The sequence below is a fragment of the Cheilinus undulatus genome, linkage group 6 (genome assembly GCF_018320785.1).
Source record: "Cheilinus undulatus linkage group 6, ASM1832078v1, whole genome shotgun sequence".
Lineage (NCBI taxonomy): Eukaryota > Metazoa > Chordata > Actinopteri > Labriformes > Labridae > Cheilinus > Cheilinus undulatus.
This window is the reverse complement of record NC_054870.1, coordinates 3,827,910-3,879,455: the sequence shown is the minus strand read 5'-3', so window position 1 is coordinate 3,879,455 and position 51,546 is coordinate 3,827,910. Positions and strand designations below refer to the sequence as shown.

The 51,546-nt window shown below is 38.7% G+C and overlaps 2 protein-coding genes across 3 annotated transcripts; one reads left to right on the top strand and one right to left on the bottom strand.

The window, feature by feature from the left end:
• Nucleotides 1–3,330: 3,330 nt before the first annotated feature.
• Nucleotides 3,331–38,265, bottom strand: nvl (nuclear VCP like). Its single transcript, XM_041790272.1, has 23 exons — nucleotides 38,144–38,265; nucleotides 35,945–36,016; nucleotides 35,539–35,609; nucleotides 35,132–35,184; nucleotides 34,082–34,172; nucleotides 33,046–33,106; nucleotides 32,418–32,663; nucleotides 30,477–30,665; nucleotides 30,138–30,272; nucleotides 29,600–29,701; nucleotides 29,304–29,421; nucleotides 27,408–27,552; nucleotides 26,829–27,129; nucleotides 22,825–23,046; nucleotides 19,567–19,671; nucleotides 18,280–18,342; nucleotides 17,811–17,930; nucleotides 17,454–17,553; nucleotides 15,506–15,612; nucleotides 11,970–12,046; nucleotides 11,628–11,719; nucleotides 7,953–8,050; nucleotides 3,331–3,512 (listed from the first exon to the last, which is right to left on the bottom strand). The coding sequence occupies exons 2-23, from the start codon at nucleotides 35,999–36,001 to the stop codon at nucleotides 3,468–3,470; spliced, it is 2,598 nt and encodes an 865-aa protein (XP_041646206.1). The 5' UTR covers nucleotides 36,002–36,016; nucleotides 38,144–38,265; the 3' UTR covers nucleotides 3,331–3,467.
• A 467-nt stretch (nucleotides 38,266–38,732) lies between these two features.
• On the top strand, nucleotides 38,733–47,657 carry LOC121511172. Of its 2 annotated transcripts, XM_041789764.1 has the most exons (6): nucleotides 38,733–39,117; nucleotides 41,119–41,228; nucleotides 41,376–41,502; nucleotides 44,464–44,568; nucleotides 46,568–47,084; nucleotides 47,200–47,657. In XM_041789764.1, exons 1-6 carry the CDS (start codon nucleotides 38,779–38,781, stop codon nucleotides 47,577–47,579), a joined length of 1,578 nt encoding a protein of 525 aa, XP_041645698.1. In that variant the 5' UTR covers nucleotides 38,733–38,778; the 3' UTR covers nucleotides 47,580–47,657. The 2 variants fall into 2 exon arrangements, with proteins under 2 accessions (XP_041645698.1, XP_041645699.1); XM_041789765.1 differs by lacking the exon at nucleotides 44,464–44,568.
• Nucleotides 47,658–51,546: the final 3,889 nt, after the last annotated feature.

Here is a 51,546-nt window from a genome sequence, read left to right as displayed (position 1 = left end):
GTACAAGGATGGTGGGGCCACTTCCTCTTCTTCAGAGTATTGTAGTTAGTAAAACCAATCAAATGTAAGTTAAGACATGCTGAAATGGCTTTTAAATAGCTGACAGGGCAAAAAAGTTGTTAACTTTAAGGATTTTGGGGAGGCCCTGTGGGTCCTGGCTACCACTGGCAAACAATAAGGCCATTTTAAATCATATTTTGGTTGCCAATATGTTAACCATTTGCAGTGTTGTCTCAATTGAGGCCATTTTAAATCATATTTTGGTTGCCAATATGTTAACCATTTGCAGTGTTGTCTCAATTGAGTCACAAAAAACACATCAATAAATTGTTATCGTCAAAATGTTTGTTTACAGAATTAGCATGGTAGCCCCACCTTGTGCTGAAACTAAGAAGTACAATACAGTCTCGCTTCATGTTCCAATGTGGGCAATAATTTAAGAATGTGCTGCAGGCCATTAAAAATTGGACTGTGAGCTGCATTTGGCCCCCAGGCCATAATTTGGACACCCCTGTTTTAGACTGATGACCCAGGTGTCTGTTGGTCAGAAATCGATGTGCAGTGAGGGGAATCATTTCCAGGTAGCGGTCTCAGCTCTGAGCGTCCCTCCAAGAGCAGGTTTTTCTGTGTGCGTCATTTTGATGTTAAAGTAGCATATCAAATGGTCAGTTGCACGTACAATATTACCAAATCCTCTGGACTAGAATGGCTGATGGAGGGCTAAAACACTGGGCCTCACTCTCTACTGTTCTTAAGCAGATATTTGTTCTTAAAACCCTCTTACACAGTTTGTAAGATCCTGACGTTCACCAAGTTTTCTTATCTGTGATTTGTTTTCACTAAGAACACTCCAGAACACTCTTGGGAACATTTCATTGCTGATACGACAGGATAAAACGTTTAATCTAGCACTCATCAGTGCACAAATATGCAAGATTAGTTTGATCAGTAATTACATTTCCCTAACCCCTTTGTGCCGTCTGTGTTTGCACACCGCCCTTATATGGTCATCGAAGGGTGTTCCTTTATGTTAATTGGGAAAAATGTGCATGTGCCTCCAGCTTAGGAGCACCTGGCATTCATCAGTTTGATACAGGTGAGAACAGTTCAGCAGTTTAAGAACATTCCATGAAAGATGTTCATTAGTTATCTTTGAATTTCTTTAACCTACCATCTATGAATTTATATTTACCAATAATAAAAATCTGGAATATCAAGTGAAGAGAGGAGAAAGTCTGCAGACCATATTTATATCTGCCAGGAGTAAATGGTGTATCAAATGTCCACAGAATTTCATGTTTTAAAACTAGAACGTATACCCTCACAGCCACTTAGTTGTTTCTGAAAGTATTCATGTAATTTGAAAAATAAATGTTAAAGTCCTGTGCACTCTTGCTTATCAATTATGTGGATTTTTAAAACACTCTATTTGAGTTTTGGTACCTATTTATCAAGAGTTTCTGTTACAGCCAATGTATGCACTTTTTAAAGGAAAACCAAATAGAAAGTAAGGACAACAAAAGGGGGAACAAAAGAAGCAATAATTCATTGAAATTAAGACAGAATAAAAATTGATTAAAAAAAGGTACTGACAGTTAATAATGATGATAATAACAGTACAGTAATAATGACAATGAAATAAGATAATGTACTAAATGGATGAGAATTATGTGGATATTAAAAAGGACTTGTAAATGTCTGTTTTCACTAAGGCAACTGTAATTCTACTGTAAATGATAAAACTGTAATCACAGCCTAAATCTTGTCAGGGCATGTGTCTTGATTGTGACAGTAAGCAAATGAGGAAGGTTCAGAGAGCTGTAGGCTAAACTAGGCTTAAAGACCCTGTAAAGTGAAAATAAATCTGTATTTAGGTTTATTGTATGACAGGTCACTGTGTAATGAACCCCCAGGTCAAAATTCAGTCATAAAACATTTCTAAGTTTATGAAACTAAGCTCCAAAATTATGAAAAATGAGGCAGTAAATTCTGCTCCATGCTCCAGGATGGTGTGGGCATGTCTGTTGAGTGAGCTAAGGCCACGCCCACTCAGGAGAAATACAATCCTCTCAGATTAAAAAAAATGCTACAATCTGATTGGAGGAAAGCACTTGTGCTATTAGCCTGCCCCTTGACCTTACGACCAGAGCGTAGCTGCCTGGCTCTGTGTTAGAGAAGAGAGAAAGTCCATTTTCTGGCACAAATCTCTGTTATGATGCTTTAAATGATGCATAGACCACTGTGGCTGATAGATTTGGCAAATTTACCTCACGATGAACAAAAACAGCATTTATCTGACTGTTAACTTTCAATAAGGGCAGTGACATCAACTAACAATAGACTGGACTGAGATGATTTGCTCTGTGGTTTTATATTGTAGTGTTAGAGGGGCGGGGTCATTCCCTACTGTGTGCTGGTGACATCACCAGCCCACATATTGGCCCCGCCCACATTAAAACCAGCCAGGAAAGCGGTGGGAAACTATCTAACGGTCTAAATCCAAAAATTATTCACATTCAGATCTCAGTGTTTTCACAGCAACCATATTCCAACATATCTAGTGTGTTAAGCATGGGTGTAGCAGGGGTACTGATACCCACAGTAGGGAAGGGGCCCCTGAGAAGCCTGCAGTGAAAATTATGTTTTATTCCTTTTGTCTAGTAATAAGTCTCATAATTGAATCTAAATGAATCGGCCAACAGACTGAAAGTTGTATCAAATAGAACAAATAAAATACTGGGGGGGCCCTGCTCCTCCCTTGAAAATGTCCAAATGGTCCAGTCCAGCACTGAAAGTAATGCAAGTAAATTTAATTTAATCAGTGTAAAAATATTGCTCATAAATGGGGAAATTATGGTTCAAAAATACATTAAATGCAGAGATATTTGTAAAAAAATTATGCAAGATTTGTTGCTTGGCTAGCCAGTTAAGGAGCCCCTAGACACAAACTTTGGATTCCACTTCACAGGGTCTTTAAGTCACAGAGGTGTTGACTACTTATTGTATGTGTGAGCAAGCAAGGGTCCAGTATAATATTGGGAGCTTGAGTACTCATTCACTGGTTTTGTCTGACCCTGCTGCTTACTTGGCAAAAAGTTAACAAAGAGGTCCCATTTATGGCTCCTTGTGCCTGCAGTGTCATTAAACAACAGGTGGACTTTGAAAATATGTTTTCTTGTTGAATACCTGTGAGCCTGGAGCAATGCATGTTACATGCTGTCAAATAAAAATGCAAGTAAGAGCAGTCTGACGGAGCTAAGTACAGAGTCATAGAAATAAAAAGACTAGTTACCTTTAAAAAGAATCAGATCTTTAATAAAAAATACTGGATAGGTTGGTATATACACGTTTATTATAAACAGCATCAGTATTTTGAACTGTGATCCAGTGTAAACACACATGATCATAAATAGTTCCCCTATAACCACAGTGGAAGTTGAAGCATGACGCCTGCAGTTCAGATTCCGTTATCGGCTGAGGGACTCCCTGAGCTGCTCGTACATCCTCTGGTCCTGCAGAGAGAACACACAGGGTCAGTCAGAGCATGTTTGAGGTCATATGAACAAAAGCTGAGATGTTAGTGTCCCAACAGCTGACTGAGCCAGCGCCACAGCTGTGGCAGACATCAGTCATTGATGCTCATTAGCCTTTGTCATTCTTCAAAGCTTTAAATATTTTCTGAAGGTATGACAGTATGACGGGCAGAGCGGCCCACAGTTTACTGTTACAGTGTTTACAGTGGAACGAGTTCAACTGGTTTACCCTTTAAATAATTAGATCAGCTTTACTGTCACAGCACAGTCATGTAAGCCTGAAGTATTCTGCTGTCAGAGCTTCTTCAGGAAGTCAAATAAATAATCTACAGCATTATGTTGAAAGTCTAAAGTCATCACCTGTGAAATAAATTATAATAAAAGACAGGTAGGCCATGAAGATGTCAGTATTCCTATCCAAGACGCCCCTCAAGAGTGCAGAAAATGCTCACACTCTTTGTTTTGTTCATGTCTTGCATGTGAACATGATCTCAAATATGCTTTAAGGGACTCTCAAAATTTTGCACAAATGTTTGCTCAGACTCAGAGACGACTGATAAGATTTTGGAAGTACAAGTTACAAAATGTTGAGTGCAATACTTCAAGAATGCATCGAGTGTTTTTTGTCAGATTTGCACACATCGGCACTTTCACTTCAATGTGAACTGATTAGATGTTGGAGGTCAAAGGTTATCTAAGGTATTATGACCCACATACACTGACTTAGCTCTTTTACCCTGAGAGACTAAAACATGCAACTACATCCTTAAAGAAGATTTCTACCAGGATCAGTATCACAAAAAAAAACAGCCCTCCTTCCTGACCCACCTCTGTACTTTCACTGTTTGCCAATTTTTCACTTTGCCGAAGCATAAAACCAGGGTATTTTTTGAAGATAACAGATAACCTTTTCAATTTGATGTTTATACAGTAATTAGAGATGTTCCAATACGATTTTTCCTTCCTTTTAAAGCAACGCACTAATTTGCAACACCTGCCCACAAGAGGCCTCTAAAAGTTAGTTAGAATTAAGGGACAGACCTTTCTTTCCCTTAATGCTAATGAACATGGAATGCCAAAGGGATACAGTAAAGTAACCTGTGACTTTATACTATTAGAGCCATTGACCAGGGCAAACACCTTCAACCGCCAAGGTGCAGGATTAGGTTTGTTTCGAGGGAGGGAACAACCTAATCCCAAGCCAAAAGCTCAAGCGGGCCTCCTGGGAACAGCATGTGACTGGCAGATGAGGGTGGACCTGGAGAAACAACTTAGGTTTCCGGAGACCATCACAGAAACAAGCCACAGGCTGGACATCGTGTTGTTCCCAAAAAAATTTAAGCAGGTAATCATGCTTGAGCTAACTGTGCCCTGGGATGAGAGGACAGAGGAGGCCCACGAAAGAAAGAAAGGAAAATACAGAGAGCTGACAGAGGATTGTTGTGCTTGCCCATTAAAGTGGGGAGCAGAGACTTTGCAGGCAGGTCACTTTGCAAGGCTTACAGCCTCCTGGGCGTCACTGGAGCGTCTACGAGAAAGGCCACCAGCAGAGCCTCAGAATCTGCGGAGAAGTCCTCAAGATGGTTGTGGATCATAAAGGACAAACAGTTGGCTATGACCCCTGGTACTTCATTGATGTGTCCAAGTGCACCTAGAGATGTATATATTAATTAGTGGGCATTATAGTGAATAATCTGTCTGGTGGTTTGATGCACTGCCATATACAGTCATGGATGAAAGTATTGGCACCCCAGGAATTTTCCAGAAAGTACACCATTTCTCCCAAAAATTGTTGCAATTACAAATGTTTTTGGTATACACATGTTTATTTCCTTTATGTGCATTGGAACAACACAAAAAAACAGAAGAAAAAATTGACACAATTTTACACAAAATTAAAAAAATTGGGCCACACAAAATTGTTGGCCCCCTCAACTTAATATTTGGTTGCACAGCCTTGGGAAAAAAATAACAGAAACCAATAGCTTCCTATAACCATCAACAAGCTTCTTACACATCTCAACTGGAATTTTGGACCACTCTTCTTTTGCAAACTGCTTCAGGTCTCTCAGATTTGAAGGGTGCCTTCTTGCAACAGCAGTTTTAAGATCTCTTCACAGGTGTTCAATGGGATTTAGATCCAGACTCATTGCTGGCCACTTCAGAACTCTCCAGCTTTGTCTCCAAACATTTCTTGGTGCTTTTTGAGGTATGCTTGGGGTCATTGTCCTGCTGGAACACCCATGACCTCTGACACAGGCCCAGCTTTCTGACACTAGGTCCTACATTGTGGCCCAAAATCTTTTGATAGTCTCCAGATTTCATTATTCCTTGCAAACATTCAAGGCACCCAGTGCCAGAGGCAGCAAAACAAGCCCAAAACATCTTTGAACCTCCACCATGTTCGACTGTAGGTACTGTGTTCTTTTCTTTGTAGGCCTCATTCTGTTTTCTGTAAACAGTAGAATGAAGTGCTTTTCCAAAAAGCTCTATTTTAGTCTCATCTGTCCACAAAATGTTCTCCCAGAAGGATTGAGGCTTACTCGGGTACATTTTTGCAAACTCCAGTCTGGCTTTTTTGCATCTCTTTGACAGTAGTGGGGTTCTCCTCAGTGGAAAGTAGAAATTTTCACTCAGGGAGAGGAGTTAGTATTTGCTTAAATCAAGGTTTTTTTGGGAGGTTCCCCTAGTTAATGATAACTATGAGTTGATCAGGTGTCGGGGTTACCTGCTCAGACGCTCTAAAGGATTATCTGACTTAAACCTCCTGTGAGGAACTTTTGCATTGAACTTTGTGAGAGATGTTTTATTCCTTATGACTGTACAGTGCATGCCTTCAGTTTCATGTTGACTTTGGCTTCTGGGTCGAGGGTTTTGTTTGTTCTGGCCACACAGGTGTTAGCATGTTACACCTATGAGTCAGTCTTCATTCATAACACAGTTCCATTATACTTTGATTTCAAGCCCCAATTCCAAGAAAAGTTTGGGCGCTGTGAAAAATGTAGATAAATGAAGAATGCAATGATTGTCAAATCTCATAAACCCGTATTTTATTAGCAATAGAAAATAAACAACATACCAGATGTTAAAACTGAGACATTTACCTTTTCATGAAAAAAATATAAGCAAATTTTGACTCTGATGGAAGTTACACATCCCCTCTTCTTTTACCAACAGTCTGTAAAAGTCTGGGAAGAGAGGAGACCAGTTGCTTGGGTTTTAGGAGAGGAATGTTGTCCTATTCTCGTCTGAAGTAGGTTTCTATCTGCCCAGCAGTCCTGGGTTAAAAGGTTTGCAGGCTGGCTAGTTCACCACCCAGACTCTTCTATTGTGAAGCCATGCTGTTGTGATGGATGTGGTATGTGGTTTAGCTTTGTCCTGCTGAAATAATCAAGGCCTTCCCTGAAAGAGACTTTGTCTGGATGGGAGTATATGTTGCTCTAAAACCTCTCTCTACTTTTCAGCATTGATAGTGCCTTTCCAGATGTGTAAGCTGCCCATGCCATAGACACTCACACAACCCCATACCATCAGAGATACAGGCTTTAGACCTGAGCCAGGGGAACAATAATCTTCCTCAGTCCATTTTAAAATGAGCTTAGACCCAGAGAAGATGATCCAGCTTTTACTTGCACTTTGGATGGTACAGCCAACTGTGTTGACAGAAGATTTCTGGAAGTGTTCCTGAGCCCGTGCAGATTTTCAGTAGAGAATCATGCCTGTTTTTAATGCAGAGGGCCCCAAGACCACAAACATCCAATACTGACCTTCAGTATTGTCCCATGCTCACAGATTTCTCCAGATTCTTCAAATCTTTTTGATGATATTATGAGCTGTAGATGGCAGGATAGTCAAAGTTTTTCTAATTTTACGTCAAGAAACATTTTTCTGAAATTGTCACACAGTTTTCAGATGCAGTTTTTTGTAGATTGATGAACCATCTTTTTTTTCTGAGAGACTCTGCCTCTCTAAAATGCTCCTTTTATACCCAGTCATGTTACTCATCTATTACCAGTTAAACTAATTTACTGAAAAATGCTCCTCAAGTTGTTTTCCTATAGCACCACTTACCTTTCCAGACTTCTGTTGCCCAGTCCCTACTTTTTTGAGATGTTTTGCTGCCATCAAATTCAAAATGAGCTAATACTTTTCATGAAATGGTAAAATGTCTCAGTTTCAACACCATATGTTTGTTCTTTTGTGAATCAAATATGGGTTTATGTGATTTGAGAGTTGCTGCATTTATTTTCATTTACATTTTAAACAGCGCTTCGACTTTTTCTAATTGGAGTTTAAGATCAAAGTCTATAAATGAAAACTTAACAGAAAGCAAACAGACAGTTTTGTTCCAAAACAAGCTGAACTGATTCAGTAGACTTTTTAATGACAGCCGTTCCTGTGCTGTGAATACCGTCCTACCTTTTTGGACACGGATGGACGAACTTTCTTGAAGGCATCGTCAAAGTTCTGTTTGCTCACTCGGATTTCAGCGACAGGGCCGGAGGAGAACACGTGACCTGAGAGCAACAAACTTTTTATTCATTTATGTCCTCTCAGCATGAGAAACAATCAATATCTGCAGCATTCTCTCTTTTTAATGTTAAAGTCATTCCCCTTCTCTAATGCAGGGGTTCTCAACGTTAGGGTCAGGACCACTTTACATCAATTCTGCCTAATTTTAACCCATTTTTATCACCTTTTCCCACAAATTTTGCCAATTAAACACATTTTTGCAACTTAAAACATTCTTTGTCAATAATAAACCCTTTCCACCACTTTATTCTGCCTGTTTTTGCAGATTCTAAACCAAATCTTGCAACTCTCTGCCTATTGTTGGCTCTGCTGACACATTATTGCCACTATTAACCTCTTTTACCACTTTTTAAGCCACATTTCACAATTTGGAAAGCCCATTTTTGCCAGTTTCAGACTATTTCTGCCTCAGCTAACCCTTTTTTGCCAGTTCATATCAATTTTCATCCCATTTTACCAAATCTTCACCTGTTTTTGCCACTCTAATGTCATTTCAGTCACCTTTGAATCCCCTTTGACCACCTAATTTGCCCATTTTTGCCCCTTTAATCCATTTTTGCCATTCATTTTTTTGGGGAGGGGGTATTTTTGCCACTTTTATCCAATTTTTGGCACTTTCAACTCATTTCTGCTACTTTTAAAAACTAATTTCACAATTTTTTGCCATTATGAACCCATTTTAGCTATTTCTAATGTATTTTATTTCTGTTTTTACTACACAAATAAATTTGAATTTGTTTCTTTGATAAGAGAGGTTATAAATATAAAATACCACAGCTTAACTTTACAATGGATCATGATTTTGCTGGCCCCCAATTTGGCTGGGCCCTTGAAAACTCTCCCATTTTTACCCCCTAATGGGCAGCCTTGTCTCCACATGGCTATTCTTGAATGTGAATGGCTGTGTTCAGCCACCTTCAGGTACACTGGGGGTCCCAGGTCACTGGTACCTTTATTTTGGGGGTCGCAGGCTGAAAAGGTTGAGAACCCCTGCTCTAAATGTACAGCATCTGAAAATCTTCTAGAGAAACTTGGAGTCTAAATTGGCAAATCTGTGATCTCTCTGGAGCTGGGTAAGAAATAGTGATTGAAGCAGATGGGCAGAAGGCATGAGCAGGCCTTGCCATTCATAATGGTTAACACACAGTTAACTATTATGTAAAAGGAGAACCTTAATAACTCGCTTCACTTATTTACAAAACATGTTCAGTATTGCTGATGTGCATTCCTAAACATTTCTCCTTATTCTCGATTGATTATGTCTGTCCTGCCTGGTGATCCAGACTGATTCTGCTGATTCTTCAGTATTGCAGCCACTCTCCTGCCTCATTGTTATTGTGTCTTTGCTTGTGCAACAGCAAACATCACATTTTATCACGCCTCATTTATTTTCCCATTCTCACCAGTATCAGACTGACTCTGTTCACTACGAATAAAAGAAGCAGGCATTAAAACTTGTTGACCCTGGTGCTGACTTGTTCTCAGACAGGTTTGAAAGCGCTTTAGACTTAATCCGTCTTGACTCTAGCTCTGATCCCAATGTGTAAAAAACAGGACTTAACTGACATGGAGTTGAATCTTAAAAATAGTTGCAGGAAAATAGCTTTGGCACTTAGTTAAATGGAAAATTCAAGGACTGTAATATATATATATATATTTACCTTGCACTAACATCTGTTTGGGGCCTTTAGATAAATGGTTCTCCTATATGCTAAGTGGAGATGCTAATGCTAGTATAAATTTGATAAAGGGTAGCTCAGACTGCATGTAGAGAGGGTCTGGGATGCCTTCATTTGGACTGGTTTGGTAGTATAAACACCGTACGTAGTGGCACATTAAGGATTTGGTCCATTAAAGAGCGTCCCATCAACTGACTTTATCTGTGGCAGTAAGCAAGAAGCAACTTGCTAACTGGCGGGTTTACATCCATCCAGCCTCACTGGTCACTTGTTGTCTTTAACTGAGATGTCAGTTATATTCACAGTAGGGGATGGCGATATGGAAAAAATCATATCATGATTTTTTTTGGCCAGATCACGATCTCAATTTTATCATGATTTTTAAATTAAATTTTGAAGATAAATTTGCAACCAATTTCTGAATTTTCTGCACCACTTTAGAATAGTTATGTGTGTGTCTTTGCCTGTGTTTTAAAATCTGCTTTACTGTTTATTAGGCACATTTTAACCCTTTAATTTTTTTAAAGCATGTGGACTTTATATAGAATTCCTACAGCTGAAGCTTTAAATAAGTCGCCTATTCAAGTGCAACTTTACATCACATTTACTTCAGCCTTGTTTACAGACTGCCAAAGAAAGAAAATATTAATATAACACAGAGTTTGATGATTTTTTTAGACATGTGGTTATGCAGTAAAGAAGTGGCATTATATTATTTTAATGCAATCTTGATTTTTATTTAAAAAAGGTCGTGCATACGTTAATTCACAATGGTGAATTAGGCTGTGATGAATGGTGACGTATATGTGTCACACTGGCACCTGCTCAATGACGGAGAAAGGAGGAAGAGGAGGAGATGCAGAGTTACATGCTGCAATAGTATGGATGGATGTAGGCTGAAGAAATGCATGTAAATCAATGATTTTACAGTTCAAAACATTTTCTAATAACTATCAATTCTGGACCTCGTGGACATCGCCACCTCCCTCCGTAAAAAGACGCTGGTATTATAAAGTTTCACTCGTGACTCCGTTATCCTGACGTTAACCTGCAGGGTGGAAATGCTTGTAAATAATTTGGGAAATAACTGAAAGCAAAACAACTTCCACTGTAACAGTCACAACAGCAGTAGGCTATCTGCCTCTGCCTCATTTTACTCTGCTGACAGCAGTATGCTTCATCTCTCTTTCCTGTTCGAAAGAGCTAGAAGTAATAGAGTCAATCCGATGATAAAACAGATTAAGCAGATCGCCGATACATTCTTTTTCTTCAGATCTGAGATTGTCTTATCGCGAACTCCTGTTCACTGTTTCTTTTAAAAGCCTATACATGAGAGAAAAGCTGTTATAGAGGCTCTGTTGGCCTCTTAGCTCGTGGTGAATTCACCCACATTCATTTGTGTTATAAGCACTTCACTGCACATAGCATACAGGGACCCACAAGTGAAGAGAATAGTGGTGCATCTTTAGCAGATTTTCTCCAGAAATAAGCCAGAGAGACACAAAAATAATGCGTGGGCCGTTACTTGCACGAGAGGGCTCTGGCTGCAGATTGTTGATCTCAGATGGCCTTCCAGTAGACCACTTACATGAGACGCCGCATATCTCTGTTGTAAAATGATAGGTCGACCTTAAATACAAATGTCATAAAAGTAAAGTGGCTCGCTGTATTAGGGAATAACTTTCTAAACTGCAATGATGCACCTTCTGGTTTTTAAAAAATAAACTAAATATCATCACTATATTATCACAGTTCAATTTAGAAAATGACTCTGTTTGCTAAACACTCAAGATAAGCTTTGCAAATGAGTACTTTCACTTTTAAGGGTTTTCATGTTAAACTCTATTATTGTTCATATATGCAGAATTAGGAAATAACTTACCAGAACAAGAATCTGAGGAATTCTGGGACTTCATGTAGGCCCTCAGGGCATTAACAGAAGCTTCCCTCACCAGTGCCGTCAGGTCAGCTCCACTGCAAACCCATAATAAACACACAGTCAGATCCAATCTGGGTCATAAGTTCTGCTGTTCAGGCTGACTGTGCTTTATCTGTGCTTTCAAATCCTCAGTATCATGGCAAAGCAAGACATACAACACTGGAACCTTAGAAAAAATGTAAGACTCTGCATAAAGGCAGGTCTTTCTTCATTTTAAAGCAGTAGAGGGTCATGACTGTATCAACAGGTGAACAAGGAAAGCTGGGGATTCCAGCTGGGACTTACGTGAAGCAATCGCAGCGTTCGTCAAAGGCGATTTCTTCAAGACAGAAGTCCTGCTCTAGCAGAGGTTTGGTCCCTCCCTACAACGACATATAAATGACTTTACTTTACCACAGCTGTTTCCTCTTTCTGCATTCAAAGACAGTCTGAAGTGTCTTAACTAAACCTAGAAGCAGAGGTTAGAATTCTAAGTAAAACAGCTTTGTGGGGTTTAAGATGATGCATATAAGGTACAACAACCAGAGCTGGACATATCCCCTAATTCTTTAACATTTAGCAGTGTCAAAGGACAATTATCAAGACCTTTAACCTCCATTAAATGCCTTTTATAATGCAAGAGCATGCTGTCTACTGTACTTTAGGAAGCTTATTGAAGAACCTAACAGTTACATGCTGCTTCACCTACATGAAGCTCAGTAATGCTGGAGCTCTGTTAGAGTGAATCAAAACAGTTTTTATTACTTGAAGACTTAGAGCAATCGCTGGATTGAATACTTGATCATGGGGGCTCTTTCTGTAACCCTGCAAAGCCGATGAATTTGCCAGACTCCACCTCTGTCACCAAGTAAATCCATCTTAAGGAGAATGAGATGGCAGCTATGGGCGGGGCTTAGTTATACTAGCTGAGTCCAATGGTTACTGCTTGGCTATACCTCTAGTATAGCATCAATTTTACCAGAAAGGCCCATGATTCTGTATGAAATAAAGAATAAAAACCAAAAGCTTTTTATGATGTGATCTGCCAACCTGCTCTGGCATGAGTTTGTGAGAGTTACGGGGCAAAAGGTTAGTTGTTGTGTAAGTGATTAGCTCAGACTTAGCCACAGCGGCAGTTTCATCAGAGCTGGACAACACGTCTTTATTAAAACAAGGGCAGAGAGCAACACTGAAAGCTTTCATGATAGAAAAGATGTTTTCCTTTTCTCCTGGTCTGCTTTGGTGTGGGTTTACGATCATTATGGGTGGGGTTTGCTATTATATCCAGTGGCGGCTGCTGTGGTATCTGTTAGCTCAGCTGTAGCTGTAGGAAAGCGGCGGTTTAATCATAACTGGAAACTTTTTTTTTTTTTAAACAAGAGCATAGGGTCACACTGAAAGCTTGCTTAGACAGGAGAGGGGTTTATACACGTCCCCTGACAGCCCTTGGCATCAATTTTATTCACAGGAAAGCTCCGCTATTAAAAATGTAAGGGATATAAGAAACTGTCAGGTTACTCTTTCTGATGCAGCAGGATAGTCTGCCAGAATATCATAATCAGGAGAATCAACAGAGTTTCTAAAGTTCAATCAGTCTAAAGTTTGTTGGTAGAATGCTTACATTCCGGCTGCTGTGTTCACTGGTTCTTGAAAAAGTTGGAATCACAAGAACCATTACTTTCTAGTTTTGTATGGATTTAAACTAATTCATAGTTGTTTTGTAAATAATTGAGATTAAGGGGAAAAGCCACAGATGGCTCAGGGGTGAACATTAAAGTCTGAACGTTTGATGCCCACTATGTTAATCTTTAATAGAGTTATGTTACTTAACACAGTGGTTTTCAAAGTGTGAGGCGGGCCTCCCTTGGGGGGCGCCACAGAGCTTCAGGGGAGGCGCGGAACCATAAACCAGAAAAAAAGGTGATTTGCGTTGAATTGAGCAAAATGGATAGACTTATTCTTACTACAGGGACTATGCTATAGAGCAGTGTTATTCAACCGAAGAGCCTAATTGTTGAAAAATACCTTTGCAAGAGCCACAATCTATCAATAGGTTAAAGCAGTGGTTCTCAAACGGTGTGCCGTGGCACACTGGTGTGCCTTGAGACAAGTCTAGGTGTGCCTTGATAAATTCGTCTGACTTTACATAAGTACTACAACTATGCAACAACTAAAGAGACTATAACCAATATCCTTACTGCATGCAAGCATTACACGTTGCATTGCATCATATAGCATTGCATGCTCACTGTTCATCTGATATCTGTTAAATATGCAAATGTAAATTTACATGTAAAAATATGACATCTCACGCTTTTACTTAGAAAATCTGAGGTATGGTGCCTCTGACAGCTGTGAGCCACATAGTTTTGTCTCCATGTTAGCACAAGTCACACCATAAAAATTCATAAATGAGTATGGAGAATATCCATGCAACACGCTCCTCTTTGTAAAACAAGCTAACAAGTTTCGGGAGTGAGAAAAGTGGAGGAAAATTAAGAATATCCTCTGGAGGGACACTCCTGGTGTCTTGTCACCATTTGTGCAACCTCATCCCTTGGTACTTGTCCATCTTAATAGGAGCGACAGAGAGAAAATAGGAACAGGGTGACTGGGGATAAACCTGGGGAGCTGCAGTGCATCACTTGCAGGGTGTCAGGATGCTACAAAAGGAAACTCTGTAACCAAACTGATGTAGCTAGCACTTGCTCACATTGCATGCAGTTGGGACTGAGACATGTTGCTACTTGCTACACATGCTAAAGAGGCTATTTTGCAAGGACATTAATATGGTGTGCCTTGAGACGTCAGCTTGCTTTTTGGTGTGCCTTGGGCAAAAAAGTTTGAAAACCATTGGGTTAAAGGTGGCAAAATGGTCAAAAAGCAGCAAAAAATGGGAGAAAAGGGGCAAAATGGGGAGAAAAAGTGCAAAAATGGTCAGAAAGCAGCAGAAATGGGTGAGAAGTGACAGAAAAATGAGTGGAAAGTGACTCAAATGGGCAAAAAGCAGTCAAGAGTGGCAAAAATGGGCAAAAAAGAGGAAAAAAGTGGTATGTAATGGCAAAGGGTAGTTTACATGGGCAAAAAGAAGAGGCAAAAATTGTGAAAAAAGGAAACAAGTGGCATTTAATGGCAATGGGTAGCTTAAATGGATGAAAAGTGGCAAAAAAAAGTGGTTAAAAAAAAAGAACAAAAGATTAGATAAAAGTTGCAAAATTGGGATAAAGTGGCAAAAAGACATAGCAAAAATGAGCAAAAAAAAAATAGAAAAAAGGAATATCTAATGATGAAAGGTAGCTTAAATGGCCAAAAAGGTGAAAAGGTGGAAAAAATGGGGGAAAAAGAGGCAAAAAGAAGTTGTAAAATGGCCCAAAAAATAAGAAAAAGGGGTATTTAGTGGCATTATAACTGGATAAGAGGGAAAGTCAGATGTTTAAGGATATCTGCAAACCAAAATATCTAAAATATATTAATGTTAAAAATGTTTTAAGGTTAGACATAAATGTTTGAAATGTTGGTAAATTTTCTTTTTTCAATTTGAATCCTTTTTGTGGGTGGGGGTCCACCGAACGAATAATTTCTTCTTAGGGGAGGCTCACTCTTCCACACTTCGAAAACCACTGAGTTAACAGATTAACATGGTGACATTATAATTACCGATGTCCACCTCTGACGAAAACATATGATGTATGACAGTTTAAATAAAGTTAGTGATAGGTTTGACTGATTTACCCCATGCTCACAAAAGAAGCTCAAAAATTGTTCTTAAGAATACAAATTTCTTTGTAAATGTGTTTTTGTCTACTCAGGGGTCCCCTCTGGTGTCTCTGCTTCAGATGTACCTTTGTAATGGTTTGCAGGATAGCATGGCGGTCTGCTGGAGGAGGAAGACCCACATACAAGGTTTTATCAAGACGGCCTGGCCTCAGTATGGCAGGATCGATGATATCTGGTGGGAGATGAGACAAAGAAACCAACACGTATTATATCAGTACATAATCCCTAGTGGTTGAGGAGGAATTTAAATCTTAATTTTTAATCTAAATTTCTCCCTCACAAACTCAGCTTGTGCAAACATTTATCAGAATCTGCAGCAAAGATTATTGATAACCTTTGGACTCCACACAGCTCTACAGTTAAATAAAGTGATTCAGTGTTTCTGAACCCAAGAGTCTGGACCCTGCTAAAATGACCCTGACATAAGTCTGAGGAGAGGAAGGAACAAAAGTTCTTTTGTTTTAATGGATTTTTTATTATTTTCTTTAGGGGGTCGGTTTAATAAGGTTATTTTGTGGAGTAGTTTCTTCCCACTAATGTTCACCTTAAAAAAAACATTCATCCTAGCTTTTTTGTTGATATGCTAACATTAGCCTACATCGCTAAATGCAGACATTAGTAATATTTTCAAGATTTATAATATGTTTTTATTAGGGCTGTCAAGACATTAAAATGTTTAATTGTGATTGATTTCACAACTTTTATAGTTAACTCATGATTAATCGCACATCAATTAATTCATCCATGCTAAATATAGGAATATTTTGCCAGCAAAGCAACAACAGCTGGTGGCTTCAGCATTGGAGAAGAGGAGCAGTTCTGATGTCAGCCTTGATGTGGTTGCAGTTTAAGTCTAAGAAATCGTCGGCATTTTGGACCAAAGTGGGAAAGTACCCCTGCTAGACACCAGAGCCTGAACCACAGTCTTCTCTTTAGTAGCATCTTACTCGTGTGAGGTAGGCTTTTCTGCTGTTGCCTCAATCAAGACAAAAACCCTACTACATACATTAACTTCAAAATAATGAGAGGTATATAAGCCGTGTGATTAACCCCTGCACACACCTGTCTGTGTATTCTGCAGACTCTCCTTTACACACGCAGGATGAAAGGTGTTTGTTATCCTGTGAGCTACTGTTTGTGGCTTAGTCAAGGGAAGAAGCTTTATTTCACAAACCAAAACACCCTCGCGGTCGTTAAAGCCTGACTTTGCTACAAACTGGTCAGAAATGTGGGCTGGACTGGGATCCATTACAATGAGGTTGTAGTGGAGCTGTGCGAAGTGAATTCTTCAGCTCTGATAAAATTTTTGTAACTTGTTAAAATACAATGAGACAAAATATAGAGTTTTCTGTCTGCCTCTCTAGAAAAATCCTGCTGTCTCTATCAGCCTCTCTCTTGTGTCTGTTGAGCATGCAGCTGCGGCCTGGCGTGCTCTCTGCGCTCTGAAGCGGGTCTTTCTGTTGTTAATTCACGTAACGTCACATTCCCACGCTTGTGCTCCTTCACTTTCATCCGTGCCTAGGCAGTGCCCTCATACTGGCCAAACGTATCGGATTTTAGGCTTCAACGGGCCCAGGGCCTAGTGTGAGTGCGCCCTAAGACTCTACAAACTCTGGGGGACTCAAATCACATTGACAGTAAGTGCAAATAGCTAAAGAATTATCTGGAAGGATCTTAAAGCTGATCTCGCCATTACAGAGTTTCTGTCCTTTATCCATTTCTGCTCGCTTGCAGTCAACATCACTATGGCACCGCATCCTGATCTCACAAACTACAGGATGGGTCGAGGGTCATAAAGACCGTGCATGCGCTAATCATGCGACAAAAAATACTTTTATTAAAGTTAATGCAAGTTAGCGTGTTTTTAACTTAACTTTGAGTTTAGCCAAGTTTATAATCGAGTACATATAAATCAAAGTTAGTCAAAATTAAGAAATTGTTGGTGACAACAGATTTTGTCCAACCAAGGAGGGCATGGCTTCACAAACGGTCAGTTCAGTATGTCTTCTGTACCTGGTCTGTTTGTTGCAGCCATGATGAAGACCTGTCGTCGCGTCTCTAGGCCATCCATCTCTGTCAGGAGCTGGTTGACAACACGCACACTGGCTCCAGACTGTACAAAGAAAAATAACACTTTTATTTTTGCACAAACACAGATAACCAAAATTAATCTTAAAATCACATTGCATCTATTTAAGTAAATAAATCCTGTAGCCTGACAAGGCTGCAGTCGCTAAGTCATTCACTGAAATTACTACTTGGTGCTGCTTGTGTCACTTTAAAGGACACTCCATGAAGTGGCCAGTGTGTGAATTTCAGGATCTAATACCTTAAACATCATGCTCTAGAGGTCTTTCCCCTCCCTCTCACCTCGTGGCCTGAGCGGCGTGGGCACAGAGCATCAATCTCATCAAAGAAGATGACACAAGGAGCTGAGTTTCGTCCTCTCTGGAAAACCTGTCTGACGGCCCGCTCACTCTCTCCCACATACTGCACAAACAGACGAGATCCATCAGTTGGTTTAACACAACAGTTCTAATATCAGCTCAGTCTGAATAGACACGCTAGGCAGGGTCCTGTGATAAAAATGGCTCTGCAAAAGTTAAAGCAAAGGAGTGAAAAACAAATGTCTGTGTCTGAACTTACTGTTGAGGTGAACATGAGCTATGGCAGAGTGCCCTTACTGGCTGAACAAACTAAACTTAGCACAAAAAGTAAAGTAGATGAGTGTTTGGTAGATTATTTCTTTGTTAGACATGCAAACATCCAGTACTGGAGTGTTTTTTCAGCAGCAAAGACCTTGAGACCTTGACTTCAGTCCTACAGCTCAGCGACTCACCATGTTGAGTAGCTCTGGACCCTTGACAGAGATGAAGTTGAGACCAGATTCATTGGCCACAGCCTGGGAGGAGACAAGAGTATCATTGAAAAAATGTGGAGCCAGGAGGACTGTATTTATCACATGCCAAAGAGCTGAGAAACACTCTTCATCTGTGTATTTTTATATTTTGGACAGCCATGTAAACTTTTTTTCCCCAGCAGAAGAGTTTCAGAAAAGTCAAGCCATACAGTTAATACTGGCTTTCTCATTTCACTCACCAAATAATGCAAATAAAGAAGATTTCCCATGAGTGATAGGTCCTCTTTGTTAGCTTAGTGTCAAACTATCACTTTATTTCTGCATGAACTGATACCTTTAGGGCAGTGGTTCTCAAACAGTGTGCCGTGGCACACTGGTGTGCCTTGAGACAAGTCTAGGGGTGCCTTGATAAATTCGTCTGACTTTACATAAGTACTACAACTATGCAACAACTAAAGAGACTATAACCAATGTCCTTACTGCATGCAAGCATTACACGTTGCATTGCATCATATAGCATTGCATGCTAACTGTTCATCTGATATCTGTTAAATATGCAAATGTAAATTTACATGTAAAAACATAGTTTTGTCTCCATGTTAGTCACACCATAAAAATTCATAAATGGGTATGGAGAATATCCATGCAACACGCTCCTCTTTGTAAAACAAGCTAACAAGTTTCGTGAGTGAGAAAAGTGGAGGAAAATTAAGAATATCCTCTGGTGGGACACTCCTGGTGTCCTGTCACCATTTGTGCAACCTCTTCCCTTGTTACTTGTCCATCTTAATAGGAGCGACAGAAAGAAAATAGGAACAGGGTGACTGGGGATAAACCTGGGGAGTTGCAGTGCATCACTTGCAGGGTGTCAGGAGGCTACAAAAGAAAACTCTGTAACCAAACTGATGTAGCTAGCACTTGCTCACATTGCATGCAGTTGGGACTGAGACATGTTGCTACTTGCTACACATGCTAAAGAGGCTATTTTGCAAGGACATTAATATGGTGTGCCTTGAGACGTCAGCTTGCTTTTTGGTGTGACTTGGGCAAAAAAAGTTTGAAAACCATTGCTTTAGGGCCTTCTGAGGGCCACCTAAAAGACTGATTTTTTTTAAGCCATCAGACATAAAGGCCTCACCTCTGTTAAAACTGAAAGACTAGAGAAGAAAACACTGGTAAAGGGGTGATACAGAGATGGCTCATAATGCTACACTAAACATATTTAGGAGGGAAAAAATGCAGTTAAACTACTCCAAGTAGGGGAACCTTAGCGAGAAGTGTTTTTCCACATCCTGGGGGTCCAGCCAGCAGCACACCAGATGGAGCAGAGAGCCCCAGAGCTCTGAACTGCTCTGGAGAACGCACAGGAGCCTACAACACACAAAATTGAACAACTTTTATTATTCTTTGTCAGTGAATGACAGTCAGTCAGGTAAAACATTCACAACTTTACTCAGAAATCCCAGTCAAAGTGCAATCATGCACCTGGGGAACCAGAAAAGGACAGGACAGGGTCTGGCTGAAGGGAAGAGGTTAGACCCACAGGTGATTCATCACAGTTTCTAATAAAAAAGCTGCATGGCAATCAGAGATCTCTCCTTAATAGTTTGCCCATGCATTAATCAGTGGGGGCTTTCTGAGTCCCATCTGTGACAGAGATTGGGTCACGCAGGGTGCAGGGTGGTTGAATCATACTGAAGATAAAAACAGGAAGAGCTTTCGTGAGGAAACACAGAAAGAACAAGGAACAGAGGTTTCACCCCACCTCTAACTACAGTCTGTGAGGGGCCAGATGACTGTGTCAGAGACTGTGTTTGTGCAGGATGCCAATGTAAGTGAAAGGGTACTGAAGTATAAATGCCAACTGACTTTAGCCCTTTATTTTAGTTATGTTTAAGAGAAAGTTCTTCATCCATGTTAGTTTAACAGGCGTGAACCTCAGCCTCCCTCTGCCCATCACGTAACAGTAAAAATTCACTCCGCAGAGCACTAAACACAGAGAAGGGGATAGTGAGAGAGAGTGAACGAGAGCAAGATAAACAGAGATTGTTTGTTATATCAGATTCAAAACACTAATTTGTACACAGGCACAAAGAAGAAGAAAAAGACGGATAGAGAAAGCTATGAGCGAGAGGCCATGTGCAAAAAAAGGCAGAGGTGTAGAGCCGTGTGGGTCGTGGACTCAAGTAAAGAAAGAGTAAATCACTGTGGTTAGTGAAGAAACACAAATACAAGGTGGAGAATAAAACATAAACAATATTAGAATTAGAGGGGCCCCCAAAAAAGGGGACATGAATACCCATGAATCTCTTGTTTTCTTGCACTAGCTGATTCATATTCATATTTGCAACACCTCAGATACACCGGGTAAATGAACTATTTAAATTCTAGACCCAGAATAATAATTTAATCTCTGATAGGGCTTGATCCATCCTTGTTTTCACTCATCACGCCTGCATTATGGCAAGCTTTATGCCAGATTACACGTCCATTTACAACACAGAAGGCTCATAGCTTAGAGCAGCCTTTCACAAATTTAGGGATGTGACTAGGGCTGGGCAATTGATCGCAAATTAGATTAAATCACAATTTGGCATGCTGCAATTTTCAATATTTCAATAGTTCATATTCATTTAGCCTGAAATATTAAAGCTTGAAATGTCTCAAAATACCAGTTTGATACAACCTTTTTTCTTTTTTGCAGCAGAGCTGTTATGTTCTACACATTATGCAAACATTAAAGTCTTTTCTTTTTACAAAAAGTCCTACTTTTCTTGTTCATGTATATGTTTTTCTCAATCAAAATGAGAATTACATAAAAAATTATCATACCCTTCAATATATCAATTGATAACAGATTTGCTACATGAGCCAAAAATGCAATTATATATATTTTTTTCTAAAGCGTTTATTCCTAGTTAATCTTTTACTGTGCTCATTAGAATATGGAATGATTTCTTGCTTGTGTTTGATGAACAACACATAAGACGAGGAACCTAAAAATAAACGCATATTAAATCACAATCACAATATTGGGAGTAAAAATTGCAATTAGATTCTTTTTTTTTAATCGTTCAGCCCTAGATGGGACCCAAAATGGACCTGCTCTAGTCCTTAAATCACGCTATTTAAAGTTTAAGGATGAACAAATGATCAAACTTAAGTCCTTAAAAAACTCTAAAGTTTAAAGAATAATGGTGAATAAAGAAAAGAGGTCAGCTGCTGCAGGTTTGTTGGTCCAGCCTTAAACTCCAGTACCTTATTTTTCACATGGCCAATATTACAGCTGATTTAGGCAGAGTTTTATAGCCAAAATATCACTAACAGTTCACTTTTAAAGCTAATATCTGCGATTACCAATATCACACTGATAATATCATGCATCCCTACTCAAAGCAGCACAAAAATGGTCTACAAATTAAAACCAAAAACACTTTTTGTGAGAAAGTCTTCAGCTTAATAGCTATCTCTAACTGTCACACCAGCAAATACTGTTTTACTTGTTCCACTTATTTTACAGCTTTTATCACAGATTAGATTTTTGTCAGCATTTTTAAAAACAAATATTAAATAGAACACAGATGGATTTGCTTATTTAAAAGCATGCTTAACATTAGATGTGATGTATAAATACATTTAAAATACTCCACACTGCCACAAAAATTAAACTCCTGCTTTTTACTGATAGAAATGAGCTGTTGAGAATATAAAACAGCACAAAAGTCATGGTAAATGTATTAGTTTATTTATTTATTCATTTATTATTAATTATGTAGACATTTTGTCTATTCATGATGTATTTTTGGAAGTTTGGGTCAGGAGCCCTGGCTTAGAATGAAAAAGAAAACCAGAGTAGCCCGGTAAAAAATTTTGAATTCTCTTATTTCTCACAGAAACATGATAATGTTCATACAGCTACAACTATAATGAGGCCACTGTCAGACACGCTTCAAACAAAGTGGCATACACAATACTAGTAAACATCTTTAATATACAGACAGGCGTACAGGTGTCTGGGATTTTACTCTCAATGTTAGTGTGAATCCCTCGATGATATAAATAACAGGAAGTGAAAATCAAGTATCATGTTTAGGGCTTCCTTTACATTACTGTAAAACAAACTTTTTTGCTGCAAAATGCAGAGAAAAAGAATAAAAAGCAAAGTGACTTTTTGGATAAAAAGAAACACACTAAACCTCTGAAAAACTACAGGGAGAATAACGTTTGAAATGCATGCAAAGAAATGCATGAACAAGTATCATCAAGTTCATATTTATACCACTATAAGCGCTGAGTCTTGATTTGTTTGGAGAAACTCCATAAAATGAGATGTTGAGCACCCCCACATAGCTAGAAAGAAATTATGCCTGTTGACTGAGACTCGTGATATGTTTGAATGTTAGAGTTAACCCAGCAGAAATACTGCTATGACCCCTCTTCCCTTTCATGCTGCAGTATAAACTTCTTTATAAATACTGCAGAGAGTAATAGACAGAGAGGCTTAAACAGACCCCTGTTGCCTACCAGTATAGCCATGGTGAGCTCCTCTCTGATGTCCTGCAGGGCTCCCACATCCTCCCAGGTGACGTCAGGCACCGTGGCGAAGCCCTCCCTCTTGGCTGATGGTTGGACGCTGGACAGAGAGATCTGAAAGTCTGACATGAGGATGTTTATGCCGGCCAGTTCTTCCTCTGACAGCGTCTCTGTGTTCTTCAGCAGGCACAACAATTCCCACAGCTCCCCCTGCTGCAGAGAGTAAAAACCCATCAGGACACCACAGAGAGGCGAGAGAGGTCTAAATAAATCAGGGATGTACGGGGAATAAAACCAGCGTGGTAGACCGACTTTATCAGTGGGAAAACTTCTCAATGTAAAGTTCTTTAGGTGCTGATTTTACTAAAACATACATAGAAGTTTTCAGACTTGTATTCACACGTGCTGTTTTAAGGTTTACCCTAAATTCGCAACATTTTATTTCAAAAAAGTTTATTAAATATTCAAACTCACCCCACTGAGAAACAACAACAAAATAACACATGAACTAAACTAAACAGAACCCCAGACATGGCAAAGATGACTGCAGTAAAGCTTCAGGCAAATAGCTTCATATCACCCAGCAGGAAATGCAGAGGCAAAGTGAAAGAATTAGGACGTCTAAAGACCAGACTTTGACTCTCAAACTCTAAGCAAACCCATGTGTGTGTGGCAGCAGAACCTTTAACATGCATACCTGACACTATGTTCCTAACCCCTCCTTGTTTCATCTTCGTTATTCATGATTTACTTCTTAAAGTTCTGATTTTAGAATAATGCTCTTGCGTTCTCCTCCCTATTAGCACGGTGGTTGATATTACACCTACCCAAACTCATCTGATCCATATTTTTATGTCTAATCTTCAATTGGAAAAGATCCGATACAGTGTAAATAGCACCCTCCAGAACTTCCACAGCACTTGGGATAGTTTAATGAACTTTATCAGGAATCTTGATGGTCTGCAGTTGGACTGATTAACACCCAGCAGATTTGACATATTAAAATACTTTCACTGGCTACACTTCACCTATGTGTGCAACTGGAGCCCTCTCCCCCGTGAGTGTGGGTGTGTGTGTGTGGATGTTCTTATTTGCTTTTTTTTGTTTTGTTTTTTTTACCTTTTCTAACATTTTAATTCAATCCTCAATTTCTTATTTATCAAATGTTATCCTTATTTTAATGATTTTTATCTTAGTTGTGATGTACCTACTCTTTTACACGTCTGTGTTCTTGGGGAGGTTTTTGTTGCTGTTCTAGTGGTGTTTTGGTAAGTTCCACCAGAACCCTAAATGTTCTGTTCTAGTCTAACTTTGACTGTTGTGCCTCTGATCATTATGAATGTGCAGTGCTTAACAAATTTAGACCCCCGTCATAAAAACGAGAAAACATAAATATTTCAGAAATCTTTCAAAAACTTGTTTAAAACTAAGAACTAAAAGTAAAAACGTTTTACCATTTTGAACAGGAATGAGGAATTTCAAACTGAATTCACCTTTTTACACCCAAATTTGAGCCAGCTCACTGGGCTTCTCTGAGAAGTCAGATATGAATCAAGCATAACATTCAACCACTAAAACTCATTTTTCTGCTCAGGAACGCAAGTAAATAACTATAATTTGACATATTAATCAAGAAATAATAATTTGCTATACTATTTTTTAGTTTTTTTGTAAATCAGTACATTTGAAAATTCATGAATAACAATAATAATGATATTTTAGCATTAAAAATATCATTTCAGTTAAAGAGCTTCTACATATTGGTGTATTAACCATTTCAGAAACATAAAAATGATTTTGGTAATTACCAATGCTGTTTATTTAGGGCAGCTGTGGCATAAACCTTACTTTGGGTGGTGGTCTAATAAATTTGTTAAGCACTGTATATCCAGGAAAATTCAATAAAAATATATTTAAAAAAAGTTCTGATCTTAAACAAATTTAAATTGCAGGTACAGGTTTACAGGGTTTGACAGAAGGTTCAGTGTTGTGTTATATAAATCTGATTACATGCACCAGATGTTTACCATGGCTTCAAACCTCCTTTGGAAATATTCAGGCTGCTGCATGAACACTGCACCTTGATTTGAGTTAGTACATTTGTTTTCTTCCTTTTTTCTGCTGGATGTCATTTTCTGAGTAAACCTTTCGATCTGCCGGCTCTTTACATGGACTGTTTATGGTTGGGTATGCAGAGGGAGGAACATGAGGACTATCTCCATGCACACATCTTTAGGTGGATCAGGAGTCATAGAATGGAGCATTGTGTGCAGGTTTGCTTATACATGGTTTTTACAAACCTGAATTATTTTGGTCGATGCCATGCTGGGTTTTTGGTGCACATACACTGCAAGTAAAATCAGTCAAAAATGCCTATCCAGGAATACCCAAATTAAACTGAATGCTGTGTTTGAACCATTAGAGCAATGGTTTTCAAACTTTTTTTGCCCAAGGCACACCAAAAAGCAAGCTGACGTCTCAAGGCACACCATATTAATGTCCTTGCAAAATAGCCTCTTTAGCATGTGTAGCAAGTAGCAACATGTCTCAGTCCCAACTGCATGCAATGTGAGCAAGTGCTAGCTACATCAGTTTGGTTACAGAGTTTCCTTTTGTAGCATCCTGACACCCTGCAAGTGATGCACTGCAGCTCCCCAGGTTTATCCCCAGTCACCCTGTTCCTATTTTCTCTCTGTCGCTCCTATTAAGATGGACAAGTAACAAGGGAAGAGGTTGCACAAAGGATGAGAAGACACCAGGAGTGTCCCACCAGAGGATATTCTTAATTTTCTTCCACATTTCTCACTCACGAAACTTGTTAGCTTGTTTTACAAAGAGGAGCGTGTTGCATGGATATTCTCCACACTCATTTATGAATTTTTATGGTGTGACTAACATGGAGACAAAACTATGTTTTTACATGTAAATTTACATTTGCATATCTAACAGATAACAGATGAACAGTGAGCATGCAATGCTATATGATGCAATGCAATGTGTAATGCTTGCATGCAGTAAGGACATTGGTTATAGTCTCTTTAGTTGTTGCATAGTTGCAGTAATTATGTAAAGTCAGACGAATTTATCAAGGCACCCCTAGACTTGTCTCAAGGCACACCAGTGTGCCACGGCACACCGTTTGAGAAATGCTGCATTAGAGTACAAAACTCTTCACAAGATTCTTCCCAAATATCCAGATTCACCGTAGGTGCTACTGGTGATGCAAAGAAAAAAAAAAAGTTTATGTCCTGTCTGAATTTGTGTTGTGAAACAGATTCCTGTAGATGACTTTAGCTGGGAGGACTAAGCTGGAAAACTCAACAAGACTAAAGAATGCAGCCTTAGCTAGCTGAATTTAAAAATATATGAAAATAGAACAGAAAATGAGGATTTGACCGCTGTTTCAATGAGGAAAAGTACAGGTGTTTTCAACCTGGAGACTCAAACAGGGATCTAGGTTGGCAGACATTTTTCAATATAACATTGCAGATAACTGCCTGGAAAAAAAGACATTAAAGCAAATATATTAGACTACTGAGAACAACAAAGGCAAATTTTAAATGATAGAAAACAGGCTGGGGATCGTTAAAGGTGCAATCCTGTTTTGTGGCTAAAAATGTGACTGTATTTAGATTGTTTGGACTCTTGGATGATGGAATATTATGATCAGGAGAGCTGTGTCACTTTTATTATTGTTTGTTTGTATTCTGACAAATGCATTAATTGTGTCTGCTGTGGTGGTTTAATCCTGGAATGGTTGCCATCGTCAGAATCCTGAGAATCAGAGCTTTCCGATGATGTATAACATATTCACATCTTGTAAACAACTGGTAAGTTACCAAAAAAAATCTGCCAGCCCTCATAAACAAAGTGTTCACTGGAGATCTAGCAGGTCTCGACCAGCAGATCAGTACACACATCCAGACAGTCTATCTCAGAGGATGGCTGGTTTAGTAAAATCTCAGGAGTTTGTAAAATCTCTGAGCTCTTCCTACCTGCTGGTGATTCTCAGTAGCTTCTTCCTGAGCTCGGTAGGTTTCTGTTGTCTGTTGTTCTTTGGCCTCTTCATTCGTCACAGCAGCGTCCACCTGAGCTCTGCTTGGTATCTCCTCAGCTGATCTCTGGCTCTGTGGCTGTCTCCTTGTTTCCAGCAGAACCCTGTTTACAGCAGTCATGGCAGCTTCTCGGCACAAAGCCATGAGGTCTGCACCAACATAGCCAGGGGTGAGGCGGGCTAGCTTCTGGTAGTCAAAATCCTCTGGCAGCTTCAGCTTTCTACACAATGTCTTCAAGATCCTGGTGGAGCACAAGACATTGGCACATCACTCTGTGAATATCAGCATCTTCAGTATCTAAAGGCAGCTTTAGAAAAGAAAAGTGGGAGTTGTGGAAGATCTCACAGTCCTGAAGAGCATCAATCATACACAGTAAGGAAACAGGAAGTCAGAAATAAAGTCAGTGATTCATAGATCATTGCTAGAACCATCCAGAAGGTGACAACTGTGAAAGATAATCCACATCATGAATTTTATCTTGTTCAAATTGTTAGATCTGTGTAATCCTGTGTTGCTGACCTGAAGCGAGCTGCTTCATCAGGGATACCCAAACAGATCTCTCGGTCAAAGCGCCCAGCTCTGCGGAGGGCAGGGTCCAGAGAGTCTGGCCTGTTGGTCGCACCGATGACCAGGACCTGTGCTGTCACTGTTAAACTGTTCAAGTCTGTCAAGCAGGAGAAAAATGAAAGTCAGTGAAGGCATCATCATGAAACCCTTTCATTCTACAGTAACCTTCTCTTGTCTGAGAATGAAAACTCTAGCAGCAGCTAAACCAGTGTCAGTGAAGAGCAACACTTTAATAAAAGCCAAAGTTCCCCAATTTCTGAATAACAATGACGTCTGCGTGGAGACAAGCTGCATGTGCAGCTAATGTTTGGGCATCGATGTATTCAGAATGGGTAAAGTTATATTTAAAGCATTCTGTGTGAGTCCATTCAAGATACAAGGTGAGCTGCCTGCAGGAGCAGTCTTCATTTTTCAAATGAGTTAATATGGCTGACTACAACTATCTAGGATGCCTGTTGAAATGCCTGACTGAATTGTGAGTTCTGGCACAATGACAATATTTTACAGTGTGCAACTGTGCTGTCCCTTCTGTCTGTGGGTTGAGAATTGAAGGACCCTAAAAGTTTAAAACATAAAACACTGTCAGCAGGAAACAGCTAACCTGACACACCAGATCGACTCATATCCATTGCATGAATATATCTGACATACATCTGGTAAAGCTCCCATAGAAAATGTTTGGGAAGGGCAGGATTTTGTCAGAGAATCTTCAGAAGGTGATTGGGGGAATGTTCTGTCTGTCACAGTCATGACGGGCTAATGCATTGTGCGCATGAGCTACTCTTGTGCAGGCCAACGCTGCCTCAGATTGTTAATGACAGAGCTTCATCTAAAATTGATGTCAAGGCCTGTCAGGAGATGTGCAAAAACATCGTCTCTGCCAAGACAAGCTTTCGATGTGGCTTTTTGCTCTGGTTTTAAAAACAAATGTGGTCCAGTTCTGATTAAACTGCTGCTTTCCTACAGCTACATGCAAGCTAACAGCTACTGTGGCTACAGTCCCTGGATACACCGGACAAGCCCACCGTAGCGATTGCAAACCCATGCCGAAGCAGACAGGGAGTAAAGTGAAAACACCTTTTCTCTCATGGAAAACTTTAAGTTTTGCTCTCTGCCCTTGTTTTAATAAAGAAATGTTGTCCAGTTCCAACACAACCGCCGCCGTGGCTAAGTCTGAGCTCATCACTCCACTAGCAGCCACTGTATACAACCACTCACAGCAAGTATCCCTTTCCCATTAACTATTACATACCCATGCTGGAGCAGGTCAGCAGAAGAGTCTTTCCCAACATGAGACGCTTTTAGTGTTATTTTTATTCTTTTTTTCATACAGAAATGTGGTCCAGTTCTAGTAAAAGGGATGCTATGCTGAAGCTATATCTGAGGTACGTACCGCAGTGGAGGCAGCCATTACTGAGGGCTTTCAGTACAACTAAACCCAACTCTGTATGTACGACTCTGAAAGTAAAGTCAGTCAGTTGGTCAGTCAGTCAGTCACATACAGAAAAATAAATGGTATTTTATGAAAGTAGAAAGGTAATTATGCTTATTTAAATATTTTAGACAGCATTCCTTGGTAATAATGTCTAATGTGATTAGAAAGATTCACACAGACTGGGTAGAATAAGGGTTAAAGGGTTCCTGTAATATTAGTCTGATGTGTCGGAGGGTTATTTAAAGGAAAATCAGACATGTGGGACAACATCCATGTTAAATTTCTGCTTATGACCTAAATACTACCATGACCAGAGAGTGAGTGGCAAAATAGCTGATTTACCACAATCACCTATTCTGATTGGTAGTGTTAGTGACAGAGACTCAAAGGTGTGACATCTTTTTCTTTGTTACCATCCATGCAGGTGAGCAGCTGAGCAACAATCCTCCTCTCCATGTCTTTAGAAGCCACCTCTCTCTTTGGGGTGATGGCATCGATCTCGTCTATGAACAGGATACATGGAGCAGAGCTCTGGAGGGGAGAGATCCAAAGAATAAAGCATTTCAATCGTAACAATGCAATCTGACGTGGTCGCTGTTATCTACAGACTAGTTATAAAATGTTTAGCCAGGACATGATCAGTCACTAAAGAAAGCACAGAAAATCTGTTTCCAGTCTCCAGGATGTTAAAAAAGAAAAAGATATTTACCACAGCCAGGTCAAACAGCTCTCTTAGCTTCTGTTCAGACTCCCCAGACACTCCAGACACAAGCTCTGGAGCAGACACCTTCAACATGGGCAGCTGCAGTTCCTGAAACACCCAATCACATACAGTCCTTAACACATGTTATAGACCATTACCCAATATAGCTCGAATTAGCGCCCCTGCCTGTGTCCATCCTAGGGAGTGCAGCCTGATAAATGGCACTTTATGGCAGCCCCACCAGCCCTGAAAGCACCCCAGCCCACCAGGAATTCTCCCGGTCCTCCAGATCAGCCACTCCAGGCCTGAAGAAAAGTTCCTAACTGCACCTTTAAAGACTAAACCATACTGAGGAACTTCTGCTGAGTGCTGTGTGATGAACTCTTTGCTGTTAAAATAAAACCTGTGTTGAATGCTATATGCTGTGAGTACGCTGTGTGTCCTAAGAACACAGGATCAGGATGAAAGTAAATGTTGTACATGTTATTGTTTACATGTATGTGCATTTATTTTTCCACATGCCTGGTGTTTTCCCAGTACTAACCCCTGCCACAGCCTGGGCCAGTAGCGTCTTTCCACAGCCTGGAGGTCCATGGAGGAGAAAGCCTCTTGGAGGAACCATTCCCAGCTGCTGGTAGACCTCTGGGTGTCGTATGTGGATCAGCAGCTTACAGACCTCCTGCAAATGCCAAATAGTAGCCGATAAAGCTGCAGTCCAAATGAGTAATATACAGTAAAACATGCTATGTGTATAATCACTGTCAGGCTTAAATCTTTCTGTCACAGGACAATACAGCTACCAGTGAAGCTGCCTTCTTATTTTACAATACTATATTAAAACATTTGATACAGCCACAAAGACAAGCACAGTGAAGGTACAAACCGTAAGCGTGTCTTCATTTCCTCCCACATCCTCAAACCTCAGAGAGGGGTACTGCAGCTCTGGAGATTTAGCTTTAGCAGCTCCTTTTTTATTCAGGCTTTGAGAATCAGTGGTTTCAGCAGAGCTCTTGTTCCTTTTTTTGTGTGTCCTGAGATTTTTCACAGACTCCCTGATGGGAACATCGGTTTGCTAATTACAGAAAAAAAGACAAGACATTAGATAGAGACCATGAGCTAGACATGTAGAAAATAAAAGCAGGGTAACGGGTCAGAATTTAAAGTGACCACAGTAAGATGTTTGTTTTTATCAGTTTATTTCTAAATTTAAAACATCCAAATGGTATTGTAGGTCATGAAAGGACGACCTTTGAACTGTTAAAAAAGTCAAAATTATTTTGACTTTTATCTTAGCAGAAATGGGCCTGAGAAAATATTTTAAAGTTTTTTTTAGCCGTCATTAAAAAACCTTTAGCCTCAAGTGAGGATGAAGAGGGACTTTCTAAATGCTTCTATATGCTCTCTTCTCTTGCTAATTATCATTATTGTTATTATCCTTATTATTAATATCCCTTTAATTATTATCATTAATTATTATAATTATTTCTATATTATTATTATTATTATTACTGTCATCATTATAATCATATTGTTATTAATATAATAACAAGTATTTTTTTACTATTATATCATGATAATAATAAAATCAAATGATTAAAATAATGAATAAAAAATATATCATTATTTTTTATCATTATTACTTTTACTATTTTTATCATTATTATCATTACTTTTACTACTATTAATATTTGCATTACAATTTTTAATATTATCCTTATTATTATTACTTTATTTCTTATCATCAGTATATTAGTATTAGCATTATTTTTATCATTATTACAATTATAACATTGTTGTTATAAATATTATTAGTAGTATTATTTTTGATAATGTTATAATAATAATGATTATTATTAACTGTGTTATTATTATTATAATTATTATTACTATTATCATCATGGATGTCATCATTATTTTTATTAATATTATTTAGTGTTATTTTACTATTATTACAACCATTATAATATTTATTATTATTATTATTACTTTTATTATTATTATCATCATCACCATTACCATTAACTAGTTTAATTATCTCATACCTTAAAGTGAATTTAAACTGTCTCATTTTGTATTTCTGTTATCAACTGTTATACATCTTTCTCTTCACTGCCATTATTTATGCTAATGCTAGTATTACTGTGATCATTGCTTAATCTTTTGATATCATACTTAGATCTCTAATCATTATAAAAACAGTTTCATTGAATCCAAGAACTACACTACTTCACTGTTATAATTATAAATAATAAATCAATGCTGGTCTTTACTATAATAGGGTATATTCTTTTTCATGATATTAATGATTAAATCTGGTCTATTATAATAGGCCACATCAGTGAGTATAGTCTAGACCTGCCCTCTTTATGTCTTGAGATAACTTGGGTTATGAATTCGCGCAACACAAACAAAGATGGATTGATATCAGCACAACAATTAAAGAAGACCATGCAATTAATACCAAGTTTCCCTCGCTGTTACACAATAACAACTCTTTGTATGAGCCTGATCTTTCTCATCAAGAGCCTTATGTGCCCCATTTTACATTTATAAAGAAACGAAGTCAAAAGGTCATGTTAAAAATGTCTTCTTACATATAACATATCATGGTCATTCTTCTCTGATTAAGTTTAAGGAGTCATTAAATAGAAAAAAAAACAGTTCATCACCTTTTCATCTAACTGTTATCTGAATATCACAAAGAATTCAATCATGTGAGCATTCTTCTTTTCTCAGAAATAAAACAGTTCCCACTGAGTTACACTAAAAATAAGCAGACGGTTCTTTGAGTTTCTATTTAGAAAAGCCCTCCCTCTGTACTTACATTGGTTACTGTATTATCTGGCTCCTCCTCACACAGGTCGATGAGAATGCTGCCTTTCTCTGGGCCTCTGCTTCTATCAATGAACCAACCTCCTGTAGAAACCACCGTCCCTGCACTGGATGGGGGCTCAGCTGTACTTGCAGGGCTGCTGGCAGGGGGCTGATCCCTCCTGGGAGAGCAGGTGCTGGAGTCGGGCTGGCCCTTACGGTACAGAGATGTAAGCGACGAGTTCATGTGGTTTTTGGGCTGTAAATGACAAAATACAATAACACGGAGGGTTGAGCTTCAGTGTCAACAAGGTCTGAGAGTTTTTAAATAACACACCATGTTTAGGAATTTTGCTTGCATGTCTCTGCAGAATTACATGGCAGGATATCATATTATAATAATGATAAAACTGCAATTATAGTGCAGCCCTACAATGCACACTTTATTACTTTTCACAGCTCATCCTTGAGTATTTTTACAGCAATTCATGTTGAATCTGTTTGTAGCTGTTGTTTACTATACATCTAATAAATAAGAATAATTCAAATATGTTACAAAGACAGCGATTCAGCTCAGAGCTCAACATGTAAAATAATGCTTCATAATTCAATACCAGTTTAAGTTACACAGAAAGCCTTACAGTGTTCTCCAGAATTCGGTCATCACTGTCAGAGGACTCTGAGCTGCTGCTGCTCCCGTCTCTGTGAACATACAGTCATGAAGGACATTAGTTCTACTTTGAAATAGGAATATTAGGCTAGAAAGAAGGAGAATAAAGAGACCTTAGGTCAGTGTTACTCAACCCTGCTCAACCAAAGAGGCAAACTGTTGAAACATACCTTTGCAAGAGCCACAATCTAACCGTTAAAAAGTGGTCAAAATGGGTTAAAGTGGCACTAAAGATAAGTTTAAGGTGGCAAATATGGTGAAAAAGTGGCAAAAATGGGTGAAAAGGGGCAATTTATGCATAAAATGGCAAAAAATGGGGAGGAAAAAGTGACCAAAAAAGGGTAGAAAGTGACAAAAATGGATGAGAAGTGACAAAAAAGGAGTCACAGGTGGCCAAAAATGGTCAAAAGGTGGCAAAAAAATTAGTAAAAAGTGGCTACAACGGTCGAATATAAGCAACAGGTAGAAAAAAATGGGCACAAAACATCCAAGTATGAAAAATTGGGAAAAAGTGGTATTGAGTGTCAAAAAGCAACTTAAATGTGTGAAAAGTGGCAAAAAAAACAGCAGAAAATGGGCAAAATATGCAAATAGCAAAAAGCAGTATAATAGTAGTAAAAATGTGCAAAACACAAATAAAAGTGACAAAAATGGGAGAAAAGAGGCGTAAAGAAGTGACAAAATAGGCTAAAAGCAGTAGAAATGGATTAAAAGTGGCAAAAAAGAGCTAAAAATGGAAATAAGGGCAATGGAAAGATACAGACAAAAAATAAGGTAGATAATCAAGTTAGACAATGAAAACCTACTGTATAAGTGTGGGAAACAAACTGATTAAAACGACTTGCAACTGATCATTTCTGAGGTCAAAGTTTCCCTTTTTAAGGTGCTCTGGGGGAATAATAGTTCAAATGAAGACATTCAAGAGCCAGGCGTTGAGTATCACTGCCTTAGAGCAAGGCTTAATCATGATCATCTAAATCCAGCAGCAGAAAGACATCCTCCTTTACCCAGTATCATTGTGGCTGTGTTTGGCTCTCTTAGCCAAGTGTTTGCTTTCCAGATCATCCAGTCCTGACTCCTTCATGATTGCTTCATACACTAGGAAAGGAAAATGGAACAGACTCATCAGAGCTCCTTCAGGGAATATTCCAGAAAGGTTACAATGTATTTGATGAGTCACTTAGTCATAACTATTCTTCCAGTATAAAATATAAACTTATTCTTACTCTTTAATTACAAAAATAATGACTTGAACTATTATTTAGAACAATCTAAGTCATACTTGTAAAGGCACTCCAGGTAAGCAGTAGCAGTTTAAATAATCGCTCTAAATATGTGCAAACTAAAGTTGTGTCACAGCATCGCATACAGCAGGGGTCGTCCACTACATCTGTACAAGGGCCAGCTTTTTCCTGAACATGCACTTTGTGCACTAAAGACATTTTTAAATGGTCTAATTAACATTTTTTGTACATAATATGTATATTTATTTTTTCTTTTAAATGTATGCAATTTTTAGACTCAATAATAACAATGAAATCAGTCGCTAAGTTGCAGCCAGCCACAAGGGGGCAACTGATATATTTTAGCTAAATATTTCTGTGGCTGTCATGTTGTCTGTGCTGCGTAGTGATAAATGAAAGAACTGCACTCCCAAAACACCTGAAGTCGAAAGTTTCCATAGACAGTGGCAGTTTTTATAAAGAATGAACTGATAAATACACGTTTAAAATGCATTATATTTGCTAAAAATGGCTTACAGGTGGATTTCTGAAAAATTGATGAAGGATAAAGAAATTCCTGATTAAATTGTTTAAATCTCAGTTTTTGAGTTGTTTTTATAACTGAAGGGAGTTTATAAAAAAAAAAATTAAACATAAAAAAAAATCCCAAAACACTACAACTGTTTTCCTCTATATATTTGTTCCTGTGAACATATTTTGAATCCGATCATGTTCTCTGGGCCGGATGGGAAGATATGGGCGGCCTAATGTGGCCCCTGAGCCGCCAGTTGATGATCCCTGCCATACAGCATCATTCATGTTTGCTCCTCTTACCTTTTTCCACTTGGATCCTGAACGCTGTCTTGTTTCTTCTGCCGTACTCCATTCTTAGGATAAAATAAAACCCAACACATCATTAACAGACAAATACATCAATCTGTGACCAATATCTGCTTTTAAAGAGAGCACAGAGAGCACTGCAATCTACTTAATTTAACTTCATGCAGATGCCCCTGTGCTCATCTTGGGGGGTTTAGTTTGTGTTGTACTGACCTCTACAGTGTTGCACTTGTTTCACACATTCATCTCCTCATTGGTAATATCAGTAGTTTACAGAAAAAAAAAACTTTGATATAATTCAGTACAATCTGTGTTCAATCACTGAATAATTACCAAACAAGTCAGATAAGGAATGATTAAAACCGGCTCACATCCTGGGACTGCAGCCCGTCACCACTTACCTGTACTGTCTCTGCAGCTCCAGGGCGACAGCTGAAAGGTCCACATATTCACTGCTGTGGGACGTCAGATACTGAAAATGATTTTACATCAGTCAGGGTACATCACCTTAAAACAGTAGACTCAGGTTGTTTCATCCGAGGCTTTCTTTCAGAAATCAGCAACTTTGACTTTGCATGATCAATGACAAAGAACTATTAAGCTTCATAATCTAAGCTCTGCTCTCACACCACACCAATGTGTGTATATGTGAGTGACGAAATGCCCCATTTGTATCTTGTTTAATCATTGTTTGTAGGATATTGAGGGTTTGATCAAAGACTCTGTGTGTGTGTTGGGGACAATGCCTAATGTTGCAGAACTCCAAAATGCACATAGCATTAGCAGAGTAACTTTATAAACTCATACCTGCTCCACTCTCTGCTTGAGCCGACCGTCCAGCCAACCACCACTTCTGTTCTTCATGTTTGTTCTCTGAGCCTGCAAAAGCACAGTTTTAATAACATTCTCATTAAAAAGACCCAATCAACAATTAATGGATCTAAGAAATCCTGACAAAAAGCTTCATCGGTTGTCTGTACACTACATAAAAGTAGCTTGCACCAACAGGGGCTGTACTGACATTGTATGCAAATACATGTACTTTTAAAAGGAATCCCCCCCATCCTGTAAGTGTTTTGTGGAAATTTGTGCTCATTCATCCTGTAGAGCTTTCATTAGGTCAGGCACTGATGTTGGACCACAAGGCCTGGCTCTCAGTCTCCGTCCCAGGTCATCCTAAAGGTGCTTGATGGGGTTGAGGTAAGGACTCTGTGCGGGCCAGCCGAGTTCTTCCACACCCCACTCATCAAACCATGTCTTTATAGTCCACTCCAGTGGACAAACAGTCATGTTTGAATAGAAAAGGGTCTTCCCAAAACTGTTACCACAAATAACATAGCATTGTCCAGACTGACAAACCCAGACTAGCCCATCTGTCTGCCAAACAGAAAAACGTGACCCGTCAGTCCACAGAACACATTTCCACCGCCCCACAGTCCAGTGTCAGTGTGCTTTACTACATCTGACGCTTGGCATGGGACTTGGTGATCGATCCATCTATCTATGCATGCAGCTGCTTGGCCATGCAATCCCATTCCATGAAACTCCCACTGCTGTTTTTGTGCTCTGCGAAATTACGTAGCATTCCACTTCAAGGCTGAGTTGCTGTTGTTCCTAAATGCCTCCACTTTGTAATAATAAGACAGCCGACTGTGGAGTATCCAGCAGGGAGGAAATTTCATGGTTAGTCTTATTTCGAAGGCGGCATCCATCACAGTACCACACTTAAAGTCACTGAGCTCTTCAAAAGGACCCATTTAGGATCACAGATGTTTGTAAATAGAGACTGCATGGCTAGGTGCTACAGACTGAAAACCAAAGGAGACTGTGCGTTTAAGGTCATTGCTCCAACTCTTTGGAACTCTCTTCCATTGAGTTTAAGATCAGTAGACACTGTTGATTCCTTTAAAAAGCAACTTCAGACCTACTGGTCTGGTCTGGCCTTTACTTAATCTGTTTTTGAGAACTGTGTTGTCTCTTATTGTACATTTGCATTCATTGCCTGTGTTTTCTTTATCTCTTTGAAAAGCACTGTGACCATGCTGTTCTTGAAAGGTGCTATATAAATAAACTAATTATTATTATTATTGTTATCATATTCACCTGTGGGAACTGGTCTGATTAAAACACCTGAATTCAATAATTAACCCATTAAAGCCTGAAAACACAAATTATAGCCAGAATATTCTAGTTTTTTTGTTTTGGAACTGAAATGTTTATTTCACTTTCTACTGACACCCCCCCCCCCCCCCCCCAAAATCTAAATTTCCATAAAACATACACATTTTTTGGATCTCATTTGATACATTAGGTGTTTTTAGTAACTGATAATCCACTTGGGGGCGTTTTTTTTAATCATACAATCATTTCAGATTGTATTCAGGAGTTTTTTAGTCATTTATGATCATATTGATTAGATAGAGGTATCATAAAAGTATTTATCAAATATGATACAACAGGCCTTTAGGGTTTAACAGGTGCGACCAAATACTTTTGTCCACGTAGTGTAAATCCACCTTACTTTTCATTTTGTTTAATTTACCTCACAGCTGTCCACATAATTTCAGTTTCATGAAGCGCGGTATATTTGTTCCTCTAAAATCAGAGGCATTTAAAACTACTCTAACTCATTAAATAAGCGGTTTAAAACATAACTAAATGTTGCATTTAGATCATAAGTGTCTTTAACTCTGGTCAGCAGATCAACTCTATAAACTCTGACAGATCACTGGAGCTCTGAAGTTTTTATAGACATTAATTTTCTCAAATCGCTATAATTTTAGCCTTACATATTTACATTATTTCTGTATTTGGTTATAAGCAAAGCTTCAGAAGTGTCTATAACTTACTAAGAAAAATGGGAAAATTCATGTCATTAATTTTAATCTATAAACACAATTCGTCACTCACTAGTTCGCTAATATCATCATATATAAAAGCCTTTATGTGACCCATAGTTCCAGTGATATTTAGCTGATAGATCTACGTCCACTGTCGGTCACTCACCTAACAGAAATAAGACCACATACTCAAATGTTTGGTATTCTCCAGTTAAACTTGCTGTAAACAGTGTTTAGGAACAGACCGCGTGATAACAAGACGCATCGCTGACCCGGACGAGAAATGTCCTACATCCGACTGAGAGTTTTCAAAATAAAACGACTTATTTCAAAATAAGGGTGCAGTAATCACAGCACGGGGGCGCTGTTTCTCATCGTTGTCTTGGAGCATGTTAACTTCTTCCTCTTTAATCTGAAAATGAAATAATTTTGAAAACAGCTGGAAGAAACCTTATATTACACTGCGCTATTGGAGGGAAGGGGAAATTTCCTTTACAGCATAATTACCGACTTTTATTCCATGACCAACCACACAATATTAAATTGTTTTTGATATTCTGTAAAGCTTTTTTTAAATCTGATTTATGTCTACGTTAAAGGTTGATATATTATTTTAAATATAACTTATCAAAGTCATTACATTTATAAATAGATTGCTAGTAGGCCTGTTTAGAGTCTGAAATACTAGAAGAAAAGAAAGTGGAGCCTGAACTCTTACTTTCACTTCCTTGTTTCATGATTTGACAGCTGTTCTTCCTCCATTCACTTACAGGAAGGTCTCTCTGTCATTGTGAGACAGCCATGAAGGACGGTGTCAGACTAGGAGAAAACACTGACATTTCTCGCCAGGAGGTTTTTGAGCATTATGCTAATATTTTTCTCCCACATTGTTCAGAAGTGGGACCGTGCCGTGATGAGAGGCTGCTGGAGAAGGCGGCTCAGTTCCTCCAGAGAGAACCAGACCTCAGTGAAACTTTCACAGTCTTCCCGTTCAACCAGTCTCTGAGTGAGGGCTGTGGAGGCCTGGCTGAAGACTGCAGGAAATTTCTCTGTAGTTTTATAAAAGCCACTGAGCTGCTGGAAACCCTCTGTGTTAATCTGGTGCTGCAGCCCTGGAAGAAGGAAATCAAGACTCTGAAGGTGACTGTTTCTTTCTTTCTCAGTTTTATTCTCAGGTAACATACTTATTCTAAAATATTGGTCGACAGAGGAAATTTGGTTAAATATGAATTTAAATATTTGATGTAACACATCAGTTAAGTGTGTAAAAGGTGATATATATACAGCCATTAATTCTATATTGATGCATTTGAATTTAAGATTAGTTCTCTAAGATGTTGGAGCTGGGAGTCTTTCTATGTAGTTGGGTTTACTTCAGGTTGTCAGAACATTTTTTTGGCTGTTTTTACGTGGCTTTCTTGCCATATATCCTATTGAAAGTAAAATATATATATTTTCAGAAATAAATATATAAAATTGTGACTAATCTAATCATATCTGTAGTTATTCGCAATGAATGATTAATGGCTTTCTTGCCATGTATCCTATTGAAAGGAATATATTTATATGTGTGTGTGTGTGGGTGTGTGTGTATCAGGGCTGTCAAAAGATACATTTTTTAAAAATTGTGATTAATCTCATAATTTCTGCAGTTAAACGTGATTAAATGTCGGTCTGGGCAGTTAACCGAAAACCAGATTAAATCGCACATGGCTTGCTGCAGTTATTCAAATCGCAGAATGTGCAATATTATTTTAACCTGTGATTTATGTCAAAATACCGGTTCAAAAAACTTTTCTGCAGCAGAGATGTTACGCATTACATAATCATGCAGTCATTCAAGTGCCAATTTTTTAGAATAGTCTATAAAAAAATCCTGCTTTCTTCATTTTTGTACTTTTTCTTATTAAATATGAGAATGACGTAAAAAAAATCACTCCTTTTAATACAACAATTCATATCCAATTTGCAATACAAGTCAAAATCATCACAGTAAGGTATTTTTTTCAAAATTGTTCAGCCCTTGTTTAGCGAATATTGCGTCGGTTATGATATAGAATGATTTATTGCTTGTGTTTGTCAGAAAATACAGAAGATGAGGAACTTAAGGAGTAAAAGCATTTATAATTGCACTTGCAATATTGGGTAAAAAAAAAAAAAAAATCATTTAGATTATTTTCCCAAATTGTTCAGCCCTAAGTAAATGCATCCTTGTTGTAGTATTTTAAAATTCCTCTATTTTGCTTTCAGAACTGTTTTTGTGCCGTTTTGGACTTTTCTATGATCAAAAACTGAGGGTATTTGGGGGCACAGGTGGCCGAGTGGTTAAGGCGCGCCCCGTGTACATGGACGGCCCAGGTTTGAATCCGGCCTGCTCTTGTCCCTGTTTCTGACTCTATCCATCAAATAAAGGCACAAAAATACCCAAGATAAACCTTTAAAACAATAAAAAAAAAACTGAGGGTAATTGAGTTCCTGTTTGGATATAGACCTGCTTTTACAGGTAGATTAAAGATTTTTTTCACATTAACTTCACCATGGAAAAATGAACCTGTTATGGATGTTAAAGGAAATACGTGGACAGTCAGATTGGTAGATGGATAGATACTTTAATAATCCCAGGGAAAATTCAAGATTAGTAGAGTAATAATAGTAAATGTTTTTTAACACAAGTTTCTGATGACTTTTGGCTTCTCCACTGATCTGTGTGAGTTTTTAAAGTGAAGTGAAACATTGAGGAGCAGTGGTGGACTTATGAGATTAATCACAATAAAAACTTGTGCACCAATTGTGGACCTCCACAATAGCAATTAACTCGATTAATCTTGACAACCCTACTATATATGAGTTTGACATAAGTCTTACAGTTTAAAGGAAATGATTCCAAATACTAAGGAAATGGATGTAAACTTCTGACTTTGATAAAAGTATTAAAAATGATCTGTCTTTTTATGTATGTCAACTTCTGGTTTCATTTTTTTTCTTTTGATTGATGTTTGCCTTGTAAAAATAAATCTTCTATAGCTCAGGTTTTTACTTTGAAATATTCAGTTCTTTTGCAACCAAAATGCTATGATGCATAAAGAAATTATTCTCCATCAAGTAACAGACATAATCTATGTTTTTATGTGTCCCTCTCAGACTTTCACAGGTCCTTTTGTTTACCGTCTCCGACCAGTTTTCAGCAGTTCTAACATCCAGTCAGTCCTCGCCTCTATCGGATACCTCCCTCATACTGCCCCTCTACTAAGGTAAGGAAGGATCACCAAATACACATATAATTCTTTTAGCATTACCCTAATTTATCCAAAAATACGTATTTGGAAACCTAAACGAATGAATGTGAAAGTGGGTCTGCTCTGTTCTCAGTGCCTTTGTCTTGTTCTCTTCTCTGTCAGTGAGTACAGACTCAGTGAAGATGCTAACCCAGACAGAGCCATGCTGGTAGGCTTTGAGCTGCTGCTGGCTCGGGTGGAATGTAATCGTCTGCTGGAGCTCCATGACAGGGAGCAGATGGGGCAACAGGTAAAACTAGTATGATACACCTAACCAGTTCTACAACTTCACTGGAACTGGACTTTTGCCAAACAACAAAGAAACATTTTTTAACAGAATATTTTTTTTACTTATTTACTTAGATTTCATTATTTGTATAACAAAGTAACATAAGTAACAACAACTAAAAAGAGCACCATGAGTTTTGGATTGCCTTGTCTCTAAAATGATAGACACTGTGAACTGTTGAAAGACCCTGTAAAGTGAAATCCAAAGTTTGTGTCTTAAGAATACAATACAATAATAACTTTATTCATCCCCAAAGGGAAATTCATATATTATATTATATTATATTATATTATTCATAACACTGGATATGTTGGAATAAAGTTGCTGCAAACATGTGAAAACAGAGCTTTACGTCTAGGCTAACTGAATTTTGGATTAAGACCGTTGGAAAGTTTTTTCACCCCTTTCCTGGCTGGGTTGAATGTGGGCGGGGCAAATATGTGGGCTGTTGTTGAGGAATGACCCCGCCCCTCTAACACTACAATATAAAATCACAGAGCAGTCTCAGTTCATCATAAGGTCATCGTAAGGTCAAGGGGCAGGATAACTGTGTGAATGCTTTCCTCCATTCAGACTGTAGCATTTTTTAAATTTGTGAGGATCGTAATTTGCCTGAGTGGGCGTGGCTTCACCTCATTCAACAGACACGCCCACAACACACCCTGGAGCAGATCGTACTGCCTCATTTTTCATGATTTTGTGGCTTAATTTTATAAATTTAGAGATGTTTTATTTGACTTAAGTTTGACCAGGGGGTTCATATAACAGTGACCTGCCATACAACAAACCTAAGTGCTGAATTTTCTTCTTTTTTTTTTATCACTTTACAGAGTCTTTAAGTAATTCAGTCTTTGTCATGTCATTGTAATGTAAAATTGTCCATTGTTTCCATTTCTCCTGACATTGGTCATTTTGAGTCCTCGGCCTATAAGTCAACTGTTCCATGGAAAATATTTCCTAAACCATTTTTAACCATTCTTCTTGTGTTTTTGGGTCAGATTTATACTGTCCTCTCCTGATGGCTTTCTTACTGGCTGCTAACAAGAGTTTCAACAAGTATCTGTCCTGTCCCAAAGCAATATCTCCTCTAATGTTCATATTTGAGTTTTATTGCCAAGTACATTTTCATATACAAGGAATGTGACATGGTCTTTTGGTGCAGAAACAATGAACACAGGAGAAGATTTAAATCATTTAGTGGCTTATAAAAATGCAAAGAGGCTAGGAACTTAAATTGGTTATAATAGAAAATATAGTTGTAAAAAATATGTATATGATAGGATCTAAACAACATAAAAGTATAAACCAAAGAGCACTAGAGGGGGTATACAGATGTGCAGGTATATTGGTGAAGAGGTTTTAGTGTAATTTTCCTAAATGAGTGTAACACACAGTTGTAAACAGGAGAGATAAGTCAGGTGTGTGTTAATGTAATGCATAAAGTCTATTTTAGCATACATAAGTCTGTCTGCTTGCTCTAAAGTTCAACGCTCACTCCACTTCATACATGTTACAGCAGTGCAGCTGTGATTCAAACCCCATCCAGACCAGGTCTGGACATTGGTCTGAAACCAAGATGCCATTGAGCAATGCACCAAACCTCTGGGTGGGTGCACCTTTGTTACAGCAGCCCTTCACTCTGAGATCTCTGTAGATCCTGTTTGTTCATGCATTTCAGCCTATGAGTGCGAAGCTTGTTCAGTGAGAGTGTAAAATGAATTTTCCAATGAGGAAGTAATAAAGCAGTGGTTCTCAACTGGTGGGTTGGGACCCAAAAGTGGGTCGCGGAGCTGTTTTCAGCGGGTCATAATTGTGTGTCTGTAAAAAATGGTGGCAAAAAGTTTTTGGATTTCTTAAGTTTAAGTAATAGGCATGCATCCATACATTCTACTTTACTCTGTTTTATCGTGATACAGGGTAAATTTTTATGTTTTCTTAATATTCAAACTCATTTATGTCCTTTTCTTGTGGATGCTTTTCCCATGATAATGAAATAACTTTGCAAGATCTCTAAAAAATTGGCAAAGATGTAAGTATCATGGGGAAATAGGGTATAAAACATGTCAGAGTTGTCTTATCAATTTATTTGAGTCATATATCAAGGATATAAATGCCAATATTTTTAATTTAAAAAACCCATGCATTTTGAAAAATGTTTGGAAATTAAGTGGATTTTTTGTCAGAGAGACTTGTGGGTTCCAAGGCTAGACCAACTGAGAATCACTATGAGAAAGTTTATCATCTTCTTCTATTACTCTAGAAACCAGCTGTTTCCTGGACCAAGCATTACTTTATTCAGAAAGCATGAGGTGAAGTGTTGCTGTAGTTAAAAAGTCAGAGTTCTGTTTCACTCAGTATTAGCGTTCATGGGAGGGCTTTTTTCTAATCAGATTACTTCAGACTTACTGCTGTGAACGCTGCCTGATTCATCAGGTCTTCATGTTGATCATTGATCAGTGGGATGTTCATAGTTTCATTTATTTATTTATTGTTTCTCAAGTTGGTTCTGTTAATAGTAAATGTACTTCTCATATAAAGTGCTTTTCCAACCGTTATGCAAAATGCCAGGCCGCTTATTAGAATCTAATCTGATCTTATGGCATGCATGCACTTGTGCTGTGTCTGTTTTGGAGTTTAAGTGGGATACCAACCAAAGCTTTGACACAAAACCAGGGATTCAAAGTTCTGTTCTTCATGATGCTGTATTTTATTTATCTTCCAGCTTACTATGAGGCCTACATGGAACTGGTAAATTCTTAATAGGACACGGTGAATGTTTATTATTGTCATGCAGACAAAAAAAACTTAAATAATAAAAATCCTTAGATACAGTTGGTTTAGAATCCTGTAAGGCTCCCTACTATGGAGAATCAAGGTTTGGTGTTGTGCCTTCCATGTGACACTTGTGATCTTGCATTGCAGGAGTGGCTGGAGGTCCTTCAGAGGAGACTGGGGCCTTCAAAACTGGAGGAAAGTACAGACAAGGACAAGACAGTGAGGGTAAAGGAAGAGGAAGATGGAAAAGAGGTAGGATGGAGTAGAGGACTGACTGATAGCAAGCTCAAGTTAGTAGTAAATATGGCGAGGTCTGTTCAGTTTGAAAAGATGCTTTAATTACAGTGTCGTGAAAAAGTATTTGCCCCCTTCCTCATTCCTGGTAGACAGCAGAATTACTTGTTCCATCAATCACAGCAAGAATAGTTTTAACTCAGCCATATTGGAGGGTTTTCAAGCATAAACTGCCCATCTAAGGTCACACCACAGCATCTCAGTTGGATTTAAGTCTGGACACTCACTGGGCCACTCCAAAATCTTCATTTTGTTTTTCTGAGTCATTCAGAGGTGGACTTGCTGGTATGTTTTGGGTCGTTGTCCTGCTGCATAACCCAAGAGCTCTTGAACTTGAGGGCATGAACTGATGGCCGGACGTTGGCCTTCAGGATTTTCTGGTAGACAGCAGAATTCATGGTTCCATCAATCACAGCAAGTGGTCCAGGTCCTGAAGCAGCAAAGCAGCCCCAGACCATCACACTGCCTCCACCATGTTTGACTGTTGATATGATGTTCTTTTCATTAAATGCTGTGTTATTTTTATTCCAGATGTAACGGGACCTTCCAGAAAGTTCAATTTTTTGCCTTGTCAGTCCACAGAATATTTCTCCAAAAGTCTTGGGGATTCGTAGGATGTTTTTGGGCGAATGTGAGATGAGCCTTTGTGTTCTTTTTTTTTGTCAGGAGTGGTTTTGGCCTTGGAACTCTCCCATGATGCCATTGTTGCCCAGTGTCTTTCATATGGTTGAGTCATGAACTCTGACCTTAACTGAGGCCCGTGAGGCCTGCAGGTCTTTGGATGTGGTTCTGGGTTCTTTTGGGACCTCCTGGATGATTCATGGTTGCACTCTCAGAGTGATTTTGGTTGGCCCACCACTCCTGGGGAGGTTCACCACTGTTCCTAGTTTTCTCCATTTGTGGATAATGGCTCTGACTGTGGTTTGCTGGAGTCCCAAAACCTTGGAAATGTCTTTGTAACCTTTTCCAGACTGATGGATTTCAATCACTTTGTTTCTCATTTGTTCTTGAATTTCTTTGGATGGTGGCATGATGTGTTTCTTTCTGAGATCTTGTAGCCTACTTCACTTTGTCTGACAGTTTCTATTGAAGGGATTTCTTCATTCAACAAATCTGGCGGTAATCAGGCCTGGGTGTGGCCAGTGAAATTGCGCTCAGCTTTCCAAGAACTGCGGTTAATCGCAGTTAACTCATGATTTAACAATTGCTTTTTCACATAGGGCCAGACAGGTTTGGATTTTTTTCCCTTAAGAAATAAAATCATTACTTAGAAACTGCATTTTCTATTCACTTGGGTTGTCTTTGTGAGATATTAAAATTGGTTTGATGATCTGAAACATTCAAGTGTGATAAATATGCAAAAAACATCTGGAATCAGAAAGGGGCCAAATTTCTCAACTCCATTAGCAGAGCAGGCAGAGGCACACAGGGGTTTGACTCCTGATTTGATCCAGTCTTCTTGATCTAATACTGTTTGTTGCTTGTCAGTTGTCGGAAAATAAAAGTGCATTGGTGGGCTCCAAAATCCTTGAATCAGAGAGGACATTAGAGCAAACTTTGAAGTTAGTCCCTGAAGATATTCTATTACATTCACATGGGATGAACAAGTACAAGCCCATTACAGTTTTTCACGATTGCTAAAACACTATTTCCTATTTTCTAACCCAAACGGTTTTGACCACAGATTTGAAGGTTTTGTGAGAACAGCTTGAAAACTGGAATATGGAAGAGTTTGAGAAACGTGTCTCAGCAATTGAGCAAAAATGTAATTAAGCCTTTGACCTACGACCTCTACAAGAACGTAAATCTGTGCAAAGTTTGGAGAAAATGCCTCAAAGTGATCTTATTCACAGAAATGACCCAGACCTATGTAAAGATAGACAGACAACCAGAAAACATAATGCATTGGTAAAAAACTTGAGCCTGTCGTGAACTATGCCCTGTTTCTTTCCCCCAGGCTCCTCTGCATTTGGACAGCAGACTTGCAGTGAAACCTCAGCCCAAGCCTCGTCACTACCGCATCAAAAATGAGGACCAGTCCATCATGGAGATGCAGATGAACTACCCTGACTTGGTCTTTAGGGGGCGCCCTCTGCTTGCAGACAAACCTCACAGAGCAAATAGCAGGAGTAGTGTTAAAGCTGCCCACACTAGTAATATCACCACTGATGAGAGTAAAGCTGCTGATCTCCCCAGAAGAGACTCTGTGAAAAGCCCCAGAGCTGCTGCTCAGACTGAAAGCTATGATGAGTGGCGAGTTGATGATGTGTTTGTTCACGATGTCAAACACAGCGGTTACACTGGCAGGAACCGTGGTCAGACTGCTGACTCTGGGGTCAGTGTTAGCCGCCTTTCTAACAGTGATGGTGGCAAAGCTGACAATGAGCATCTCCACGGATCCACAGCAGAGCAGAGTTTGAACCCTGGAGAGTCTGCAGCAGAGGCTCCTACCTGGACACAGCAGGCTGCAGCAGGTAACACTCTTACTGCAGTGTAAGCCGAATACTTTCTTTGTATAATAGACAGGTTTGTTGTTTTTATCCTTATTTTAGATGCTGTGAATTAATTGTGCAATTCTGTTTTTGACAGACCCACCCTCCCTGAGCTCAAAGAACAGGGATGAGGATGTTAGAGAGCATGAAGGATCAAACCAGTTCAGTTCAAGAGCAAGACAGAAAAAACCTAGGGGGCTTAGTGGGAGAAAAGTACGTGTGGAGGGAAATGTGGTGGAGACTGGTCCAATTAGTCATGTTGCTGCAGGATGCTCAAGTTCCTCCGAGCCTGACCCTGATGCGATGACGGCACAGAAGAAGTCCTCCATGTGTACCCCCTCCCTGTTGACCATCAGTGCTGCAGACTTACAGAGCAATCAAGGAGGAAACAAAGAGCAACGGAGAGAAGACGCAGAGAGAACAGAGGCAAGCAGAGGAGAGGGAGAGCTGCTGGATCAGAGTTATGTGGTCTTGTAGTCGAGTATTCTGAGAAATACACTCCTGAGTGCCAAATTTGTGCACTCTTAAAAATCAATAAAGTCTTAAAGATGGTTATTCAAACGTCTAAATCCTTTTGCTCTAATAAAGAGAAACTGCAAAGATGTATATCTGAGACAACTAGTGGCTGAAGTAGTTGTCAAAGTGGCTTAAGTATTTTGTGTCTCTGTCACTGATCACACCAACAGTAAACCTTTGAGATGTTGCTGTGGAGTAATAAACCTGCATCATGTGTATTTTTTCACTGGCAGTTTCTGAAAATGTGACCAAATTTACCTCAGTACACACATTTAGTGAATATCTGTCAGTTTATATAAGAGTTTGATTCAGGTCTCTCTCATCATTCTGTTGTTTGTATGATAAATAGGATCCAGGTAATGTATGCAGCACAGAAACTCTCATGGCATCTCTCCTGTAAATCCACCCGTTATGTTGCAACCTATCCTGTCAGAAGTAAGCTTCTAGCATTATTTAGTTTGTGAATACATGTTAAAACTGAACTGAAATCGCTGAACTTCCTAGCAATGATCAGCTGTTTCAAAATCAGATCGCGGTTGGAAATAAGCAAAATAGATGAGCTACTCTGTGTGAGGGAAGGGGAGGGGTGCAGGGGTGTGTGTGAGGGGGGTAAAAGGGGGCAAGATTACTGGTTTATGTTAATTTTATTTTGAGGAGAAGACCCCAATAAAACAGATTAATCACATAGTAGGACTAATGTGATGAAACTATTTAACCTGTACTGATTATATAAAAAACAGACGATAAAACTATTACCTGTAACACTGCAACAAGGAATATGATCATTAAAAACATCATCATTTTGTGACTTTTTTTGTTTTCAAATAAAAGTTAGGCTGAATCCCAATCTCCTCCCTAATCCCTGAGCCCTCATTGACATAACTGACTATCTTCATACTCATACTTCATACTCTCATACAGTATCCTCACCTGCTGGTTTGTATTAATCAGGATTTGTAATGACACAAAATAATTCATAACTTCATTCTTGAAATGATTACTTGAAGGTTTCTGATTCTTCCATTTGCAAATGTAGATCTGATATTTTCCCATAATTATAATTGTTTACCAAAGTAGAAATTTCCTTAGAGACATTATCACTGTCTAATAGAATCTGCTGCTCTTCCAAAGTGCTAATATTTTCAGTTTTGATGCTCAGCCAGTTTTTTTACATTGTGCCAAAAACCTGATGTAGTTAAGCATGAAAAAAACAGATGTTCTATTGTTTTGGGTGTATTATCACAGAAAACACAACTGTCCACCTCAAATTTGAATCTCTTCTGAAGTGTTTCTGCTACAGGGTAGTAACTGCTGAGAATTTTAAACTGTACTTCTTTAGCCTTCAGTGATTGGCCATTTCAAATATTTTAAGAATTTGTGAAGAAGAATGTACTTAACCCTCTATGGTCCGCAATATGATGCAAGGTGGTAAAAAATATTTGTGGTGTTTTTTGTCATAAAAGAGAGTAAATAAACATAATCTAAGAAAAAAAAATTCTACTTTTTTTTCGAAGGGTACTTTATGGCAACACTGCACCATTATGGAATGGAATGAACAAGAAAAACATAATTTAAAATTTGGACAAGAAGTTTTTTAAAGCATACTGGAATTGCAAAGTAGCTGCAACAGGTTGTAATTCATGTTAATTGAACTTTAATGATGAAAATAATGATTTCTACTCTTTCTTACTGTATTTTGGTAATATTCGTTGCTGTACATTTACCCTCACTGTCCTCATCCTGATCCACATCACTTCTCACTTTCCTCATCCTCATTCTCATCATGATCAATCTCACTGTCCTTGTCCTTGTTTTTATTTCAGTAATCACAGATTTATACCGAAATGCCTAATACCAAAATGTAATGGTATCATTGTTCACTCCATCATAGTTCAGTGTTTGCAGTATTCCATAATGGTGCAATGTGGCCTCAAGGCAACATGTATATTTAAACAATTTTCCATTATTTATTCATCAAAAATGCAACACTGAACTACTACAAATTAAGCTTTACACCAATAATTATGTACACATTTTTTCCAGCCTCAGAAATGTCTGGAAAATATATTTTCTTGCAGTTCTTTTGCAGCACAATGGCCGAGCTGTTTTGTGTGAGAATGTTTGCACAAAAAAGTTCAAGATGGCATCCAGAGCGTCATATGACAAGTCAAAACACTTTTATAGGTTACTTAAGGTCCTGTCATTTTTTTAGAAGTGTTTGATCATACTTGGGAATGTATTATGTGAGTGTACAGGGCCAAAAAGTGGTATGTTGCATACAGGCAACACTGGACCATAGAGGGTCAACCCGATTTTTGGCTCACATTTAAAGTCATGGAATATACAGTTGAAACCAGAAGTTTACATACACTCTATAAAAAGGCACATAAACTTTTTTTCTCACCGTCTAACATTAAATCAGATTAAAATTTTCCTGTTTTTGGTTAGTTAGGATTACCAAAATTATTTCTATTTGCTAAATGCTAGAATAATGAGAAAAGGATTTTTTTAGACAATTTTTATTGCGTTCTTTAAAGTCAGAAGTTTACATACACTAAGATTACTATGCCTTTAAACAATTTGGGAAAGCCCAGATGATGATGTCATGTCTTTGGAAGCCTCTGATAGGTTTATTGACAACATTTGAGTTAATTAGAGGCACATCTGTGGATGTATTTTAAGGCACACCTGAAACACACTGCTTCTTTGTGTAACATCATGGGAAAATCAAAAGAAATCAGCCAAGATATCAGGAAGAGAATTGTGGAATTGCACAAGTCTGGTTCATCCTTGGGTGCAATTTCCAGATGCCTGAAGGTGCCACGTTCATCTGTTCAAACAATTACATGCAAGTATAAACACCATGGGAATGTCCAGCCATCATACCGCTCAGGAAGGAGACGGGTTCTGTGTCCCAGAGATGAACATGCTTTGGTCCGAAAAGTGCATCTCAACCCAAGAACAAAAGCAAAAGCCCTTGTGAAGATGCTGGCTGAAGCTGGTAAGAGTGTGTCATTATCAACAGTCAAACGAGTCCTGTACCCACATGGGCTGAAAGGCCACTCTCCCAGGAAGAAGCCATTACTCCAAAAGAAACATAAAAAAGCCAGATTACAGTTTGCAAATGCACACAGGGACAAAGACCTTAATTTTTGGAGACATGTTCTGCGGTCTGACGAAACTAAAATTGAACTTTTTGGCCATAATGACCATCGTTACATTTGGAGAAAAAAGTGGGAAGCTTGCAAGCCTGAGAACAACATCCCAACTGTGAAACATGGGGCTGGCAGCATCATTTTGTGGGGTTGTTTTGCTGCAGGAGGGACTGGTGCACTTCACAAAATAGATGGCATCAGGAGGAAAGAACATTATGTGGAAATACTGAAGCAACATCTCAAGACATCAGACAGGAAGTTAAAGCTTGAGCGCAAATGAGTTTTCCAAATGGACAATGACCCTAAGCATACTGCCAAACTGGTTACAAAGTGGCTTAAGGATAACAAAGTCAATGTTTTGGAGTGGCCATCACAAAGCCCTGATCTCAATCCCATTGAAAATTTATGGGCAGAGCTGAAAAGGCATGCGCGAGCAAGGCGGCCTACAAACTTGGCTCAGTTACACCAGTTCTGCCAGGAGGAATGGGCCAAAATTCCTGTAAACTATTGTGAGAAGCTTGTGGAAGCATATCCAAAATGTTTGACCCAAGTCATACAGTTTAAAGGCAATGCTACCAAATACTAATGAAATGTATGTAAACTTCTGACTCTCAAGAAAATACTAAAAAATTGTCTAAAAAATGATCTCTCTCATTATTCTGGCATTTAGCAAATTTAAATAATTTTGGTAATCCTAACTGACCAAAAACAGGAAAAGTTTAATCTGATTTAATGTTAGACAGTGAGAAAAAAAAAGTTTATGTGCCTTTTTA

Coding starts and splice junctions, on each gene's coding strand:
- nvl (XM_041790272.1), bottom strand. CDS start 36,001: ATGAAGAACAGAAGTGGTGGTTGGCTGGACGGTCGGCTCAAGCAGAGA. Junction 35,610..35,944: donor TCAAGCAGAGAGTGGAGCAG/GTATGAGTTTAT, acceptor AATCATTTTCAG/TATCTGACGTCCCACAGCAG. Junction 15,613..17,453: donor GGCTGCAACAAACAGACCAG/GTACAGAAGACA, acceptor ATCTCCCACCAG/ATATCATCGATCCTGCCATA.
- LOC121511172 (XM_041789764.1), top strand. CDS start 38,779: ATGAAGGACGGTGTCAGACTAGGAGAAAACACTGACATTTCTCGCCAG. Junction 41,229..41,375: donor CATACTGCCCCTCTACTAAG/GTAAGGAAGGAT, acceptor CTTCTCTGTCAG/TGAGTACAGACTCAGTGAAG. Junction 44,569..46,567: donor AAGAGGAAGATGGAAAAGAG/GTAGGATGGAGT, acceptor TCTTTCCCCCAG/GCTCCTCTGCATTTGGACAG.